The 72,089-nt window shown below is 41.4% G+C and overlaps 2 protein-coding genes across 4 annotated transcripts; one reads left to right on the forward strand and one right to left on the reverse strand.

The window, feature by feature from the left end:
• Nucleotides 1–3,120: 3,120 nt before the first annotated feature.
• On the forward strand, nucleotides 3,121–33,178 carry axin1 (axin 1). Of its 3 annotated transcripts, none has more exons than XM_079519479.1 (11): nucleotides 3,121–3,246; nucleotides 7,240–8,214; nucleotides 18,322–18,462; nucleotides 19,678–19,777; nucleotides 21,795–21,932; nucleotides 24,864–25,459; nucleotides 25,669–25,839; nucleotides 26,050–26,271; nucleotides 26,937–27,044; nucleotides 30,289–30,438; nucleotides 30,941–33,178. In XM_079519479.1, the coding sequence occupies exons 2-11, from the start codon at nucleotides 7,319–7,321 to the stop codon at nucleotides 31,065–31,067; spliced, it is 2,649 nt and encodes an 882-aa protein (XP_079375605.1). In that variant the 5' UTR covers nucleotides 3,121–3,246; nucleotides 7,240–7,318; the 3' UTR covers nucleotides 31,068–33,178. The 3 variants fall into 3 exon arrangements, with proteins under 3 accessions (XP_079375605.1, XP_079375606.1, XP_079375607.1); XM_079519480.1 differs by having other exon boundaries at nucleotides 25,672–25,839; XM_079519481.1 differs by lacking the exon at nucleotides 26,937–27,044.
• A 22,579-nt stretch (nucleotides 33,179–55,757) lies between these two features.
• Nucleotides 55,758–58,789, reverse strand: galr2b (galanin receptor 2b; the record flags this gene model as incomplete). Its single annotated transcript, XM_079520842.1, has 2 exons — nucleotides 55,758–56,523; nucleotides 58,410–58,789. The coding sequence occupies 2 exons, from the start codon at nucleotides 58,787–58,789 to the stop codon at nucleotides 55,758–55,760; spliced, it is 1,146 nt and encodes a 381-aa protein (XP_079376968.1).
• Nucleotides 58,790–72,089: the final 13,300 nt, after the last annotated feature.

Below are 72,089 nucleotides of genomic sequence, written 5' to 3' on the forward strand. Positions count from 1 at the left end.
TTATAGCCGTATCGTACAGACAGACGTACAGAGACATGGTAAATATAGATATAGCTTGTGTTGTGTTTATAAACGGTTTTACTCTCAAACAAGCAGACTCCACCTGCCCGAAAGTTTTATTTACCTGCCAGGGGCAGGTGGGCAACCTATAGGCCCTCATTTATCAATCGAGTGTAAAATCTGCCTCAAATTCGAGCCTAGGTTTTGGAGTACACTCATGTCGCCACGGCATTTATAAAGTGATCGCAAACAGCTGACCCTTCCTTAATTTCATTCCTAGCAGTGATAAATGTGACGGCTGAAATCAATCTGGCACGCCCTATAAAATCAAGCCTCGCCCTCGTTTTTGCGACATGAACAACTGCAATACGACCAAACAAGTATGGAAACCATAGTTACATGATGAAAAAGCCAATACAAAAGTTTCCCCCGCTTGCCTTGCTGCCCGCCTCACCCCTCTCATACACACACAGACGCACGCACGCACACGCAACTTGCAAGCCCAACTGGTGTGTTGTATCTTAAATAAATAAAGAACGAACACCTGCATGAATTAAATAATAGTTGAATGAATATGTTTTAGGCTACTATATTAATTTTACCCATTCGTGTGCAATGCGTTAAAGCAGTCATGTGTCGCCTAGGTATAGGCGAAGACGATCAGTGAAACTGCTCACTGCTGTGAGTGCATGCTGTGGGTGGGTGATTGTCGTGATGCCTGCAGCCCTGCACCGCACGTTAATGAGAGATAACCTTGCTGGCAAGGCAGTCATAAATAACCAACGTTTATGTGGAGTGATTGATGAATGAATCATGAACATATGGATGAAGGCTGGTGTGTGCTGGTATGTGCTGGTGTCGCTGTTTAAACGGCGCCCGCCGCGGACCCCTCCCGTCTCGCATAAGTGCTCATCCTGACCCAGATGACCAGATCTGCCGTTTATCTGAATGACTGTTAAAGCACTTATTTAAATGGGTGAATGATTAAGCCCCTTACACCTATAGGCCTATAGCCTACAATTGCAAATAGGCAAGTTATAGGCCTATGCTTGTCATTGTCACTTGGAAATTAAGGCGTGCAGTCCATTTATGCCTAAATATATTTTTTAAATATCACAGGGATTATAGGCATCTGATGTCACGCTGCGCTCCCGAATCATCTGACAAGTGCGCTCGCATATATATGTTTAACAAGGCCAGTAAAGCACTGTTTGATTAAGCAAACTTGTACACTGTAAACACGTTATATTGTTTTTAATTGCTAGTTGGAAATCTCTCTTTTTCTTTTTAATACAGTTTTATATTAACATTTTAGGAGTGAATACATATATGTTTAGATGCCTGTGTCAGTCAGTCAATGCTGCTCCGCTTTTCTACGACAGAAAAACAGACAAAGCCTATACGACAGCTCCCGACCTGTCGTGATTTTTGTCCTGGCACACATTCAAGTTCAAGGTTTTTCGGAAATGATAAATGCAGACAAGTGCATGGAGTTTATTAGTTTTCTCTCCTCTGCATGGTTATTGGATATAATATCAGATTATGGTAAGAAAAGCACTAGTACGGAAGTCTCCTTTAAACACCAAAGAGGAAGTAATCAATCCATGACAGAGACTCTTGTTTGTTCCGTATGTTAGCATAGTATAAAGCTGTATACTGGTTACTGTAGGCTATATATATATGGTATCCATATCTGAAGGTCCCCCAACAAAGATGTCTGTGAACACGGAAGTAGGGCACTTACTGTATGTGAATATATGTATTTTCATATTTATATAGCCTAGACTAGATCATGTGTCAAACTGATGAGGCTTGTGTTTAACAGGGTGTGTGCGTGCGTGCGTGCGTGCGTGCGTGCGTGCGTGCGTGCGTGCGTGCGTGCATGTTTCCAGTCTGAAGTACAGTATGTGGGCATTAAAAAGACAGCCCAGGGGAAATTCTTGACTGGGCTTTTTGTATATAAAAGTTCTCTTCTCCTCTCTTGTTGTTAGTGATGCGTTAGAACTCAAGCCCTTACTCTATGACTAAAGTGGACCATTTACTGGCTTGGCACTCATTTTTCCTTTCAACTTTTCATTCATTCATCTACCTAATTTTGATAAGACAATGAAAGGAATATATCATATGATAAAATGTTAGTATACACTAGAATACCATAGATTAAAAGGAGGCATTTCAGTTGTTGATAGGCTTATTGCATATTTGCACATACACGCGTGTGCGTGTGTGTGGCCCTTACATTACTACCATGTTACTACACCGTTGAGTATAAGCCTATATCCATTAATGCAATGTGATGCATGCAGGTATGCTGCTTAGGCTTGAAGAAATTGTTAGGCTATCTTTTTTAATCATTTTAATATAATAAAACATAATTGGGTCCAAGAACTCGAGTGTACCGTTATCTTGGTTTAGCCATGATTTCCCTGATTTTATTTAGCCCGCCAAAAATAACCTTATTTGTAATTATTTCGATTTGTTTAAGTGAATGTTACAGTCGACTATATGATAATCTATTATTTTCCAAGGGCTCCAATCTCTAAGACTGATCTATCAAAATCATTAATATGTTTGTTTTATTAAAACCACAAAAGCCAATATAGATCCACAAATTATATACATAATTACTAATTTACCACATGATCGACCGTTATAATGAACAGGCACAGCAACCATACCATAGTCATTACATTGGGATATCGTCTTAGACTAGTATAACACAATGTGTAGCCCATTGTGTTCCTGACAAAAGCATGCAATGCATTGCTGGCTGTATGATTCAATGTCACGCCGTTTGCTCACAAACTGGCCCGAGAGGACGCGTGAAACTATTTTCCACTGTAATTACACAATGAGGACACGGGGCTAAATTGGGTAACAGCGTCGCCAGAGCCCTATATGCACGTATACACGTTCATTTGGCGGACCACTGCCGTCACCTGTGTGTGCGTTTCTCGACCCCATAAATCAGAAAATAAAAGTACAAGGATATATATTTTCCTTCCCTTTCCTTCTTTCAAAGACCAGGCAATGTGTGCTGTGAACACGCGAGGCGCTGTGCATCATCTGCTCCACAGCCCTCTGCTAGTACACAGACAGTGAGAGCAGCCATGGAAAGGTGGAGAACGGACTGTTTTCTTTGTTATTTTTAAACTCTTTGCAAATCGCACCTATGACACTATTCATAGTGACCCGTGTCGGTTCGTATTCCCGATGCACCCGAAAGCGGCAAGAAGATTTTCACAGGTGAAGTATAGATCACTTTTTTTTCCTCCTTCCCCAGCTCAGGGATTGGGATTGCGGTAGTCGGGAGATATGTGCCATCGTTTTTTTTTTTTTTTTTGCTGTATGTAAGTCAAATCCGAAATCGTAGTGTGATCTTTCTCTCTCCCTGCGCCTCGTAACGGAGGGCAAAATGTGCGTTAAAAGTGCTAGTTGTTCATTGAGTTACACCACGGCCATACGCGCGGATAATAGGAGGGAACGATTAGGTAAATAGTGTTTCAAAGTTGTGCACTTGTCGGTCGGCTGCTGAAGGGCCTGGCTGTGGCTGGGCTGGCTGACTGTGTGTGTGTGTGTGTGTGTGTGTGTGTGTGTGTGTGTACGGAGTTTGTTTCTGGCTCCCCTCCCCCACCCGTATACCGCCGCCAGTCCGCTGCTCTGCTCTGCTCATTCTGGAGAGGCCAAGACATGAATGTGATGTGAGAGAGGCTCACTTCAAAGGAGACACGGCTGTAGTGTACTTACAGCCTGCTAGTGCTCACACACACACAGGTCGCCTGCGAAACACAACCACTGTCTGATCATGCACAATAAACAATAGACACACACACAGCTGTAGATATACAGTCCGAGGAGGCATGCTGGCATGGATCGCTGTTGTTGTCCCCGGGCAGTTTCTATCTAGTGTCATTTTCAGTTATACTTCAAGGCTGGTAGTGAGTCGGCCAGGGCTTCCCATGTTATTCGCGTGGTCTGGTCAGTACAGTACAGTAGCCTACTACATTTTATTTTAGCCGTGCAAAGAATGTTGAATCGGAAATCCATGCAGTGTAAGCTAGTGCTATCTCAACCGGAGGGATTATCCCATAGCATTTTGACTGCAACGGGGGGCGTGGGGGTGGATCTGGAAATGGGAAGGGAGGGGGATCAAAACGGTCCAATTCAAGGGCAAACTGATTCTCAGAACTCTCTCAACTGGGCAATGCAGTGGCACGTGTGCATGTATCCGTCCGTGCGTTATGTTGGGAAAAGGTAACGGTATTAGTGGGTTTCATTAGTTAGGAAATAAATGTACCTGTATTGGACAATGGCGTAAGTGGGCGTAGCCTAAATTGGAAGTGACTTTAAACTTGAAATGATTTCTAATCTACATTTCTAACACAGTTGCGAATAATTTCAAAATGTAAAGAAAAAATAATTATTAACACTACAGTTTGAACCTCCAAATGATAAATTGTTGTTAGCAGAGTGATTGATGTAGTATAATAATATACAGCATTTGCCCCATATCAGTCCCTACGCTCATTCTGTAACTCCGCCTCCGAGATGAGGTCACAGTTACCATTCCACTGCATTTCAGAACCGGCGCATGGTTTCTACTAGGAACGTTGCGTACCCAGCACATCGTATCCAAAAAGTAAAGGTCCGATAATGAGTTAAACTAATTTTACTTTATTAGCGGACAAGAAAATCCAAGTTATGGGTTGAAGCTTGTTTAGTCAGCCACTTCCATGTTCTTTAAGGAAGTTGTGCGCATTAGTGCCTCCCCTGCGCCTCCCCTGGTCGAATGTGGAATTAGATAGATTTTCCGACTGACTTCAGTCTGTCGACATTCGACCAGGGGAGGCGATAATGAGCACAACTTCCTTGAAAAACCCGTAACTTGGATTTTCTTGTCCACTAATAAAGTAAAATTAGTTCAGCTCATTATCGAAGCTTTACTTTTTGGATACACTGTGCAGAAAAGGGTAAGCAATGTTCCTAGTGGAAACCATGCGCCTGTTCTGAAACGCAGTGGAATGCATTGGTAACGGTGTGTGACTTCATCTCGGAGCTACAGAATGAGCGTAGGGACTGAGTGCACATGTGGGGCAGTGTAGTTCAGTGTTGTTGGGTTGAGGACCGAAGCTTTATTGTATTTGAAGGTCACCGCTCCATTGCTTTCCTGTCACTTTCCACTGTCTCGTTATAATAAAGCAAAAGAAAAAAAGGCAATTCTATAATAATACGACAAGAATAGATTGTTCTTCAAAACTTGCGATAAACCGGAATTTATTTATGTAGTATTTTGTATTATTTATTTTTAAATGTCTGATAGGGATCTCATCCTTATGAGCCCGCAAACTGCCCTAGAATGGCTGTGACATTACATACATTTCACGTATTCTATATAGACAGCCATAGATCACTATACCCTCCTCTGTCGGTGAGTTATCGCGGCAGCATTAAACGTTACAGCACTGTGTGCGTGTGTAGTGCACTCGCCCAATAGCCTAATCAATTGCTGCGACTTGGAGTCAGCTATTGTCATCCAGTTTAGTTAAAAATCTCTCCACTTTTCTATGAGCTTCAACTGGACAACATTCTCCTACCCGAACTGAACATATGAAGACTTCCTTGCACCTGTCAATTGTGTGCCCCATATAGGTAGGCCTATGTGGTGCTCACTGTTGTGATTTGGGTGACCACCTATAAGGTCTCTAGAAGTCTCCATCATTCTAAACCAAGGGGTGGTGGGTGAGGATCCATCGAGTCGCATAGAACATATGCCAACACAACGGACAACGGAGTATTACACATATCTTCTGAAGTTTATTACACACACAGAGAAATATATACAGTAAGAACAGTGTATCTATGACGTCCCTAGCAGATTATGGAAACAAAGATAAGAACAGAATGAGCAGGAACACGCAGTCACGCATGCGTCTCATATCATATTGCACATAGTCATTCCCTCCGATACGGTAGTGGACAGTACAATCATTGTGTCATGGTTATCAATATGCTTATGCAGATACATGTTTTGTCTGCACTGAGTCAGGCAGCTGAGGTCATAAATCATAACACTCACCAAAAGGAAGTCTCCATATATGTTCAGTGTGGAGTTGGGGTTAAATCACAAATTTACCTTAATTCGGCGGGAGAGCCCAACAATACACAATGGGGACTACAGTAGACCTGTGCAATATTGACCATATCAGACCGCTAACAGGAGATGGAGAATGACCGCGTTTATGGATTCTTTTTCTTTTTTTTCTAAATTTGATCCCACGATTTTGCAACCCATTCTTTTTCACCCAGTATCAACTATCTAATGTAATCCTAGGCGCTACACTTCCTCTGCCAACCTGGGGGGGCAGCAGACTGACCTCATGCTTCCTTCTATGCATGAGGAGTCTAAGCTGCTTCTTTTCACCTGACAGGGGGGAATTTCCCCGGCCAGACGTAGCGCGTGGAAGGAACACGTTATTCCGACCAGTTCCTTTCCCCTCCATCAGGCGCCCCGGCTGGCCAGGGGGAGGCAGTTTAGAGACCAGGATTACTGCATGTTTTTTGTGAGGGTACCTACCCTAGGGGACACGGGGAGAACATGCAAACTCCACACAGAAAGGCCCTTTCGCCAACCCCGCCTCGGGTATGGGCACTGAGGAGGAGAGAACACGCCCACAGCGTCCCCAGTGGGAATCGAACCCAGGACCTTCTAGCTATGAGGCGACAGCTCACAGTTCATGGATTTTATTGATCGTGACTAATATAACTTTATCACTGTTGGGGGGGGGGGGGGGTTGTCATGATACGCTTGTATGTGTTAATTCAGTTGGACCGCAGCTAGCGTCATAACGTTCAACCTAATTATAACACATTATATTACATATCAGATGTATTGTGATGCAGAGAGTGAGGTGAATGTTGCTCCTGGGGTGTATTTTCCAGCAGCTTGTTGCTTGTTAGTTCTCCAGAATTGTGTAGCTTACTTTACAAGGTCTCATGTGTTGATGCTGTCTGGTACCTCATATTAATAATACATAGATTTCAGTGTTTTACTAAGATCTTGCAGTAACCAGTTAATTCACACTATCGGGTAGTATTACTCTACTTTTAACATGGTTTATGACAGTATTATTGTAACCCTGTATTGTTACGGACTACGGTACATTGAACAAGCTAAGAGTTGGGCTGCATTTGGATGACTTAATGAAGCTGCATCTCATTGTGTATTTCCTCCCCTTGCAGGAGACATTTTTTCGCAGTGGCATAAGTAGAGGTCTGGATCTAATTGTTGTGCGGTGTGGGCTCCACGGGGACGTGGCGTATGGACGCTGTGACTATGAGCGTAAGCGACAAGGGGGGCTACCTAGTGGACCACCTGGGAGGCAGCTTTACTGAGGATGCCCCCAGACCCCCAGTCCCCGGGGAGGAAGGTGTGTTGGTGTGCAGCGATGGGCGCCAGTATGGCAACGGCATCTATTCCTCAAAGAACGAGATCCTCAAATGTGAGGCCTCTGTTGCTACGCCCAGGCGGCCTGACTTGGACCTGGGCTATGAGCCAGAGGGCAGTGCTTCCCCTACGCCACCCTACTTGAAGTGGGCAGAATCTCTGCACTCACTTCTGGACGATCAGGATGGCATCCATCTGTTTAGGACGTTCCTCAAGCAAGAGGAGTGTGCAGACATGTTAGATTTCTGGTTTGCATGCAGCGGATTCCGCAAACTCGAGGCCAATGAGGGCAACGAGGAGAAGAAGTTGAAACTGGCAAAAGCAATTTATAAGAAATATATATTGGACAACAATGGAATTGTCTCCAGACAGATCAAGCCACCCACAAAGTGCTTCATTAAAGACTGTGTGATGAAGCTACACATTGATCCGGCCATGTTTGACCAGGCTCAGACTGAGATTCAGACTATGATAGAGGAGAACACCTACCCTTTATTTCTCAAGTCTGACATATATTTGGAATACACCAGGACTGGCGGAGAGAGCCCTAAGTTGTACAGTGATCAGAGCTCTGTTTCTGGGAATGGAAAAGTTCTGTCGGGGTATCTACCGACATTAAATGAAGATGAGGAGTGGAAGTGCGACCAAGAGCTGGAGGAACTGCCCGAGTGCGATCCGACGCCTAGCAACAGGCTCACACAGAAGTTACTAATGGAGACGACGCCACGCATTGCCAACACGAAGAGATTCCCGGACACTCCAGAGTACAGGTAAATCCTCCCGGCCATCTAAAAGCATTCACTTCAGCCTCTAACTACCAAGCTACTCTTCAAGCGCTGAATTAGATATGAGCACACACGCAAGCACGCACGCACGCACGCACGCACACACGCACGCACGCACGCACGCACACACACACACGCGCGTACCTACACCCCTTTGCTACCTCTCAGTATGAGTGCTGCCTGAAGTTTGAGATGAAAAGAGCCTGGATGTAGCACAACGGACAGCTTAAGCAACACAGGAGGAAATTCTTAAGTATCTGTGGCTGTGTATCTGTGAGAAAGTGTCAGAGGTTACAGGAACCTCCTTTGCTTGCTTTTAGAAGGCTCTGTGTATGTGTAGTATGCATACAGTAGGTGCATACTATACACATGTCTTTCTGTAGGTGACCATGATTTTTGAAGGTGATTTTCTTTATAAATGAGAAAAGGAAGGAAGGAAAGGTGGAAGACAATCTTGCCTTGATTTAATGGTGCTATGCACTGCCTATGAATGCAGAGTGCAGATCATACATTGTAGTAAACATTTAAACATAAGAGATAAACTATATAACATTAATGATCTCCCTTGAAATGTTATGAACAATTGGCATGAAGCACAACAAAATATTTTCAAATCTATTAAAGCAATTCATTCATCCATTTCTGGAAACGCCTTTCTTATTATTTTCAATACCACTGGTAGTCTTCTGTTGGATCATTGGATGGCATTGGCTAGTGTGCGTCAGTGTATGGGTTGTGTGTTATGCTTGATATCAGAGAGTGAAGCTGTTCAAAGTGTCAAGAGTTTTTATTGATTAGAACAAAGCGGAGATCCGGGCACACTTAATGTTTCTAGCCCTGATGAAGACCGTATAGGTCGAAACATGTCGGTTGAATAAAGTTTTCCTCCTTTTTAATTTTAACATTAAGTGTGCCCGGATCTCCGCTTTGTTCTATATATGTGTTATCCCGATTGATCCCAGGAGCACCTTTTTACTATTTTTACATTATTTTATACCTGCACACCTCCTGAGCACCTGGTTGCTTCCTTGCCTCAGTTTCTATTGATTGTGCATCTATTACTGAGATATCTACCTCAGCTGCCTGTGAGTGTGAGCAACGCATTGGTGCAAAATATTGTATGTATTTGTATTGAACCATTCACTAGACTAGCAACCGTAACTCAGTGCAAACACGCTATTTCAACTGGGTACTAAGAGGAAAGGTCTATGGCAATGGCACTCAGTTCTGGTGTTACAAAAGTTAAAAAGCCTTTATTAGTTCATCTTAACTTAGACCTATGTTTGAGCAGGAGCCATTGTCAGGGTGTGAGGGAGTTGCTTCAGCAGAAGGGTAGCATTATGCATTTTTAATATGTTTAGTCAGTGTTCAGGATTGCAATCCAAAACTGACATGGCTGCGATGACCGATGTATCGACCTGCCCGATATATTGGTCATTGGTATCGTCAGTTATGCAGCTGACCCTAACCCACATTTGTATTGCTACTACTACTTTCAACCTTTCCATCCATATATTTTGGGCATGTAATTCGTGAAAATCTTCAAAATCTTCAAAATAATAATAATGGCAGATTAGATCTACAGGCTATTTTTCACCATTTTCTAATAGGGTTTAAGAGTTTAAATAAATAAATTCAAGTTTGATGTTCTCAAAAATAAACTAATCAAATCAAATCTTCTGGGGGTTCTAGGACTCTCCAAAACCGAGACTCAAAATTCTGGCATCGGCCGGGCTCCATAATAGATTACTACCCACGAGGCAACATCGAAAGAAAGCAAACCAGGCGGCCAGGTAGTAGCAGGGAAAGCCAGAGGCAGAAATGCTCTAGTTGACCTATAGGTTATGAGTGTGATGGTCAATAAGGCATGAATGAAACTGTTGTGTGATGTCTGTTCAACAAAGATAGGGCACACTATACACAAATGTGACATTGACTTTATCACCAACACATCCCAGACGATTCAGTACAAGTAGGTGAAAAAAGTGAGCAGGAATATGAAATGAAGGGTATGAAAGGGACTCGGCTGCCCTCAGGGCTACCTTATTCTGCTGATTCAGCTAGGGCCAAGGAGACCACTGCACTGCTGCAGTGATGGGGATGCTGTGTTTATTGCCACAGACATCACACTCTGTTGACTTAAGTGAAGTGTGCATTGGTTTTAGGGGCTTCTCAAAAGAGCCCTAAACATAATTGAAAACATTCAACGTCTCAATTATGATTTTGTCTTCCAGCGATTATGAAAACAATCTAACAGAGATAAAATGTTTATTGCGTGGCGTTCCGTTTCACAGCGACGCTTCCGTTGTGTCTTTCTTGTGTGATTCATTCAGAACACACCTTTCCTTCACAATGGTACACTTTGTTGCCCCTCCCCATCCATCCATCTTCAACCGCTTATCCGTAGTCGGTTCGCGGGGGCAACTCATTTAATCTGCTTGTATTCGCAACCTTATTCTTTCGGTCATGACCCACACTGCATGACCATAGGTGAGAGTGGGAACGAAGATTGCTCGGTAGACAGAGAGCTTTGCCTTCTGGCTCAACTCTCTTTTCATCACAAAACAGTGTGGTACAGCCAGAGGCGTATCTACAATAAGGCGAGGGCAGGCGTCCGCCTGTACAAATCTATTTCTGGCCTGGCCAAAATCCATACAATGAGAAAAAAGAGGACAAAAACAAGACCTGAGAACTATTAAAATGGACAGCTGATTGGCCGTCGCGGTAGAGCGCGACCCTCAATCACCCATTGGAATGTAAATGCATGCCTTTCAGCCTTTGTATCCCACTCGTCTGGCAGGTATATCTCTTTGAAAACCTTTAGTGCTACGATTGTGCGCGGGGAGACGACAATTAACACATCTTGCCTGGCCAAAACGTAATTCTTGGATACGCCACTGGGTACAGCGACTGCAATACCGCCCCTGCCGCTCCGATTCTCCGGCTGATCCCTGTTGCTCCTCCCCGATAGCCCAAACTCTCTTTCAGTTAGTGGCATGTCTAGTTCAACTCGAGCCAAGATGACGGAAAGAGAGCCTTTGGTCAACAAGAAAGGTAAAACCAAATTCAACGGTTTGGAAACACTTAAAGGGGCATTCCACTCATTTTCAACATTTTACTATGTCATTAATATACCTTAGAGCTGTTGTGGAAATAATAAAAAAGTCCCCCCATTCTGTGTTTCCTAGAACTAGAGGTCTGAAAAAAATCATTAACATGGTGAAACACATCTTGATGATGTCATCAAGATGTGTTTCACCATGTTAATGATTTCTTTCATAATTACAGTTCTAGGAAACGCAGAATGGGGGGACTTTTTTTTATTATTTCCACACAACAGCTCTAAGGTATATTAATGACATAGTAAAATGTTGAAAATGGGTGGTTTTCCCCTTTAAGTGTTGAGTCCGCCGAGGAACAAAAGGAAACATTGAGATTTATTAAACGGTGGTATCTGTATCACAAGGCACTACGATCAATTTGTTGAATCATCACAATTTTTTAATACAAAGGAGTCTATAACCTGTTTGGTTATAAAGGAGTAAACAACTAAGAAAATCCACTGTTGGATGAATAAGCATGTTTCCAGAGTCATGGGTAATCGTGTTAAGTAATTGAATATAATAATCTATAAACAGAAAGTACATTTATAAATATAAATGTACTATAAATGGAAAGGCATTTCTTTTTTCCTTGCCATGTCAATAACACATGACACCACCAAATTGTACTGAGCTGTGATTTATGTGAACTGATACACCCATAATCTCTTGGAAAGATGCTGCTCTGACTTATCTTGGCTGTAAATTGGGCTATTCTCTGACAATAGACAGTAGGAGTAGGCTGATTTATCAATCCAACAATGACTCTTTATTGGGCCCTTATCTTCCCTGCCAATTTCCCAAAAAGGACTATTGGTACAGAATACGTTTTTCTTTTTCTTAATAAAACTTCCAATGATTTTGGTTCAGCAAAACCTGCTCAGAGAGTGTATTTGAACCGTTTCAAATTGTATTCGTCTAGACCTGCGGATGGTTTGTTGTTGTAGCCTATGTTTGAATGGTGGTGGTGTCCTACAGCAGTGGTTCCCAAATCTTTTAGCCCATGACTCAAAAGAGAAATTAGACATTCGCCTGGGACCCAAACTAGTGAAAATAGGCGATCTACAAGATCACAACGCGTCGCTTCGCGCCGCATTGTGAGCTTGTAGATCGGCTACTTTCACTACTTCTAGATATTTGTTTTCTAATTCATGGAATGTCTTAGATTTTTCTTTGGATTTCTTCATGAAATCACTGAGGGGGCGGGGGTCATTTAAAAAAATATTCCCATATACACGAGCATGTCTATAAACAAGTCTCTGTCCACATTAAAACAGCTGTCATCGTGCGATAGTGTATTGACAGCCTGTCAACAACTACAGTCTCACCCTGACAGGCAGCTTTTCTGCAATAAATGTATATAATGTGCACATTGTGTGTAATGCGGTCAGTCGGTGGACCACTTGGAGGCTGCCCTCAATATGACTCAGACATAACCATGTATGTATCACTATGACTAAGACATAATCATATAGAGTAGAGTTGTTCCGAATTCCGATACCGACACCGGTGTCGGTTACTCGGGCCGATACCACCCTCAAGTACTCGTACTCTGTACTCGGAACCGGTCCCGATACTTTTACCCGAGTACCAAAACATCCAATTGACAATTTGACACTAGGCTGAACGAATGCAACAGGAGCAAGTCTGACCCAAAACTTCAGCAAAACAGCCGATCTACAAGCATAAATGACAACGGACAAGTGTAGATCGGAGATCCATTTGCATCTATGAGAAAAAGGAGGTAAAATAAGTGGTTACTCAACAAAAATAAAGTACTCGTATGGGTACTTGGTATCGGCGAGTACTAAAAATTAAGTACTTAAAAAATACTTAAAAATGGTATCTGGACAACTCTAATATAGAGTTCCCACTGCAGCTACGTAAATACATGGTGTGTGTCATGCTGACTTTGAGGCCCGAGCCTCTCTACTTTAACGAAGTTTGCGATCATTCATATAGTGTGTTTCATACACTTGCCAACTCCACCCGGCATTCCAATGCATTCCATTACAGCTCCAGTTTGCCTATCAGTACCTATAATGTTCTCTCTCTCCTTCTTTACCTAGCCTTGTTACAGGCCACTACCAGAATAAAACCTGTTATTATGTGGTGCAACCACTTCCTTAAGTGACTATGTGTGTGGGTTCCTGCCTGGCTGGGTGGCTGGCTGCGTCTGAGCACGAAAACAGCATGGTTGTTTTTCACCACCTGTGCGCAACCTAACACACAAACACACGCACATATTAACTGTATATATGGTGATTTCGGGTGTGCCAGTACAGTACAGTACAGTACAGTACAGTACAGTACAGTACAGTACAGTACAGTACAGTACAGTACAGTACAGTACAGTACAGTGACAGTAGAGGGTACAGTAGAGGGACCCCCACACGGTAACTCTGTCATTTCTCAACCGTTTCGGACTCGGGGCGGCTCGCCGGAATCGGGCCGGCACCCTGGGTGCGTTCCTGTGGGTCTGGAGCTCCCCCCCGGGGACCCCCACACGGAGTTGCACCACTTACTTCACACGGGTGTGATTTTTAACAATCTTTGCTGTGGACGAAGTTTTCCAGGGGGAGAAAAATGCGTGAACGAAACTCCCAAAACACATAGAAAAAGCTACGTTTAAAAAAACCACACACACACACACACACACACACACACACACACACACACACACACACACACACACACACCAGTGTACGTATGGAAAGGGCCACAGATCTGTTCAAAGACAATACGCTTCTTACTTAGCCATGGCATGGTTAATATACCGTAACCACACAGGTGTTATATTCAATAGTCAGATTGTGTGATTGATTTGATAACCAAAATAAACTAAAAGTAAATCAGTTGTCAGGAATATAAATCATTCCTGACAACTGTTGTGTCATGATGCTGTCATACTGCTGTCTTTTGCTGCCTGTGCAAAAAATAATCCCTCTCTCAAAGTGCATGCACAGATTCTTTAGTTCACCAAATAAGTTTCAGCTGTGATGGAATGGAACTGGAAGATGTTCAATTATTTTGAGTTAACTTTGGCATAGAGGTGGGTAAAGATTTTGCATCTAAAATAGCTCAAGTATTTTAGTGCTTTTCTCTTAATATTATTATTTTTTTACGCAAAGACACTGTTCACCAAGACCATTGCCATGGTGCAGTGAGTTTTAGTGGAGTTATTCTATCCCAAGAAGTTGACCTACTTTTTGCACACAACAGTCAGAAAAACCTTGACTTTAAGATGCAGCAATTCTTTTCCTTCCCTCCCAGAAAAGCAGGTATCAGGGACAACTTAGCTTTCAAGTTTTTGCTTTCAATTTCCAGACTATTTAATAATAGGGAGTTTCAACGGCTTTCATGTTACTTAATTCAGCCCTCTCGTGATGAGTTTGCCTCTTGCCATTTTGAGCGTTATATGTGACAGCATTTAAGACACGGATTTCTCTCTGGCTGCCAAAATCTATATAACTGCACCTCACTTATCAATGTACTACTCCCTTAATGGCCCTGGACATGATGAAATGTAATTAGCGAGCGCAGCACACTTGAGGCTATTTTTAAATGATTATTTCATCAATCAAGCATTGGGTTGGAATTGCAGAAAGTCACACTTCATTTTTAGACAGACAACTGAGGACATTATATAGTCTTTCAGATCACTTTTAAAAGATTAGATGAGGTAATAGCATATGGCCTGTTGTTTGGGGGGGGGGGGGGGGGGGGGGGGGTAGACATTTTTCCTGCCTTAGCAACCATTCTGCATTTGAACACACATAATGTAATGAAATATTATTTGTGGTTTCTTGTTGCTCATTGACATAACAAATGTCAAAATGTTAGGGCTCAAATGTGCGTGGTTTGGTTGACTCGACAATTAGTTAGCATTATTAGTGGCTTACTGGGTTGAGCAATCTGGCTACATCATACAGTCTTTGCTTATTCACAGATGAGTGCAGACACTTTTAAGTGTTCATCCCATTCATGGCCTAAATGAACTCCCACAAAGTTCACAGAGGGAGACGGGCGGGGGCTCTCGATGTTTGCCCACATACCCCCTTGTACTTTACGTCTATATAGAGCATTAACCAATTCATCCACTAGAGGGCAGCGGCAACACTTTGTGCAGCCTGTCTGTACAACCAAGCGAGTAGCGCATTTGTCATTGCTATCATGGATCAACGCGGTCATCATTTTTAGAAACAGTGCCATCCTTCTGCTTTCCTTTCCTTATTCTCATCGGGTTCACCACACAGCGGATCATCCGTTTCCATCTGGTTCTGTTTTTTGTGTCTTCCTCTGCGACTCCTGCCACCATGCAGGTGTCCTCTCTCGGGAGAGTCTTTTTTGCAGAGCCTGGGTGTCGATGGTCGCTGAAGGCTCATACATAGTCTGGATTTTCGGTGGTTAGGTGACCACTGAACTACAACATGACGTCACGAGCCGCGGTGAAGAGCAAACCACCGCCACCGCTCCAGCCCTTCTCTCTGTTTTTACTCACCACCGCTCAATGTTATTTCAGCTCCGGTGGTCAGCACACCACCGGAGCGGTGGTCACCTCATCACCGGAAATCCAGACTATGAATAGGCCTTGAGGGGGGGCGCTCGTTTTACAGGTTAGGTTTAGCTTTAGGCATAGTTTTACTGAGGTTAGGGTTAGGGTTAGATTTAAGGCATAGTTTGTGAGTTTAGGGTTAGGCATAGTTTTTGTGAGGTTATATAACCCCGCCCTACTAGTAGTAGCTGGCGCTGTAAAACAAGCGTCCCATCAGCCATCAGCGCCCGTTGAAATCCAGGCTCTGCAAAAAAGGTAGTCCCGTCCTCTCTCACCCAGTGCCCGCCAAGTGGTCTAAATACCTAATTAGACAGACCCGTTGAGTGTCTAGTGGTAGTATTGTAATTTGTCGGAAGTACCGCCCAAGGCTTTACAGATTTACATTCCCCATGCATGAAACCTAGTGTTGTGATTGGTCCGGTCTGGTGCCAAGGGTGCATTGGTTATTTCACGCGACACCAGTATTTTTACACATGCACGCACGAGTACGGTACAGCACGGATGTGCACGTGCATCCACACGTGCAAACTTGAACGCGTCCCCCTCGATTCATGAGCCAATTACCCAAATGGCTACTTTGAATAACAGGTTTACAAGTGAGTGTGAAAATGCATCCTCACTCCTCGCATAGACGGTAAGCAACACAGCATTTTGGCTTCAGTACCCACTACTGCCAGTATCCTATCTACTACACACAACAATGCCTCAGCCATCTGTCGAAGAAGAGAAAGATACTTGTTCAAAGCAAACTTTTAGTTTCAGCTCCTATAATTCAAGGCATTCCTTGAGCAGATTTACAAAGACTGTCTGAAACTAAGCTAGAAACTGGCTGGCTAATGAAAAGCAGTCAGAAATTCAGAAGCAACGGTTTTGTTTTGAACTCAGTACCTCCTGCATTACCCACTTGAACCCTCTAGCATCCATATTCTGGGGGGAATATTAGACAAAAATAGCAGATCTACAAGCTAACAATACACCCCAAACTATTAAGATCGTCAATTTTTTTCTAGCTTTAGTGGTTAACCACGTGAACTCCTATTCTAGGCATATCATAATAGGTAAATGTAGGCAAACATTTGGCGAAAATCTCCAAGCTCTTACAGAGCTTGTAGGTCGGCTATTTCCGCTATTGACGTGCAACAAAGTATATAAGGTGCGTATATACAGTACATGGTTAATGTCACTCCGCCGTGAAAGAGCAACATGTTGTGAAGAGAGGTGAGGTGAAGAGACACCTCCCATGATCTATAATTCATGTACAGGGAGCAGCTTAAAGAAATGCTTGTGTCAACTATGGATCCTATAGAGTCTACCACTGTCCCTAGAGTGCAATGTTCTGTATATTACTCCTACAGATTTTGTTTAAACACTGCGCAAATTGGTACACATTATCTCTATAGTCATGTGTTCAGGACGCATCTGTCCGATTTTTGAGGGCCGATATAGCCCCTCCCTATGTCCAGCTTTTGGTGTATGCTAACACAAACTTTGTCCTACACAAACATTATATGCCATTGACAATGAATGGACAATTTTGAGTGTTCGTGTAAACACAAACATTGCATAACACAAACATTGAAGACGAAGGTGAGGACGCAAATTATGATTGGCCGGAATGAGATGATGATGTACGATGATAAGGTCGCCCTCACTTCACACGGGTGTGATTTTTTTCATATTCCATCCTGATTGGGTAAGATTGTAAAATTTGCAGTAGTGTTCCGTTTTGAACAAAATGCCTCATTTGCCGCAGGGTCTGATTGCCGTGAAACTTTGCACGCACATTGGTGCTATAACAGCGCTCTGATCCTGTTCTTTACCTATAACTGGAGCAATCAGTGTGAACGTTTGCACGCACACTCCCTAGAGGCCAAGGCAAAACCTCTGCCCTGCAATTTACACATCTGCCTGCCTTTTATCTTAAGTTTGCAGGAGTGGCTCGTTTTTACCAAAATGCCTCAAATCATGAATGGAGCGTCCAATTACCATGAAGTGTTGCAAGCACATTCCCACTAGGAAGAGGAAAACATGTCACCCTTTTCACATTGGCCTATTATAGTGCCACCAGCAGGCCGATCTTTGCAACATTTCTTTTTATATTACTCCTACAGATTTTGTCCAAACATCACGCAAATCGGTGAAACATTATCTCTATAGTCATGTCATCAAGACGGACCTGTCCGATTTAGCATATTTCATCCTGATTGGCTACTACCTGGCCCGGCGGTGACCTGTGCTCCAAGGAGAACATTTTTATAGTTTTGTCATTAATTCAATGTATGTATCATCATATCACCTAATTCTTCTTGACCATAGTAGTGTGTTGCTATGTTGTTAACGCTCTTCTTCACTCGGAGTCAAATGAACACTGGATTTTACCGTGCATGTTGGTCCTCAATTGTTTTCTGTGTGTGTGCGTGCGTGTTTGTTTTGCAGGCATGCACCATGGAGGGAGCCCACCAACCCATACTATGTCAACAGCGGCTTCGCTATAGCGCCGGCCACCAGTGCCAACGACAGTGAGCAGCAGAGCATGTCCAGTGATGCAGACACACTCTCCCTTACCGACAGCAGTGTGTACGTACCGACCGCAGTGTTTCCTTTTCCATACACACACACACACACTGCACAAAACATCGGTACACTTGTGTTTACACGCGCTCATACCGGCCACGGCCATTATCTTCAATAGTATAACGCCAGATTCGTAATGTTTTTTAATCGTTACTTATTCATCATATAGTGGAAGAATGGCCTCTTCTCACAACATAAAGAGATATACAGTATATGGTCTTCATTCAGAAAGCAGAAGCCGCTTTGTATTGATGTCTCAGTCGAGCTTACAATGTTTAACATTCCTTTCAGGTTTTTCTTTTGTCTCGGTTCTTCATTAGGAACAAAGAAAGCAAAGCTTCTTTGTCTCTTTTCGTACATAAATGTGTAGCCCCCACCCCGTTTGATATGAAAAGCAAAAGAAAAATATTTTTCATCAGGATTTACTTAGCTGGCAGAACTTCAATTTCAGTTGAGAGCGAGCAGACCAAAAATGTTCTGGCAGAGGGAAGATAACAAATCTGTTTTCCAAGTTCAGGGATGGCATTGGGGAATCGTACCGAACGGAACATCAAAGCCTGCACAACTGCACAAAAACCTCCACACGAAAAAAAAGAGAAAAAGGAAAAACGTGTTTGAAGTGGAATGGATTAGAGGCCATTATCAGCTAATTGCTCCAGAGCTTCTAGCACAGGAGAATCACACCCAGCATGACCACTGCCATTTGACTGTGTTGTCAACACGGCATCCACAATCTGCCAGACCACTGCTGTTGCAGGGGGACAAGAATAATAACCCCCCACCCCCCACCCCTTTCCCAATAACATCTATTCAGTCACATTTCACTCAAGTATTCGGTTTATACCCCCAAAAATAATGGTGGTTGAGGTTTCGGCTATAAATTCAAAAGCTGCTAATGTTGTTTATTCATGAGTTATGTTTTATGAAAATGTCTGTTCCAGAGATGGGGGGGTACCACCCTACAGATACTTATGTTTTATAAAAATGTCTGTTCCAGAGATGGGGTACCATCCTACAGATACTTATGTTTTATAAAAATGTCTGTTCCAGAGATGGGGGGGTACCACCCTACAGATACTTATGTTTTATAAAAATGTCTGTTCCAGAGATGGGGGGGTACCACCCTACAGATACTTATGTTTTATAAAAATGTCTGTTCCAGAGATGGGGGGGTACCACCCTACAGATACTTATGTTTTATAAAAATGTCTGTTCCAGAGATGGGGGGGTACCACCCTACAGATACCGCAAACAGCATCGCCGGGAGATGCACGAAAGTGCCAAAGCTAATGGGCGAGTCTCTCTACCTCATATACCGGTACGTTATTTTGGGTTATTTCCCCTCTTCTCTCTCTGTCTCTCTCTCTCTCTGTGTCTCTCTCTCTCTGTGTGTGTCTCTCTCTCTCTCTCTCTCTCTCTCTCTCTCACTCTCTCTCTCGTTATTTCCCTCTTCTCTCGGTATGTCTGCTTCTACATCTCGCTCTCTCACCCTATATCTCTCTCTCTCTGCCCTTCTCCTTTCCCTTATTTTTTCCACACTTTCCACCATTGCAGAAGTGTGTGTTTAAGCCCTTCGTGTCTCAGGGCCTGTGATGGAGTGTAAGAATAGCTGATGGTGAAAGAGAGGGCTGTCTAAACGCCGCTTGATGCTTTTCTAAGCTGTGTGTGCTGAAGCCTAGCAGAAGAAATGAGTGTTCCTCCATGACAGCCCGCCCCCCCCCCAATGCCTTCCGCTGCAGCTTGCTGTCTGTCTTGCAGGGAGAGCTCCCAACCCTAATTGGGGCCTTGGAGTCAGGAGTCAAATTAAAATGACACACTTTGCATCCTATTAGGATGCATGGATTGAATGTCTGTTACAGTAAAATCTCTGAAGCGTCACCCTGCCCCTTTCTTGCCCCAGCAAATGAACCATGACTTAAGCTCAGTCACTTGCAACAATATAAATGGTATAAAATCTGTACTTGACTTGACATCGTTGCTGTGTTTTGGCAGGCTGTTAATTTTCCCTCTTGTGACTTGTGACTTGTGACTGGTATGAAATGAGCAACAAATACTCAAAGGGTGAAATACAGTTTGTCAGAAGGTTTTTAAAAGGACCATACTGGCCAACTTTAAGAATTGGATTCCATTCATTTCAGTACAGAAATAAAATAAATTTGAGACTTCAAACTTGCTACTTGCTACTGTAGGTAGTAAATAGGTAATTCAACCTAATGCATTGTTGTGTCCTGTCAGTATGTATTTATGTTATTGCAAAAAAAAAGCACAGATTGATTTGAAAAGTCTAGCCAAAAATAATCCCTGGAAAACAATATTGCTTTATAGATTACGTTCAAATTTCCACTAGTTAGTAAATCCACCCACATCAGTCTCAGCTGGAGAAGCAGGGGATTTTAAAGTGGATAAAGTGGGATTATTGCTGATTCCAACAAACAGCAGCATGTTTTTTGAAAATGGTTGGTAGTAATGTAAAGTAAAGTATACAGTACCATGAATCAATTGGCTAATCACGGCAGACCACCGGTTAAAGAGATTTCTCAGATGCAATAAAATTGTCAAAAAACCTTTTTATGTAGTGGCAGTTTTCAACCTAGTGTATGTTCTTCTGTTATTATATAAATGTAATATACATTAATACATTTTAAGGTATCTCTAGTTTATTCGGTCAGGTCAGTGTAGATCGACGTTAAATTGAGGGAAGGGCATTAGGATAACTTATCCTGAGCCGGGAATCGAACATTTCATCACTGCTTTATCCTATTCATAGTAACAACAGGACAATGAGTTGGCACTATTAAATACCTCTACTGCCTCTGTGTAGAAGAGGGAGAAGTGCGCACACAGCTCAGCTCAGTGTTTTATTTATTTAAAACACGACATTCTTGACATTTATATGTATGTTATTTTTTTTGTCCCGTATGGGTGTGTCACATTGTTATATTATCTGAGTTACTGTATACCCTGAAATCTTGAATAAACAAAACTGTGGGGAAAAAACACAGACATTCAAAGACACAACATTTCGGCCACAACTGGCCTTCATCATTGTCACCTGATGAAGGCCAGTTATGGCCGAAACATTGTGTCTTTGAATGTCGGTATTTTAAATAAATAAAACACTGTGGAGCTGAGCTGATGTGCGGACTTCTCCCTCTTCTACACTGTATGAACCTATTGTCCAGCACCAGCGAGGGACTGGATGTGCGCAGCCCACTTGTTTTAAAATCTACTGCCTCTGTGCTCAGAAGATGGCGACGGTAACACAATCAGTGCCCATGCCTTGGGAGCACATGATGATGTGGGACTTAACAGTATGTCTCTCCCCACGCATGCAGCGCACAAACCGGATACCAAAGGATATACACGTGGAGCCGGAGAAGTTTGCAGAAGATCTCATCAGCAGGCTGGAAGGAGTGCTGCGGGAGAGGGAGGCGCAGGAGAAACTAGAGGAGCGGCTGAAGAGAGTACGACTGGTATGCAACTATTAACTAATCTCGGAACCATCTTTTGCTGATCTCAAAGCCCTTCGGGGGCTACGTTTATATCTTATGCACAGGAATGGGAAGTGTTTTTGGGTGATCCTTTAAATGCTACCCTGTTCGCACCGGGGGAAAAAATGCTGAAGCTATATTTTCATATTATTGAATAATGAACTAGAACTTGAGATTCTTTTTTAAAATCCCCCCCAGAAATGCTGAAGCAATATTTTCACATTATTGAATAATTGTGAATGAATTGAATAATTTATGTAGGCTATTATTCCATGTATGGGAGTGACAGCTTTGACGCTCATGAAGTAGATCATTTATGACGTAAAATTAAAACCTCACTTAAAATATACACACACATTTCGTAACAGAAAATAATGTATTGCAATATGGTTTGCTTTATGTGCTCTTCAAATGTTAAATATTTATATTAAAACTACAATGGGATAAAACAGATTCATAAAAATTCTCTGACCATGAATAACTTTAACTTAAATTCATCAGACCTATAATTAAATTAAATTAACTAGGTCAGCAGTAAAAGTGGGAAATGGCTTTATGTATCCTTTGGAGAATTCCATACTTGGTCTTTTGTTGACGTCGCTTTTCCCCCCAGTATCATTCTGAACACCTGCACACTGGAGCCACTTGTGAGGCCGAAGCAGTGAAATGCCTTTTTGAAGTCAGTTGGACAGTGATGAAACTGCTTGCCTGCATCGTTTAATGAAATCTCCGTCAGTGCAGCTAGCCAAGTATTAAGTCTCAAGGGGGATAATTTATGTGTTTTGGGCCCTGCAGGCAGAGAAGTTGCCATCACAGACAGAACTTGAGGTGTCTTCTGTTGAGAGCTGGGAGCGAGTGAGAAATGGCATTGTCTTCGTCGACCCTATGTTGCCGTCTTGGCTCAGACTATTCACCTTGCTTTCGTATAGTTACATTTTTTATTTCTTATTGGGTGAAGAGTAGAAGGGGCAAATGAGAGCACACCAACTTGGTGCACACACAACAAGGTAATGGCATGCAAATCTCTGCTAGATCCCCCCCGTCAGAAAGTCCCGAGTACCAAACCACCCAGGAATCTGCTACCTGTAGAGCATCAAAGCCTTGCTCATAAATTGTCCAACGTGGTGTGCCAAGGGTTTCCATGTTGAAATGCCATCAAAAGCATTTGGAAAAGAGGCAGCGGAGAAGCCAAGCAGGGCTGAAATGTGTCTTTAGAAATGAAGTTGTAATAGCTCCATGAATAGCTCTCAGTGCGGTTCATGCTAACACAGATGTCCACACCCGGGGCAGCGATATGCACACAAATAGGAGTCACTGTCACTGGAAATTTGCGTGAATTGAGAAGTTGCAGATTGTCTATACACAAAAATCCTGAGTGATAATTTAACTGTGATAGTGGATAAAAAGCAAGGCTTTTGCACACCTACATGGCGACAGGTGCGTAGGAGAAGGACAACCAAGTGCCCGACGTACTGAAAAAGGAAAAATCTTCTGCACACTGTCTTCAAATGCAGTTGAAAAGTTTTTTAAGGGAACAGCAACGTTTCGGTCTATTTGACCTTCATCAGGCTATCTTTGGTGTGGTGCGTCGTGGTCGCGCATCATCCTTCCAAAACTCGGAAGACAGTTGACTGGCCTCAAGTAGCCTACCCCCTGCTATATTATTATTATATCACAACATAATGTTATATAATTTACCTAAATGGCATAATATCAACAAGGATAGTATGATTAAATAAAAGGTTAGGATTATGCCTTTTTCAGAAATGATTTTGGACGAATCCTTCTTTTCACTCCTCTTTGGAAAATCCTGGTGTGACGCATGGGTTATAGATTCACGGTCGGGAAAACTTGGGATTCCCTTCTCTCGTACCGGTGGTATATGTCCCGCGGACCGGACCGGACCGGCACCGGTCCACGTACCGGTGGTTGGGAACCTCTGTTCTAAAGCATGATTTATAGGCAAATCCACTTCATGGTTTCTCAGTTGGAAATCTGTTGCTGAGCAACACAGTTGACACAAAGAATTGTCACCCAACCCCACCACACACACACACTATAACAATGACATCACAACTGTACCCCCCCCCCCCCCCCTGTACACACACTCTCTACTAAGGGAAAACGAAAAAATGTCCTCACTCAGTTCAAAATGGATGTAGTGACTATATTTCTAGCTGAAACATCACAAAGGCACGTATGTCATGCTGCATACATTACAAACAGTACATGGCAGCAACTGCACATTTGACTGACCATCCTATGCATGTTCTACCTCATCATCTCTGCAGTAATATTAAAGAACCCCATAGCAACTCATTAGCATGTTGGTTCAAATCTGCCATCTGCAGGTTGGAATGACTATAACACATTACACGGTTATTATGTGTCCTTATTTTAACCAAAACGAGTCGTGGTCACTATGAAAACAAACAAACAAACGGCTATTGGGGGGAAAAAAGAAGCTTATTACCCCCAAAACCTTCCGGGTGACTGTTGTGTACCGTATATAATTCTGATGTTTAAAAGGATCCTTGTATGCCTTCATTAATAATACCTTATAATTACCCTCTAAATTAAATAAATAAAAATAAATATTTAGTTGATCAATTTCACTCAATAGGGACAGCAATGTGTGGTCCAGCCCTATGGAACGTACAGAATGCTAACTAAAAAACAACTTAATTCTTCCTAAGGTTAATACAGAACAAGAATGACACGCGTATCATTAACAGCCATGTGAAACAAGCGTTCTCCGTTGTGCATCTGTCCCCCCTTTTCTTTCTTTTTTTTATGATGTTGTATTTTATTTTGTATTTTTTTGCGCTGGGTGAGCAAATCCGTGCAAGTGGATAGGAGGGGAATTCTGGTGCCGTCTCTATTATTCATAACTCTATGTCTATCCCTCAACAGGAGGAGGAAGAGGATGATCTCGACGTCTCCGCGGCCACTTCATCGTCCAATCACAGGCTTCCGCCCGGCGTGGCCTATCCGCAGCATTACAGCTCGCGCTACGCCGACGTCGGCTACAACAACGGCCCCCTGCAGAGAGACATCGGCTACAACGGCCCGCTGCAGAGAGACGCTCACGAGGAGAACCCCGAGAGCATCCTGGACGACCACGTCCAACGCGTCATGAAGACGCCCGGTTGCCAGTCGCCAGGCACGGGCCGCCATTCCCCCAAGTCCCGCTCCCCGGACGGCTTCCCAGGAGGCAAAGCGAACGGAAATGGAGTGCCTCTGTCTTCCTCGGGCCAGGGCAAACATCCCGCCGCCAGGCACGGGCCAAAGGGAGACACCAGCAGCCACCTCTACCACCACAAGCACGTGCACCACATCCATCACACGGGGGGAGGGGGGAAGCCCAAAGAGCAGGTGGAGGCAGAGGCTGCCATGCGTGTGCACGGCGCCTTCCCCTGGGGCACGGAGAACAGTCATTATGGCTCACAGTCTCGGAATTATGCAGACGGCCTAATGCGCGCCAACCCGGCGGACCCCGCTGGTTACAGGTATGAACCCAACTCAGACACTGTGTACTGTTTTTCTTTTTTCAATCGTCTCCAATCCTAGCATCTCTATTCTGAGCAAAAATAGAAGAACTTTTGGTAAAAAAATAGATGAACATTCAGCGGAAATAGCAGATTTACAAGCACAGCACAACCTGTTGTGCACTTGTATATGGTCTACTTTCGGTAACTTATTTTCATTGTCCGTCTAGCAGCAAAGGTGGCATGGCATGTAAGAGAACGTTCAAGAAAGGCGAGGAGTCGGCGCGGCCTGGCGAAACGCCGCTGCCTCCGGAGGAGATGGAGAGGAACCAGAAGATCCTTCTGTGGATGATGGAGGGAGAGAAAGAGAGCGGGCGCCTGCATAAGAAGAGTCCATACGGGTAAGTAAACCGTAAACTGCCTGCTTGAGACCTGAGGTCGATTCTACAAATGTCAAAGAGCTCGGCTACAAATGTCGAAGTCTCGTCTATCGCGGGATGTGGATGGAGTGGATGGAGCTCACGCTTTACGGCTGAAACACAGCCTGTTGGATACGTCGTTTGAAAATGACCGACTTAAAAAGAATTACGTTTTTATCGTTTGTCTTCAAGGAGCACCACGGGGTCCAAGAAGACCGCGGCGGAGAGGCCGGGAGGAGTGCACCCGTGGGTCAGCGCCCAGCTACGGAACAACGTGCAGCCGTCGCATCCCTTCATCCAGGACCCCACCATGCCCCCCAACCCGGCCCCCAACCCCCTCACCCAGCTGGAGGAGGCGCGGCGGCGGCTCGAAGAGGAGAAGAAGAAGTCTGGAACCTTGCAACCCAAGCAAAGGTGAGGTTTTTTTTTCCCGGGGCCAAGAGGCCGACATATTCCATGAACTAAAAGCGTCAAGGTTCACGCGCGAGTGTTTCCTTCCAGCCGCCGATGTTTTTCCAGCACGAGTTGTTTCACTTTAACAAGGGACAATTCCGAATCAGCTTTATTGTCACATCACAGTTTTACAAGTAAAAAAAGTGGGTGAAATTCGTTTTTGTGCATAGTTCCCATCATGCACATTTTCCAAGAAAAACAAATAAAGGGAAGAAGAGAGGGGGAGGGAGGGGGGGGGGGGGGGGTAAGGAGATCAAGGCAGGAAAGAAGAGAGTTTGAGACGTCTACAAACACAAAGGGGTGGGAAGTTTGACACTGTCTAATTGGCATCGAATGTCCTTCATTTCCATTTTCTCTTTGGTCGATAAGCTTGATATAATCGCAGGACTTTAATATCAGAGTGCATGTAAGCCAGGCGTTAACTTACACTGTATGATGTGTATGTTAGATCTAGCCTGCGGAACTACCGTCCCCCACACACACACACACACACACACACACACACACACACACACACACACACACACACACACACACACACACACACACACACACACACACACACACACACACACACACACAGAGCAGTCCATGTGTCTAACTGCTGGGATTGTCCGGTCCCTCAGGTATGTGATGGAGGTGATCCAGAGGGGTCGCACTGCCCTAAGGCCTGCACTATTCCCTCCGCTCAGCGTGGTGCCCGCCGTCTCTGACACTGAGCTCTCCGAGTCTGAGTACGTCCTAACCAGCCCACCCCCCCCCCCCCCCAACTCTCCCCTCCCTCCCACTAGTCCCATCCCATAGACATGTCAAAGGTCACCCCCATCTCTTACCTCCCATGCCCATCGCTGGCAGTGTAGAATGCGAGCCCGATCTCACCCAACCACAGTGAAATAACACGGATTGGCAATTCCGTACATACGCTGTCTGCTAGAAAACCCCAAAATCTGTACATATTACACTACTATACTGTTTTGGCCCCGACGGAGGCGTGGATTTCACCACATTATCTCAGTTGGGCCAAATGCGCTCCCCACAACATTATTTACGATTCTGTGATACTGGCTTGCAACTCGGCCGGGGCTGAGTCTGCTCAATCAAACTTCGCCACATTCGCCACGGCGACTCGCTCGCTTTAGCCCGCCCAGTGGTGACTCTCGTTGCTCAAGTTTGCCCCTCCGTCGTTGGGGAGGATTTCAGTGTAATATGTACGGATTTGGGGGTTTTCTAGTAGTGTATGTACAAAATTCAATCTGTGTTATTTCACCGTGTTTGGGTGAGATCGCGATGAGAATGCTGTGTGTATGGGCTAACGGACACTGCTGTGTGCATTTATGTATTTGTAGACCCACCAGGTTATTTAGTAGTCAATAATAATACATCATTGCTTCTGGTGAATTTAATGTGCTTTGTTACTTGGAAGTAGCCAGTATCCCCCTTGTAGAGTCCCAGGCAGTATCCCTGTTTTTTTATTTTTTATAATGCAATTAATTGTTGTGTTTGTTATGTCTGAATGTGTGGGGGGGATTGCTTGATTTCTTTAACACATCAACCCCGTGGCTCGTCCATTACATGTTGAATCATTACCCATTGCAAGGAAAGGAAATTGATTTTTTTTTAAGTCATTCTGTAATCACTAATCAATGTCAAAGAACTGAATTTATTTATTACATGATACATCTCGCTTAGAGTGATTATTATTATTATGATTGTTATTATTGTTGTTGTTTTCAGTATGAGAGATGGTAGCAGAGACAACGTGCAAAGATTGCACTGTGTACTGTACTGGCTGATGGAGACATGGTGCAGTCTAGGGACAAGGCTAGTTTTTGATGCCGTCTTTCAGAGCACGGTGTCTGTTTGATGTTCCCATGTCTCTTCTCTTCATAAGGGTAGTCCAGGGATGCAGGGGAACAAGGGAGCTGTATTGAGAGGAGCAGATGAAAGGCAGATAGCCTCGCATTGCCCGTGGATATATCAGTCCATTAGACCCAGGAGGACTGGGATTGAGTACTTTGTATGCCTGTTGAACACTGCAATCGGCCCCGTGTTGGCTTCAGTTAATGTAGCCCTCGAGGAACACCACAGTTGCTTTTGAAAACGGGAGGCACCATTAACTCAATAACCTGAACTCTGTGGAGTTGTGAAATATTATACAAAACTTGTGGGTTGTGAATAGTTGATTCTTACAAAATGCCCCTGTTCAGTGCCTTGTTGTTTGTTGTCGAGGCACAGCTGTGTACTGTTGGTGAAAGTAATAGGTGTTAGGGCAGGGCGATATGACTTCAAACCAATAGCACCATTGTTTCATACTTTTGTCTCAATTACGATCAATGAACCTTTTTTTTTTAAAGAAAAAGCAAAAGTAGCCAATCTACAAACTCACGACACGTTGCAGATTGCACGTTGCCGATATTTTCACTTCTTTGTACACCACCATTGTACATCAAAGAATTATAAAGGGTCAAGTGGTTAATCAGACTAATCAATTTAGTTGATTATAAAAACAATCAGATTGTTCACTGTTCAGCAATAGAATTATTTTGTGTTGATTCCACAGATATATAGCAAAATATATAAACTTGCTTCTCGATTATTTGGTTATAAGTTGGTTATTAGTTCTAACTATGTATCGGTTCAAAATATTTCCGGTTAATTGCCCAACCTTAGTAGGTGATCATAATAATAGGACATATCCCCCTCTCAGTGGTCTCAAACAAACAAGTGGAAGGTTTCATTTCAAACATATTTTCAGATGGGGAAAGAATGTGTGACAAAAGAGTGCAATTTTAAAACAAGCTACGGATGAGGATACGAAACTAACCAAGCCAGGGAGCTAGAAAATAACGGCATCGGACGTGCAGTCAGTATCTGCTGTAGGAAACTGTTATTGCTTTTTCCACTGAGTTGATGAGGTGTAATGGTAACTGAGAGCAGGTGTTGGTGCCGGCGCTATAGATGCCTGGAGGAACATCTTGAATAACGATTTGTTCTCATGATATCATTTTCTATCCCAACATTGCTCATAGAAACTAGCTACTCTGTTTCCTGAACTGTCCGCGACTCCGCGCTTTACTGGGGAGCAAGCAAAGTGCTCTTTTAAGTTTTAACCACTTAAACCATATACTTTTTTGACCGATGTCTCCAAGGGGTGTATACTTGGTCCCATCCTTTTTCCCTCTCTACACCAATTCTCTTTGCCAAAAATAGCCGATCTACAATCTGACAACGCATTGTGAGCAGTTATTTCCCCCCGATTGTTCACTTAGTATGATGACATGCCCAGAAAAGGGACGCCATGGTTCATGTAGTTGATAAACCTTTAAAGCTTTTCGCATAATTTTGGCAGGCATATACATTTCTATATTTTATTCATTTCTTGACATCATGATCTTGCAAGTCTTATTATTTCATGGAAATGCATATTTTGTATGTAGTGTATGCATCTCTTCACATTATATAAAAGGCCACAGCTACTTTGACTTTGATGGAAATGTAATCTTTGCCAGGTGGAAGTAAATACCTAAAAAAGGCTGCGTTTCCTCTCACATTCTACTCGACTTGGACGAGAGAGGAAAAACAATATTTAGATTTTTTTTAAAGAATTGCTTTGTTCTTTCTTTAGATGTAACATCAATATTTACCCTGCAGTCGAATGCGGAAATGATGATCTTGAGTGATGAACTGACAAATTGTTATTGAAATACTACAGATGTTACTGTATATTGTCTCTGCAGTCCTCCCAGGTCTAAGGGTAAATGCAGACTGTGATTTGTCTTTGCAACATTATCATACAGTACATTATAATTTGCCATAACACAAAGTATAAAGCAGGCTTAAAGTCTTCGGTTTGAGCTAGTCTGAGAAGGACCCCTACTGAGATGTTGATGGCAGCTAAGAAAATGTCTCATTCTAACTTGATGGACATGAAATATGAAAAGGTGTATTTATTATTATTTTTGTCTTTTTGTTTGGCAGACATAAAGCAACTAAAAAGTCCCCTTGTGAGAACATTACAGTGGCCTACTACTTCTGTGGAGAACCTATACCATACAGGACATCTGTCAAAGGGAGGATTGTCACGCTGGGCCAGTTCAAGGAGTTGCTAACTAAGAAAGGGAGTTACAGGTGAGTGCAATGTTTAACACCACATTCAATGTATTCACGCCATCAGTATTAATGTTTAGAATAGTGCAGGCTTTCGTTTGCAAATTTGTAGTTGCAATAGATCTGTTTTAAATATACTTAGTCCAAAATAATCCAGTGTTAATCCAATAACAAATAATAATAATAATAATAATAATAAAAACATATTACGAATGTGTAATTACTAGAATAAGATTTCTATTATTATATTTTCATAAAAAAGACATCTCCATTCCTGCAAGATAAAACCTAGTAAACCACAGGACATACTGTACGGGTTAGACAACCAGTCTTGAAAAAAATGAAATTACTTTGAGGAGTATTGACTAAGCTGATTAAGTGGACAGGAAGTACAATTACCTTGGTAAATGGCAAATAAATACATGTATACATACAAAAGGGGGTTTAGTTGGTAGAATGGGGTCTAGATATTAATGTAGAGTGGATCTTAACTTTTCTTTTCTTCTCGTATAAATGATTGTAGGTATTATTTCAAGAAGGTAAGCGACGAGTTTGACTGTGGAGTGGTGTTCGAAGAGGTACGTGAAGATGACGCTATCTTGCCCATCTTTGAGGAGAAGATTATCGGGAAAGTTGAAAAAATAGATTGAGATGTTGATTGAAGAGGAAGGTGTCTAAAGAAGTCTGTCTTTGGTGGAATCGATAAGCGGTTGGATGGAAAACGAGGAAGTGTTCAGAATGGATAACCGGCAGTGGCATGGGGAAAGGAAGTGGCGAAGTAGGAGGTGGATCTGGAGAGGGAATGCAGCGCGAAAAGAAAGGGCCTGACAGTGGCCGCCGCGGTGGGTGACTTTGTGACTTTTAAGACATACGTATGTAGTCTTTTTCTAAATCTGCTCAGTGCCCTCCTTGCATTATACTGAGTACCACAAGACATTGGACTAGAAGAAAAGACCTCATTCTCTTCTTTGTCTGGAGTGTAATGTAGCAATGTAAAGTTTGATTAGATAAAAAAATGGACTACGAAAGTGCTACTAAAGCTGCATTATTTTTGATATGACTTATCAGAAGGTATCCTTTCTAATGTAACCACGCTTGTAATTTTTATATGTATTGGTACCAGATATTGTACAGTTTGTCTGTTTAAAAAAATAACAAAGTTTTATATCTATTTAAGTATTTAAAAGATCTGTCAGTTTCAATCTTATATAAAAGCACTGTCGCAGTTCCAACTCAACATGATCACGACCTTCGATAGGGATGGTTTTTCGTATAATTTGTGACGGCCTTCAGGAACTATTATTGTCCATGCTATACCAAGTGCATTTAACACTCAACGTCAGTACTCTGTTAAGTGGCATCCCAGCCATATTATTGTGGCACTTTCACTGTATTATAGGCTACAACCCTGACTATGTTTACATGTAATCTGCAATTGGATTATCTGCCTTTCCCCCGTGGGAATTTCATTGGAAATTTGTATTGGAAAAAAAAACACCAATGTTCATATGCTTGAAGGAAAGAAAAACATTGCAATCAATCGCTATGAGGTTGTTTCAGATGGATTAGGACTTGTGGTCATGACAGGTTGTATGCAAATGTATCCAATGAACACCATTACATGCCATCATGCCATTCTCTGTACCCAATCCACATGAAGCAGAAAGAAAATCATCATAACCACTTAAACCCTTTTATATATTTTGTCCCCCAGGGTCTGTACTTAATCGCCCAATCTCTTTGCCATGCATTGTGAGCTTGTAGATCTACAATTTTGCCTAATGTTCACTCATTACGATGCACCCATGAGGATGCTAGGGTTCATGTGGTTACATTGTATGTTAATGAGTACAACAAAATCATATTTGTGACTGACATAATGTAAGCACATTTGTGCCCAAAATCTGGGCATGCACTTTCCATTATACTTTTGACTTATATTAATTTTATATAGGAAGTTACGTTTATTTTTTTTCTTTATTTTTTTCTTTTAAGCATAACATGACTTGGTTTTATATCATCTGTGCATCAACTGAACAAATGTGCATGGCGTTTTAGAAATGTCACCGTTTCTCCTGATCAAAATGACATCATTGTGCCTATAAGGTGTGTTGAGGTATAAGAAAACATCAAAACATTTCATATTGAAACATTGCTACTTCTGAAAAAAAATAAGAAAGGAAAAAAACGAATGCAAGTGTGTAGTATACTAATACAATCTTGACTTTATGGGTGCTCATAGCATGTGGTTTTCAACCCTTCGCATCAAGGTCCATTATTTATTCAGCATTTGAGCCACCGACCACCCACCATTTGATGAGGTTTAGCCTCTCAGACCCAAAACGAAAGAATATTTTGTTATCGCAAACGCAAATAACAAACACAATTCCATGCTGTTGGCATACGTTGATCAAAATAACAATTATTCTACATTCTCTAATATTGTATAGACTTCTTGTAAATTAAGTAATGCAGATGTTTCACAATAATGTAACTCTTGGGCATTTTACACTCTCAAGAGATCTATAAGCAACTCTCCATCATTCAGCTGGGGACCACCTGGAACCCGCTCAAGGACCACTGGTTGAAAACCACTGTTTTGAGGCATTCATTCAGAAAGCACTGAAGTCCACATTGAAACTATAATCGGCTGCATTTAAGCATAGTCAGCGTTGATGGTCCTCAGTGGTTTTCAACCCTTTACATTTCAAGGCCCATTTATTTTTATTCTGCATTAGAGTCACGGACCACCATTTGATGAGACGAGAAAGAATATTTTGTTGTTGATCAAAATAACAATTATTCTACATTCTCTAATTGTGTAGACTTCTTGTAAATTAAGTAATGCAGATATTTGACAATAATTTAACTCTTGAGAGCGTAAAATGAAACCAAATGGACCCGTACGGGTCCATTTGGATTAATTTTACGCTCTCAAGAGTTAAAGACCTACAAGGGTCCATTTGGTTTAACAACTCTCCATCATTTAGCTGGGGACCACCTGGGACCCCCCCCTCAAGGACCACTGGTGGTCCCCGGACCACTGGTTGAAAACCACTGAGCTATGATAAATGATTTCTCCAGGATGCCCTCCACTCAACTCACACTGATCATGCCTGTGTAGTGCTTTGTATTTACTTTTTATGTTTCTTTTTTTGTTTGTTTGTTTTTTAATCTAGTCCCTGTTTTGTCAGGCGACGACGACACACGTTGAGGTTCAGAATGTGGACTGGAAGTACTGTATTCAGAATGACCCCAAGCTCAGTATTGTATCATGTACCGGTATCAGTGGTGGACAAAGTAAATATAAGTATTCAAAAGTACAAATTACGAAGTGCATTGCTGAATTGAAAAGTAGGACATTTCCCAAATGTTTTAAAACAAAAAAAGTAAATATCTGAAATAAAAAATACTAAATAGTGAAAATAGCAGATCTTGTAGATCGGCTATTTACACTTTCATTCATAATGTACTTAGTTACTATCCACCACTGAACGGTGTGTTTTTTATATAGACAGTTCATGCTGTGTGCCAGCAAGTATCATCCTAAAGCTATTTAGAAGTGAAATGCTTGTGCGATGTAAGCATTTGAAGTGTAAGCAAGTGTTATACACTGACAGTCAAACAGTTAATTCGTTCTCTAATTGCGTCTACCAGACACTGAAACGCAGCAATCGTGTTTATGTCTGTTTTTGTATAGGGCTGATCCCAGCTCGAGAAAGATTGTCATCCAATTAGCCAACGCCTTTCTTTCATTGGCTTTTCCCACGTTACTGTCCTTGTAAATGAATGCTTATATGCACAACGATTCACAACGAATAGATCCTGGGTTTATCAAATATCAACATGTGTATTACTTTAATGGTGCAAGAGGGAGAAGGGAGTTATAGAATGGAAAACAAATTGATGAGCCAACAAAAACAATAATAATCAAATGAGATTGGATTTATTGATGGATCAATTGAGTGGGTGTAGCCCTAAGTTCCTAATGCAAAATAATTTGTGACTTGTAGCCTTTAACCCTTTGGCTTAACATAGCTAAATTTGGTGCCTGGCAGGATTTGATTATTAGTGTAAAATAATAATACTTTTTGTTCTAATAGGTCACATTACACCAAAGAGAAAACAGTAGTAACAGCTAGATGTTGTTAATAAGCTTGTCTCCTTACGTTACTCCTTACTCTTTATTTACCCTGTCACCTGGGTAGACTCTTCATTTTGTGATAAAAAAATGTCTTGATCTCTTTGATTATCCAAATCCTTGTGTCAAAGTCGAAGCTCTTGCACAGAATGACAGAATGTTTTAAAGAATGGTTCAGGTGCATAAGATGACAGCCTCCCGTTTGGATGTCGTTAACCTGTTCTACACTGCAAATTGGCTCCACATGAACCCATTTAGACCTGAGGACGCATCTGTGTCACCTTATAGCTTTTAACCACTTTAACCGTTATTTTAAACTTTAGCTGTTGAAAAATAGCAGATCTCAAACCCTAACCTAACCATAAACGAAAGCACGGGAGCGCGCATGCATGTCCGACCGTTGTTTCCGCATGTACGACCTTTGGTGTGTCGGATCTGTGTGTGCATCCCACGACTACAAGCTCATAGCGGTGCCGCACTACGACCTTGTAGATCTGGTATTTTTGAATAATCGTGAAAATGTGCAAATCTTTGACTATTCTTTCACATTGAACGTTTTTAGCTCAAATATTTGCTTCTGGCCAAATACTGAGGGATCATTCTGGGGATCCTTGTCATGAAAATGTTTGAGAACCACTGACATAGTCAGGATTTAGAAGATATTTGTAGAATCTGATCCTCAGGTCTAAATGGTTCAATGTCTGATTTACTTCATGATTTATTTTCAGAAACCTCACGAAACACTGGGTTAGGGATCAATAGAATGGCTTCTGAATGTTGTTCAATCGCATGTGCATACATCATGTGTGGTGTATTGAATGGGTAGCGTTTTATAAGATTGCCTCCCGGGTGCACATTCAACACAAGGATAGGCCGAGAAGACCAAGCAATGTCAATCCTTTAGGCTGCCATTTTGTGCACCTTTACCCATTGTGCTGGAGTCCGCAATGAGGAATGTGGTAGTTCATTGTCTTTGTAATTAGAGTGGAAAAATAGGTATTATGAGCAGAGTGGACCTTCAAATCAGAGTGCTGTAATTGTTGGGTGTTGTGTTGCATAGATACCCAATGTAAGGAATATCTCCTTTTCTGATGCTGTTTTTGTATTTATTTAGAAGCACATTTCTTTATCTGTATAATTTGTAAGTAACATACAGTCCAGTGCATTATCCTCCACTTTTCCTTACAAGAACACCTTGTTTGTTTGATTGTGAGAGGTTTACTCCATGACCTTAAAGGAACACTTCACCTCTTTTCACTAATGCTCACTATTATCACGGTACAATTTCTCGCTCTATATCGACTCCGAGACATGCTGTAGTAGATCTGATCAGTGGTTCCCAAACTGTGGGTGGGGAGAAAATGGCCCTATTTTTATTTTCCCAAAAAGTTTTATTTATTTAATTATTTAAATTTATTTTATAAATTAAAATACCGGTATAATTCAAACATTTCAAAAATAATTCCATACATAAAAATAAGAAGTAGTTTAAGAAGTAATGAAAATAGATGGCTTACAAATGTACCTGACTTCAGTTAGGATTTTAATTCAAGCTATTGGAAACTCTGGGTTTTCCTGGAATGTTAGCACACTACTAAAATAGTAGCCAGTTATTAGCAACTTTTTTGAAATTTCAAGTGCACAAAAATATGATATCAATAATGTCCGATGATTGAAGTGTTCCTTTAAAGATGTGGATACACAACCATCACATTGTCTGTGCCGGGTGGAAAACTTGTTTGTCCAAAACTGTTACTTTTCAAGAAATGCAGAAAAATAACCTCTGTATTTATAAAACACACAGACTTGACCACTTTCAACCTGGCATCCCTATTTTGGGCATGTCATCATAGGCAAAATATTTAAAAGATTTCTCGCAAATAGCCAATCTTCAAGCTCAACGCATTGAGATTGCAGATCAGCTATTTTCTCTTAACTTTTACGCGACACTCATATGAGCATGAAAAAGTACATTAAAAGGATGACATATGGAGATACAAGTTTTCTATCCACCAGCAATACTCTGTTTTGTTTGATCTTTTATTGTTCAGTGTTTCTTTCCAAGCGGAGGGTATCAAATCATGAAACGATTACTGTGAAATCCCCTAAAGGTGATCTTACCTTATTTAAGATCATTGAAATGTACATAATAAACATCAGAGTGCCTTTATTACAATCTTAATGATGTCTGCTAAGTGATTGTCAGTCAGATCAATTTACCAGGGACTAGCTTTATACAGTACTTATTTTAATTTTGTTGTGCAAAGTACATTCTGTTTTAAGTGTTTGTCTGGAGTCGGTCTCGTCTTTGTAAATATGTATTATTGTGTGATCAACCAGCAGCCCAACTAGCACATGTGGTACCCTGGGACCTGTTTCTTTTTGCCAACTAGTGTCGTTATCATTTTAAGGTACTTGGACATTAAATACATGCAATAAACCACAGCTTGACTACTGACTATGCTTGGCTATATATTAAATGGTGGAAAAAGTACTCAAATGTTTTACTTGAGTAAAAGTATCAATACTGCAATATAGAAATACTCTGTTACAAGTAAAAGTCCGTAATTCAAAATGTACTTCAACGGTAAAATGACTCATTGGGCAGAATGTCTCATTTCTCACAATGCGCATTGTGATCGGCTATTTTCAAATGGCCGAAATGTAGTGGTGACTGTATGTTTTGTAATAATAATCAACATCTAAAGTAACTAGTAACTAAGGTTTTTAAGTTATTGTAGTAGAGTAAAAGTACAAATAATTGCCTCTGAGATGTAGTGGAGTTCAAGTAATTATTGGAAATTGGAAATACTCAAGTACAAATACCTCAAAATTGTACTTAAGTACAGTACTTAACTAACTTAAGTAGTTACTTTCCACCAATTGTATTGATATTAAGTATGTTGTGTTTCTCTGTGTCTTCAAAATCAACCAAACTGATATTTCTCTAAAAGAACAAAATTTTAAACAACCAAATGTATATATTTTTGGCTAGATTTAGTAGTGAGTTCTGGTTTATTAACCAGGCTAGTGAGTTTGGCCTTCACCTGAAGGCTGCTGCAGTGCTGTGGTACGGACTGAAGAGGGCACTGTTGGTCCTCAAGTAATATTTTCAACTTGCAGTTTACTGCTCCACTTGTCTTACAGTATGATTGATTGATTGATTGAAATATTTATTAACAGTTTGCAGAATTACAGTACATTTCAAGCACAAACTCAATACAAAGGCTGTTAACTGTGAGTGGACGACCCAATTAAGCATTACACTTGTTTACAAGAGGGTCCACCATGTTCAATTCATCAAAACATTTAGAGACGTACAAATAGACACTTCTATATTATAGACAAAGAACAGAACAGGAATTCATCATAATGGAGGTAAAAAGGGAAAAGAAACATATACAGTGAGGGAAAAAGGGGTGGGGGGGATTCAGATTTTACGGGGGCCAGTTTAGAATTGCAGCCATCCGTAGGTGCCCTTTGAGAGCGGTTTTGAAGGAGTCAAGGGATTCGCATGTCTTAATGACTGTTGGTAGGGCGTTCCACATTTTGGTGGCATAGGAGCGAAAATAATTTAGTTAAGGGCCTTTGAGGTGCTGTGGTACCAGGAGGTGCATGCATAGTCAAAGAAACCTTGTACGAGGGCTTCTGTTAAGGTCTTCAAGGTGTTTTTGTTGACCAGTGAGGAGATCCTGTAGGGAATCTTGTTCTTTGGTTGACTTTTTTGATTACATTGGTGGCCATTTTATCACCGAAAAGATTAGCCTCCAGGATGGAACCTAGGTAGGTAATTTCATCTTTACGTGTGTGGTATCTGGTGGAACCACAATTCACATTTATATAGCTTATATCATGTTAAATTAGACATAGACTAAATTCACATCTAAATTTGTAGGCCTGATTAATACTAGCTATAGAACTGACCAACAGGGTAGACATTTAGGCACCTTTCACAGCCTGCACTATATGGTAAATAGGCTATAGGCCTACTTTGATCTAGCAGCACCTAGACTAGATAGGTCTCCTGTTCGTGTGATAACATTGTCACCCACTCTAAGCCATTTGCTTTGCTGAGATTACTATTAGAGATAGCTTGTTATCAGCGCGCCAGGTGCAGATTCTACCGAGTTCAGAGCTGAGGGCCTTTTCAACCTGCAGTTTGTTCCTGTCCGAGACTAGCAGTGCCGAGTCATCTGCGAACAGGAACAAGTTGCAGTCACAAGCTGAAGTCATATCGTTAAGTACAAGTACAGTTGTACTGTACTTTGACAATAAATTTAATCTCATCTCATCATCTCATCTCAACATATATTAGGAACAGTAAAGTCCCTAGTATGCTTCCTTGTGGAACGCCACAGCTCACTGGGAGGGGGGGGGTCCACCATCTGTTCTCTCCCCTCCAGGTAGGATTGCATCCAGCTCACTGATGTGCTATCGAAACCAATTGCTTTAAGCTTGTTAACTAGTATGGAGTGGTTCACGGTGTCAAAAGCCACCAAAGCCAAAAGCCACCAAAGTATTGTCCACTCATTCAGACTGTGTGTGTGTGTGTGTGTGTGTGTGTGTGTGTGTGTGTGTGTGTGTGTGTGTGTGTGTGTGTGTGTGTGTGTGTGTGTGTGTGTGTGTGTGTGTGTGTGTTTGCTTCTTTCTTCAGCTACATTTGCAAACTACTGTGCCGATCAGCATCATATTTCCTGTGTACACGCTGTAGGCCATGTAACTCAATTCAAATCAGTCAATGGCGATGAATTATGCAATTCAAGCTGCTCACCCCATCATTCAATAGCACAGCAACGGTTGGCAAGTGCTCAATATCAGCTTGAAAGCTTTTACCCCAACCGTTAACCATCATGAAGCCAATATACAGAGTCATCATCATCATCGGCGGTCACTTGTATCCGAGTATGACTGTCTCCATGGTCTTTGTGGGTCCTAAGATGTGAATGGAGGCTGATTCTGGACCCGATGACTCTGGTGCAGTGTGGAGAGGGGAATCCCGGGAATGTAGTGGTGGGTTTGGGTTGGACCTGTTTATTGGATGCTCTCTCTTTTTTGAGTCTGCAGCTGAGCTTGTCCTGTGCACCATGGCGGAGGTCATCATCGTATTTTGCAGCACCCTCACGGACAAGGTTTCTCCAGGTCGTCCTGTCTGTTGCCTTGTCTTCCCAAGCTTTTAGGACAATGTGGCACTTCTTTAGGTGTGTTTTAATGTTGTCCTTGTCGTATCTGATGGAACCACATTTCATTAATATAGCATAAATAACCATGTTTTCAGCTAAAGTGTAAACCCGGATCTTTGTCTCCCCTGAGAGAGAGACATGTTCGGACAGACCCACAGCAGCAGGCCCTGTAGGGGTCCCTGTATGCTAATTAGATCAGCTGCTGATAGTGAGAAAATAGCCAGGTCTCCTCTGTGCTTCCTGGTGTTGACCATTTGGTACAGGGGGGTTGAGACCACCTTTGCATTTTCCCTTTGATGTCTCTGTCTTTGAGTGAACTTCATCCTTATATCTCTTCTTTTGACCTCCCGGGGCCTGTTTCCCTTTAACAAGCTGGGAGTACAGGACTTGTTTTGGGAGGCGAGAGATGAGAGTCAGGCATGCGGACAACATGGCCGGTCCATCTGAGCTGGTTTTGGGCAATGGTGGCAGTGATGGTGAGAACGTCAGCCTCCTCCAGTGCGGCGATCCTCCCAATATACAGTACAGAGTACAAGTACGAGCTCAAACACATTGTTGATCGGCAACACCAACTCTTAAGGGCATGGATAGGCCATGGGGCATGTGGCCCCATGGCCTATCCATGCATTCAGAAAGGTAAGAAATGGTTGGCATTTTTTGTGTGATGTAGAGTAGAGAGACAGTGGCATGGAATCCATTATAATAAATTGATATCACAGGCTATTTGAGGAGGCTTGATTAGCTGTACCACAGAAGAGGATCAGCCCATTGACATGTTCATAGAGCAACATGCAGTGAGTATTGTTATTACAATCATAATACAAACAAGCAGGTGCTGTGCTACCCTTTTTTCAGTCAGTATCATTTTGGATAATGGATGATTTTATTTTGGGTACAACAAAATTATCTAGATGGCATATCATCAATCCAATGCAAAAAGAGCGATAGAATGCATAGATGTTCGTAGCAGTATTAAATAAATAAAATGTGAAGTGAGAGGCGCTCTTATTATAATCATACGTCATCTCATTCTGGCCACAATTTGCGTCCTATCTTCAATGTTTGTGTTTACACAAACCATCGAAAGCTGGGCATAGGAGGGGCTAGCGCCTCTCAATATAAAGTCAGTGTACAGTATGTACAGCGAGGAGTTCAGTAGTCCGGCGGTGGGCGTAGGTGGGGAGTACTTTCACTTGGATTTAGAGTTCAACAAAACTATAACTGAGGGGGGGAAGCCGTTTCTAAATCTGGTTCTTTCGCCTTTGTGAGCGGAAAGGGCGGCCAGTCCATTGTTGGGGTGAGAGGCATCCTTGATGATATTAAGGGCATTAGACTGACAACGTTGTTGGTAGATAGATTTGATTGATGGTAGCGAAGAGCCTATGGCCTATGATATACGCTGAGCAGTTTTCACCACCCTCTGCAGTGATTTCCACTCCAAAGCAGTACAAGTTCCATACCAAGCTGTGATGCAGTAGGGTGAGGGTACTTTGAATAGTACAGCAGTTTTCCAGAGTCAGGTGAGATAGTTTGACTTTCTCTTATCTCCTCAAGAAAAGGAGACGCTTGGTGGGCCTCCTCCATAAGGCACATTCATCGTTGTCTTTGATGATGCCAGTTCCTGTAGTGCTGTCTGCAAACTTGATAATGTGGTTTGAGCCATGTTACAGTAGGTGTGGCAAGGGTGAAGAGGGGGTACTAGAGGAGAGGACTAAGCACATAACCTTCATGTGGGACAGTGGGACACCAGTTGTCAGAGTGATGTTGAAGAGGTGAGGTTGGCTAAGATATACTGGGGTGGGGTCTATCGACTATAAAGTCAAGGACCCGGTTACAGAGGATGGGGTCACGCTCAGATTGAAAATGTCTGTCAGAACCCTGAGCAGCTGTACAGCACAAGCCCAGCGGACACGTCCATGGATTGGATTCCGTCAGGCCCAGCAGCCTTTTGTGCATTTTGTCCTGCACAGTACCACCTGCACATCAGTGGAGGAGAGTATGAGGGGTTGGTGGTTTGCAGGGAGAGTCTCCATGTTATCTCTAACAAAGCGAGCAGAGAATTAATGTAGCTCGTCAGGGAAGGAGGTGTCACTGGGGTGAAGCTTTAGTGGATTTGTGATAGCCTATATACCTTGCCACATACATATGTCGGGAGTCGGAGTTGGTAGCAAAGTGCTCCTCAATGTGCATCAAAAGCGGTGTCACATGCCGGCTATAACAGTAGACGGATTTCTCCGTTCATCCGCGGTTTCTGATTTGGGAAAGCTGTAATGCATTTGAGGGTAGTGAAGTAACACTCTTTAAATTGGTGTTGATGTAATCCACTACAGCAGAGGTATAGGTGCTGATGTTAATAATTATGATAGTTCTGGGTGGCGTGAGTGGCAAGCGTTTTCCAGTCCGTGTGGTGACATTTCGACTGTAGGATGGAATCTGCCTCCTCCGACCACACTTTGACTCATTTAAATGTTAATTGTTGGTTTTCAGTGGCAAAGGAGGCTGAAAAACAGCCAAAGACACACACATCTAAAACGTATTGAGTTGTGATCAGATTAAACCAGATGAGGCTATACGCATCTGCATTATTGGTGTGTAGACGCAGTGGTTGAAAGTAACTAAGCACATTTACTCAAGTACTGTACTTAATTACAATTTTGAGGTATTTTTTTGTTTACTGGAGTATTTCCAATTTTCAATACTTTTACTTCATTAAATCTCAGAGGCAAATATTGTACTTTTATTCTTCTATAATTATTTGAAAACCTCAGTTACTATTGTTACTTTGTAGATTTTGATTATTCAATATAGCAAATATACAAGCTTGTACATCTGCTATTTTCAAAAGATTATTTGAATACATTTTGAACTTGTGAACAGATACCTGATGGTCGTTTAGACCGAAACGTTGTCATCTGATTAAAACTGCTGCTCTATAAGTGAAGACAGTGTGCGGACCCTTTTCTTCTCATGATTCACATTTGGTTTCCGGCTCCTACGCACCTGTCCTTGTAGGTGTGCACAAGGCCTTTTCTCTACAAAGAACTCGTGAAATGAAACATTTTACACAATGAGTACTTTTACTTGTAATTTGATGCCATTACTTTTGTAGTAGGCTATATTTTGAATACCGGACATCTAGATTAAATTGTAACAGAGTACCCGATATCTACATTGCAGTATTGATACTTTTACTTAAGTAAAACATTGTGATTATACTTCTTAAAAGTGACCTCCAATAATGAAAACTCCCTCTGGGAAAGTATTTTGTAATTTGCTAATGGCAGCACACAGATCTTTCATTGCTTGCTTAGCATAAAAATTGCATCTGGTGGGATAGGCTGCTATTATGATGATATTATCATCAGTTAAAAAGCAGACCTTTATAGAGAGTCTATAATAGGTCTCCATAAAGGTCTGCTTTTTTTTTCTTTATAAGATATTCAATGTTTTCAGAACAGTGGCTATTCTGTCTTACCGATTAGGGCATTGTCCATGCACCAAGCCTTGTTAATAGCAATACACAGACCCCACTCCTGCATGGTATTAAGTCAACAGCGTTGTCAGCAATGTGGTCAGTGATCACGTCAATGATCATGATCATATCAGTACTATCATGGTCCGTAGACCATAGGTCAGATTAAGATAGTGTCTTTCGTGGTCAGATAGGTATGAATCATGACGACGAAGCAGGCAGCACAAGTATCAAGGGGGACCAATAGTTATAAATGGGGGGAACCCCATCACCAGAGTATACTTTGATCATCCACAAGTTCCACAACACAACCAAACAAAACAAACAAACGTACAACCCAGATTCTGCTCAAACAAGAGATTAAATTAATTTCTCTCCTATGCCACTAAAATGTGGAATGCCCTACCAACAGCCATTAAGACATGTGAATCCCTTGACTCCTTCAAAAAACGCTCTGAAAGAGCACTTACGGACAGCTGCAATTCCAAACTGGCCCCCATAATAAAAATCTGAGTTCCTCCCACCACCCCTTTTTTCCCCTACTGTACATGTTTCACTTCAAATGGTTTGAAAATGGTGGGCCCTGATGTAAACAAGTAATTAAAAAAGTCATCCAAAGAACAAGATTCCTATACAGGATCTCTCACTGGTCAACAAAAACACCTTGAAGACCCTAACAGGAGCCCTACAGTACAAGGTTTCTTCGACTATAGCATGCACCTCTTTGTACCACAGCAGTTCAAAGGCCCTAAAACAAGGCTCCAGACTTCCCAAAACAAACTGGTCAGGCTACTACTTGGCCTCACTCCCTGAACCCATCTCACCCATTTTGATAGGCTGGAATGGCTTATGTGAATCCCTTGACTCCTTCAAAACCGATCTCAAAGAGCACTATGGTTGCAATTCGAAACTGGCGTAAAATCTGAATGTTCCCACCCCTTTTTCCCCTCACTGTATATATTTTTTTTTCTTCCCCTTTTACCTCCTTTTATGGTGATTTCCTGTTTTTTTTTATTTTTATAGAAGTGTATATTTGTACATCTCTAAATGTTCTGCTGAATTGTGTAATGTGTGTAATGCTTTATAATAGTGTTTGTTGTCCACAGTAACAGTTTTTGTATTGAGTTGTGCTTTCGTTTTAAATGGTCCATAGCCTACTGTGAAAAATGTCAATCAATCAATCAATCAAACCACTGTTTTGTCCGACGACGCGCTTTCCCGAGGTGTTTTGCAAGTGGCCGGCTGCTGGCCGCCATGCAGAGTCATATCTTGGTGTGAATCAATGATCATCACCCCCGCCACGACCTCGGCCGGCCCACATCCGTCCGTTACCATGGAGATGGTCCGTAAGCTACACACGAACTCTCCCCCTCCCCCTCCCCCTCCCCCTCCCCACATGATAAATAAAAGAGAGGATAGCCGGCATACATAGCCTACTGCCCTACTGTATGCCTGGCCTGCTGACTGCTGTAGCTTTGTTTTCCAGTTTTGGAAATCGTTTCTGTTCTCTTCCGGGACCGTTAGGCCAAAAGACTTGGCTAACATGGGGAAAATAACATTGGATATATTTCTGTTCATCGGAATAATTACGTTTGCAGGTAAAGTCTTCATTCGTTTTAGCGAAGAAAAGAAAAACATCACAAACAGCCTTTTTCTGTAGGCTATGTTGTAGCTATAGTTCCAATTGAGCAGATTGCCATTTGAATGTTTATTGTTTAATGATGTTGTCTTCAGTCAACAAAAGTTGGCTGTTGGCTATGCCAATGATTGAGTGTTCAGCAGGTCTCTCCATCTCTTTGATAAATATAGCATAAGTTTTCAGGTTTTCAATCTCATCTATATTCTCCTGATTAGACTAATCATATTCTCCTGATTAGACTAATGAGACATCTATATTCTCCTGATTAGACTAATCAGACAGTATATCAGCAGTATATTGGCTATGAGGTCAACTGTATTATTCTATGTAGGTTTATCTGTACCAAGTAGGCCGCTAGAGACCTGTAAACAGAGCTGCTACCTTAAACACACAAATCTGAGTTTGTTTGAGACAAAATGCTGCCATTTGTCCCAAAGTGACTGCAAAAAAGCCATTTGTCCCAAAGTGACTGCAAAAAAGCTATTTGTTTAAAAAAAAAAACTGTATATAATTTCCCCATTTTTAACTGTTTTAAAATGGGGAACTAATTTGGGGAACCAATTTGAGCTTGCTTAAGCAAGCTCAAATGAATGAGAAAACATACTTTACATTTAATGTAAAGTATGTTTTCTCATGCCAATAAAGCTCATTTGAATTGAATTGTATAGGCCTAACTGCCTCCCACCAGGCTGAGGCTTTTTGCAGTAGGCTATCCATTAGCCTATGTTTGTAACTTAAAATTCCATTTAAACTATGTTCATGATGATTCATTAACACCCATCCTTGGTTCTAGTGACCTTAATGCGTGAGGTGGCAGTGTTTTTTCTTTAACTTTTTTTCATGTATTTTTTATATATCTTCTAAATCTTATTTTATTCGAAAGTGAAATAACCTTTAAAAAATAACTATAATGGTAAAAACTATTATTTTTAATAAAATTCAGATCAATTGTCAGATGGACTGTGGCGCTCTCAGATGGTCAGGGAGGGGGGCATTCCATTCCACCGCCGAGGAGCAGCTGAATGGGCAGAAGGCCCGGTCAGCCTCCCATGGTGCGGAGCTTTGTCATGGGGGTTTTCGGTGTGTTTGAATTTCCAGAGCGGAGGGAGCGGGTGGTGGGTGGAGGTCGGTCGGGGTTCAAGGAGTTACTTTAGGAGGGAGCATTGCTGTTGATCCACTGTCTACTGTATCCGGTTTGCACACAGTAGGCTGTATGCAAACCAGTCTATGATGCAAACAGACAGTTTCCATGGCTTACGGTTCAATAACATGGAAATTGGTATAGTCTAGTATAGAAGTCATTGTTGCAGATTAAAAAAAAATAACTTTAACAGGACCCATTTCGTGTGGATTTTTCTGTTTTAAATAGCATTAATATATTCATTATTTTTTTGTTTGTACATTTTATAACTTTTGTCATGTCATTTGTATAGCTGCACAACCTGTAGATGTGCCTGTGAATGCGTCCGCCTGCCCTCTTGAGATGAACCCTCCCAGTGTTGTGACAAGATACGGAGACGCCGTCTCGGTTAACTGCAGCACCACGTCATCCACAGCCCGCGGTGGAATGGGCTGGGAGGCAGAGGTTGGAGCCACGCACTTCGAAGAAAACGTGACGTTTGTCACTTGGATAGTAGAGACGTTAGATGTCTGGGAAATCAAGCCTGAATGCTACATCAAGTCCCCCAACGTGTCTCAGTGTCGACAAACACTATCAGTCACCGTCTATAGTGAGTATATCACATGGTTATGAGAATTTAACACTGCAGGTTCAATCTCCATAATGTCACGCAGATATGAGTGTCAACACTACAGATTTTACATAGACTTGAGTCTCAAAAATTAACCAAATAAAACCAGGACATTTTGGATTTTAGCGATGGCTTTAAAAAATAACAGCGATGTGAGCTTTAAATCTGCTATTTTATAAGTGTTTGAAAATTGTTGAATAACTTTGAATTACGAAAACATTTGAGAACCACTAAATTTAGAAGGCATTTGTAAGAAGATGTATGTACTCATGGCCTTTTCCACCATTATGTTTATTACAGAAGAGCCAGACAGCGTATCCATCTCTCAGACAAGTCATACAGGACCAATGGTGGAGGGCACGGAGTACCAGCTGCAGTGTGACGTTATCAGTGTCGCCCCAGTCAGGAATCTCACTGTGATCTGGTACAAAGCACATAAGCCCATCCACAAGCAGTCATATGACAATCTGACTGTAATGACACCGGTGAATGAGTCGTCTACCCTCACCATCACCCCACACAGAGATGATAATGGAGCTCTGATCTACTGTGAAACACGAATGAACCTTGGACCGTTGGGTCCAAACTATTTTCCAATGATGAGATCAAAGTCACATGTTATGACTGTATACTGTGAGTTTCCGTTTCTAAGCCATTTGCATATTAGGATCTTTGAAGACTTTTTATTTGCTTTTTCTTGCCCTCTAATATTGTATCGTTTACTCTTCAGATCCACCAACCTTCCTCAATTCCCAAACAGAGACACCTGATCGAGTGCTCGAGCTTCCAGCTGATGAAATAACTTCGGGGGATCAATTGGTTATTACTCCCTGTTTCTGGAAATTCTGTTTCAAAGGCACAGCCTCCAATAATGTGGGCATTGAGACCAAGCAATTCATTGTCAATGAGGCAGCAGGTAAGATTGTGTTACTAGCATATTTTATTAATTTATTCTTTATCATATGAAGGGGTCACCTGCCTAAAATAACACAATTTATTAAATTAACACGAATGAACCTTGGACCATCGGGTCCAAACTATTTTCCAATGATGAGATCAAAGTCACATGTTATGACTGTATACTGTGAGTTTCCGTTTCTAAGCCATTTGCATATTAGGATCTTTGAAGATGTCACTGGACTTTTTATTTGCTTTTTCTTGCCCTCTAATATTGTATCGTTTACTCTTCAGATCCACCAACTATCCTCAATTCCCAAACAGAGACACCTGATCCAGTGCTCGAGCTTCCAGCTGATGAAATAACTTCGGGGGATCAATTGGTTATTACTACCTGTTTCTGGAAATTTTGCACATTTGCAGGGATTTGCAATGGCACAGCCTCCAATAATGTGGGCATTGAGACCAAGCAATTCATTGTCAATGAGGCAGCAGGTAAGATTGTGTTACTAGCATATTTTATTAATTTATTCTTTATCATATGAAGGGGTCACCTGCCTAAAATAACACAATTTGAAAAGAGAAAAATGCAACCAACTTCCATTCTGATATCTCTAATTCCTCACTGCTACTGTTCTCCATTAGGTCACCCTGGGGCTTCTGGGACCACTGCAATGATTGTTGTGGTTTTCCTGGTTCTTAATTGTCTCGTGTGTGTCTGTGTAGTGTATCACAGACGGAAAAACACTCCACAAGGATCTGGACACTTAAAACTCATATCCTTAGTTGAGTCATATCCCAACACATATCCATAGTTGAAGCGAATAATTGTACATTCAAATGATGCTGTGTTTATGTCTGCTGCAATTTGATAGTAAGAGAAATAGAATTTATGACACATCCATTTTTATATCTACATTTTGTACAACGTGTAAAATTCAGCGGAGAAATGGCCGTGCTGCTGACCTGGGCATTGGGAGAGGCACTGAGGTCAGCTGATGGAAGAGAGCTCATCGCCTCATCTGCTGGCCTCTGACCTGTGCCTCGTATCAGAATATATGAGAGAATGATTGCAGGGCCTCTGTGGGGGCCTGTATCCTTCTTTACCAGAACTGCCTATATCAGAACCAAAGTTCTTCCTGCTCGGTCTATATCCGGAGGGACACAAGATAAAGCGTAATGAACAAATGTTTATAGATATATTTTACAAGCTAAGAGAGTGATAGCATTGACCTGGAAGAGGCCAGACAAACCAAGTATTACACAGTGGTTCAGGGAATTGTCTTTATGTTTACCTTTGGAAAAGATTGCATACATTCTTAAGGACAAACAAGAAATGTTTCAGGAGGTGTGGGGCCGTTTTATAAGATACATAAAGAACAATAATTAGTCACATTTGATGGATGGAGCTGAAGAGGAGTAGTGCTGTTGTTGTTTTTTTTGTTTTGTTTTGTTTTTTGGTTATTGTTGTTTTGCTTTCTTTATATCAGTAATTGTCTTGTAATGTTCATTGTTGTTTTTTTTCTGTATATTTGTATTGTCATTTGTGTGTAAAAAAGGAAAATAAATACATTGTTGGGAAAAAAAAAAGAACTGCCTATATCGTCGCTGTAGGACAGAAACCTTGTATGTACAAAACGTGTTGTATGGCAGCACGTTGTGAGTTTCTAGATCAGCATTTTTCACAACTAAGGCTATTCACCTCACCTCTACTACTCCAATCCTATCAACCCATAATCACCAGTAGGTTACTCATCAAGACCATGCAATGGAGCAGGTACGCTCTACTGGAGCCTACTGGCTGCGATTAGGAAACATGGAAGTGAAATTACTGCCGCCAAAGCGATTGTGAAACTTTGCTATACAACTACAACTTCGCTTTATGTTTACTTATGTGGCCGGTTAAGACTGAGGTTAGGGTTAGATTTAGGGTTAGGAATAGTCGGACAACGCTACCAACACCACGTCGGACAATGGCTGACAACGTCTCCGCTCCAGTAGAGCCTACTGACCTCATTAAATGGGCTTGATAAGTAACCTACTGGTTGATAACTCGAATCCGCCAACCACTCACTCTGCCACCAAAATGTGGAATGCCCTGGCTGATACGAGACCTAAAAAATGTTGATCATCAGGGCAGGGGTGCCCGCTGGCCTAGAGGTCCAGTCGCATTATACCACACATGGGCTCTGATGCAGCCTAACAGCAACAGCATGTTGTGGGTTATGAGTCCTGATCGCGATGGCCTCTGCCGTGTATGTCTTCTACTTTGTGCATAGTGTTTTATTTTTGTTGATATTGTATTGGTTGATATTGTATTGTATCCAGACTTCCCAAAACAAACTGGTCAGGCTCCTACTTGGCCTCACCCCCCGAATCCACCTCACCCCTGCCCACTTTGACAGACTGGCATGGCTTAGGGTCGGCGACAGAGTACAGCATCTTGCAATGGGTCTGGTCCACAAGATTCGATACTCCACCAAGATACCCATGTACCTGTCTAGATACTTCCTTAATGTTAACGAAGTCCACACCCACAACACCAGAGGGAGTGCAACGAACCATGTACAACCCAGATTTGGCACAAACAAGGGACTAAATTCTTTTCGCTCCTATGCCGCCAAAATGTGGAACGCCCTACCAACAGTCATTAAGACATGCGAATCCCTTGACTCCTTCAAAACCGATCTCAAAGGGCACCTACGGACGACTGCAATTCGAAACTGGCCCCCGTAAAATCTGAATCCCCCCCCACCCTTTTCCCCTCACTGTATATGTTTCTTTTCCCTTTTTACCTCCATTATGATGAATTCCTGTCTATTTGTAAGTCTCTAAATGTTTTGATGAATTGAACATGGTGGACCCTGTTGTAAACAAGTGTAATGCTTAATTGGGTCGTCCACTCACAGTTAACAGCCTTTGTATTGAGTTTGTGCTTGAAATGTACTGTAATTCTGCAAACTGTTAATAAAATTTTCAATCAATCAATGGTGTTACTGAATACTGATCAGTGCTAAACTCTCCAACATGTGACTTTGTGTGTCTATTATTTCAAACAGTTCAAATAAAGCATAACACAAATAATGGAATAAACATTATACAACATAAATAATAAATAAGGCATAAAAGAAATACAAACGCACCTCGCTGGCTGCACATAAACCAAAGGAATGAGTTCAAGTCCAAGTGGCCAGGAAGTGGAATAAACAGCAACAAACTGCAAATAAAATCAATACAATTAACCAACGTTCAAAACATTAAAGGTTGCCCTACGGCACAAGGCTCCAAAAAGATCAGGTCCACAAACAGTGTTCGGGTGTTTTATTTACCTCCAAAAGCTTTAACAGTGCAAGCCGGCGACAAAATACAAAAATAAATAAGACTGGCCAAAAGCAAAGTTCCAAAAATAGGAAATAAGGAATAAACACTTGACTAGCTAACTAAGGAAAAACAACAAACCATTGACCAAGATTTTAAAAAAATACTGAAACTCAGGCAATGCCCTTTCTATCTAAGAAGCTGGCAGCTCTCCTGGTGTTGCCACCTTCTAGCCCTTTAAGCCAAAATGAACTCTGAACTCTCCTCACCTGTAGCATGCTTGCCTTGTAAACAGGTGGGACATACCAAGCACAATGGCAGTAATTGGTATCAATGAACTCAAACAAAGGCAAACCAAGGCCCATGAGTTGATCTACAATTACATAATGTTTTTCCAACTTATTTTCAATACCTACAATTCAATAAATATTTCAGCCATCAAAACAAATGCAAATAAATAACAGGAACAAACTCCCCTCCTCTATAGTGCTTGACACCTTCCCAATCAACAGGATTACCAACACTGCTTTAAAATCACAAATGCGATTTCAAAGGGGGAGACCAGGCTAGAATTATTGGTTCGTCACACAGAACCAATCATTTAACTTCTTAGTTCCTCACACTGTGTTAATATATATAATACACATGTTAAAAACACTTGGCTTGTGAAATGTCATCAGATGTTAAATGTAAAGAAAAAATATGCAACACAACACTATACTCCAGTCCACACTTTGCAGCCGGATTGATGGCATCAGGTATTTTCTATTAGAAGCAGCTGGGTAGTGTGTGTGTGTGTGTGCATGCAAAGTGGGCTGCCCCGAGACGATATCGATCGACTTGGATGAACAAACAAACAAACACACCTTGCTTCATCTCCCTTCACGCTCTCAAACCACTTAATTTGTAACCACTTATGTGTCCCATGGGCACCACACCATTTATGGAGTTCTGGACAATAAATAAATGAACACTTCCGGTAGAAACTTAATTTCCCAATAGAGCGTCGCAGTCCCGCCTCCTACCCTGGACCAGGAAATTATTCTCCGTTCATTTTCCTCATAGAAATTTCAGAAAGTATTTATTTAAAGACGTTTACGCCGCGGACAAAGCCAACTCGAGTCGTGACAAATCATGACAACAAACACAATTTTTTGGGCCGAACAAATGATTAGAAAGAAGAAAAAAACGGCAGGTTACAACACTTTTTTTGTTGTTTTTCTTCTTTTGTTTGGTCCAAAATATTGTTTGTGTTGTCATGAGTTGTCACGACTCGAGTTGGCTTTGTCCGCGGCGTAACCGTCTTTAAATAAATACTTTAAGAAATGTCTATGGGAAAAATGCATTGGGTTTCATTTCCTGGTCCATGGTAGGGGGCGGGATTGCGACGCTCTATAATGATGAAACAAAAATAGCCATGAAATGTACACTTCCTTTGCCTAGGAGGAGCTGAGAGATTGGCATTAGAAAGGCGGGAGAAAAAAACAACATTCATGTGCACATAATTGTTAGTAGCATCATGACTCGGTGAAACATTAATGCAGCATTTTCAGTCTGTGTGACTACTATCAAACATATTTCACAATGTCAACCACATCAGCATCACCATGGTGGGACAGCTTTGACACATTTGCCTGAATTGTATTCTAAATTAAAACCTAAGCAATGCTGTTTATTATTTATACGTGCAGGATCATGGTCACAGAAGAGGTTTTATTGCCAAAATGATGTGCAAATGAAAATGGGGCAACAATGTTTAATCCAAGCAAATGAACATTGTGTTCAATCCTCAGAGGCTCTAATAAATAGGCTATATACATTACTCACTCTTATGCAAACTAGACTTAATAATCATGCAGATTTGTGTCTGGCTCAGGTAGGTTATAGAACCACAAACCATTGGTAAATAATAACACACTGCTTAGTCAACATCTGAAAACAAATTAGGAATTACATGTTTTGATATTTGTACTGTTGTTAACCCTACACACTTACAGAAATAATGAGCAACTGCCTTGAGGATTCCGAAGGGCTCTATACTAGGCCCCCTCCTGTTTTCGCTTAATACTATCTTTGCCGATCTACAAGCTTGAGTGGACACAGGGTGATGATATCAATTGAATCCCTGCGCCTACACTTGTAGATCTGTTATTTCCGACCAAATGTTTCCCCCCCCAGAATAGTTTTGCTAGGGTTCTTGTGGTTAAAGCAGGTTGTGTGTGCACAACGTTTTATTTTCGTCTCTCAGAACTGTAGTGGTACTTAATTCATTTCCCTTCACTTTTGCTACTGTTTGCAGCCATAATTCCTCCTTCATTTACTTTATTGTAGCTCTGTGTTGTTTAACCTGACTGGAGGCCTCCGGGCCGGGCGGCATATATCACATTAGTGAGACAGCAGGGTGCACACAAAGCGAATGTGCACGTGTTCTAGTTACTAATTAATGCATATAATACACAACACTTTACCATTTACCATTTACCAACACATAAGTGTCTTGTTGACTTGTAGCTCAGTCACGATGGAACATGACTCAGGCTTAAAGGGACATCATTTCACTGTTAGAAGAAACTGCAGTCACTCTGACTCACTCAATGTAGAATTTGTAGTAGATAACAGTAGCACAATTTGAAATTTGCACCCTATGGCCAGAAGAAATATGAAGTCTGTGTGTTTGACTAGGGTTTGACTGGATTGCTGAATTCCTACAATGCCCATAATGCTTTAGGGCACTTCCCCTCCTTGTGAAGAGGGGGAGGCTGCATGGAGGTGTGACTTTGTAGTCCAGGAAGGAAGTGAGACCACATTTTCATGACAGGTTTTTGGTCATGAACATGTCATGGCATCATGACTAAAATATCTAAAACCCCATATTACACACATAAAAACCAAAAGGGGTGAAGTGAACAGAACAGTTAACATTCTATATGCAGTTATTGTATAACATAATAATTGCTATTCTCTAGTGCAGGGGTTCTCAACCCGTGGGTCGCGACCCCTCGGGGGGTCGCCAAATTATTTTGGGGGGTCCCCAAAATATTTAAAAAAAAATATATATATATATATTTTCACGATTTTTCAAAAATAGCAGACCTACAAGTTCATAGCGCGCCACTCGGTGGCGCGCTATGAGCTTGTAGATCTGCTATTTTTCAATAGCTAAATTATAACAATGCTTAAAACATCAAAAGGGGTTCCCGCCCAAAATGGTTTAAGGTTATTGTAGCAGTCAATTTATATTGGGGGTCGGGAGGGGGCGGGGCGGGGGTCCCGAGACATTGCCAAAGCATTTCCGGGGGTCCCCGGCCAAAAACGTTGAGAACCCCTGCTCTAGTGGTAGACGAGTTTTATCAATAACCCCTCAATACACTTGAAAACCTAGTTAATGTAACAATAGCTCAGGGTCGAATACTGAGAGCCTATACCTCAGGTCTAGAATAGCCAATTAAAAAAAAATGGCTGCACTCAAAGATACAAGATATTTTGTACACAACTTCTATTATTTTTTTCCAGCAGAAAATATTTTATTTATTCATTTCAATGTGCAATACATAGTGTTCCAAAACATTGTTGGTGTATAATATATAATTCCATACGGCTTCACAGTCTCTTGAAATATACATGCTATTACATTTAAATAGTCATCTTGAAGAACAGAACAAGTTAATAATACACTAAAATAGAGACTCCAAAACAGATGTACAAAGGCAGAGGGTAAATCACAGAAAGCAGTACAGAAGAAAATGGCTCAGTATTGTGGAAATTGGTTCCTTTTAAAAAAGTAGCAGTTTGGTCAACAAGAGGAAAATTGCATCTCATGACAATGTCTCGTGCCGACAAGAACAGATTTTCGGCAGGCAACACTATCATGCGATGAAGTATAAATGAAGCAGTGGTACTCAACCTTTTCTGGACCAAAACAAATCTCCAAAGTGTTCGCCGCCCCAACCACCTGATGACCACATCAAACGGCATGGCGTGTTAAGAGGCCAGATGGGTGTGTTCTGTCTTGGGTGGAATTATGTTCCTATTTGTCATTATCACAATGAAAATTTATTTTCCAAAGTTACAAAAACCAAAAACAATACCATCACATTTCTTCTTTTTTTAACATTAAAGGACCACTTCACCACTTTTCAACCTATCTTCATATAATAGGTCCTCACTAATAATCATGAAAAAATGGCGCAATCTTTTTCTACTCGGTCTGTGTCTCATAGGAGGGCTGTGGGCAGTTCAGAAACCGTCCTCCAGTGACAGCATCCATGGGGAATACAAGCTAATAGAAACTGCAGGCTTTCTAGTCCTGAAAAGTTGCAATGCGAAATTTTTTGTACAAAAATCTTGTTTAAAAAAGAAATCTGCCTAATGGAGGACGGTTTCTAAACTGCCCACAGCCCTCCTATGAGACACAGACTGAGTAGAAAGAAATCGTGCCATTTTATCATGATTATTAGTGAGGACCATCTTCACAGACCACCAGTGGACCCTGATCCACAGGTTGAGAACCACTGCTATAGAGAGGAGGGACATAACAGGACAAAGACACAAGGCTGTTGTCACAGCAGTGAGGTAGGCTAGGAAGGTCATAAGCTTTTAGCAAAAAAACAAGCCATACCAAGGTTTGACTTTCATTTTGAAAAAGAAAGTAATTTAGGTGTAAGTATTTTGCAGCATTTAAATGACAATACATAGCTTTCAACAAGTTATTTGTACCAATAAACAACATTTACCCATTATATAAGAGAAACATGCAGTAGAGCAACAAAATATGTCCATTAATAGGCCTATATCATATTCTATAGTTTGTCTTCTGTCTTCCACTGAAACATATGAGAAACTGTATCATGATGTGCTGCAAACATGTGCCATGTTAACCTGGGAGTGTCTTTTTCATAAGGCAACTTGCACCGACCTCTTAAATATAGTTCATTTGACATTGTCAAGGTGGCCTGGTCTGGAAAGGCAGATTTAATGTCATTGAGGATTCTCTAGGCTCAACACTAGGCCTGCTAATCATTTCACATGCATTCTGTCGTACGTTCTCCTCGTTCATGTGTGACACCTCGGTGGAAGCTGCTTCAAATCCAGGCACAGTGTTGGCCACATGGACCACATGAACCTTGTTTCTCCCATTCTTACTGAGGATACAGCTGAACACCTTCTTAAAGCCTTTTCGAAAGTGCTTGGACACCAGAGCATACACAATAGGGTTGAGACAGGAGTTGGCATAGGCCATGCAATGAGAGAGGATCCTGAAGGCGTATGTGGTTTCATTGAAAGGGAAGTCTCCATATAAGTAGCACAATATCACAAGATGGTATGGCAGCCAGCATATGCAGAAAAGCACGGTGACAATTATGATCATTTTTGTGACTTTGCGTTTCGCCCTTTTGGATTCTGACATGCCATCCAAGGGGTCCACTGCTGTCCATAGGTACTTGATGGTTCTAGTGTAGGACAGACTCACAATCAGTACAGGAATGACATAGCCAAACATAAAAGTGCACGTGTCCAACACTTTACGATTATACTCCTCCCATCCAGGTATGCACACAGTACTGTTGTCATAATCTATAAGATCATAGTAGCTGAGATAAGGACCTGCAAAGACCAGTGATAGACCCCAAATGACCACCATGGCAACCACTGCATTACAAGGAGTTCGTAGTTCTCTGGATCGTAGTGGGTAACGAATAGCCAGGTACCTATACCAACAAGAAAAAAATGGATCAGTGAACAAACATAATCCAGTATACTGTATACTAACATGAAGGCTGCACTGCAGGAATGAGAAAAGAAAGCACTCGTTTTTAATGTTCATTTCAGTTAGGCCTTATTGTTCAGAATCGTAGTCGATTGAAACAGCAATATTTATTTACATTACAAACCATACTATTAAAGGGATATTTCACTTTCAAACATGTTTGGGGTCATTTTAACGACTACTTAGGCTTTCGTGAGGACCCCAGACAGTTTTTAAGTTGCTTGATTCAGTATTTAGATATTTGATATTCATTTTATCAGACAAACCCATTGCAACTTTGAACTCCACTTCAATATATTGTTTTCACATTCACTGAGGTGAGACGTGTGGTGAGCTTGTAGATTGATTGGCTATTTTGTTAAAATAATTTAGAAAATGTTTGGGTTAATGGTATTTAGTACCGTATATTGAAAGATTTACACTTTTCTCAAATGTCCCTCTAAAATGTTTCAATATTTAAATTTGTATTGATAAGTGTAAAGTATAGCGGTAAATGGGTTTTATGGAATTAGATGGAATTCCACAGTGTAAATGATTATAGCACATTAGAGACAGTAAATATATGATGTGCAGTACCTCTGTGTGTAGCACGCATGCACACACTCTTGGCAGCAAATGAGTTCCATGAATTTATGCAAAAGTGTTACTCATTCCACCACGCTACACAGCTGGAGGAGATCTAGGTCTCAAGTGTACTGTGTAGACTGCATGGGCGGAAAGAAATCTATTAACCTCTCAGGCTAGATGATCTTTTGAGAACATTTTCATTCAATTGCTTCCTTAGGAAAGGACCTTATACAGGATATGGGATCAGCTGGCCTGTAAGATGAGAACGCTATTGAATTAACACCACCTTCTCGGAAGTAAACATCACCAAAGTGTGATAATGAGACGGTCTGTCCCTGTGGAGAGGAGAAGACACTGTCTATATTGATTGAGAAAATTGTGTTGCCCAGCAACTATAATGAAAGTTCCCACAGCATGCAATGGATAAGAGAATGTTTAGACAGGCGTAATATAAGGTTATCTAGCAGCGTATATAATTATTGATTACATTTCAGTCTGTGGTCTTAAATGCCTCATTATATTATACCTCTGGGTTGTAATTAATCAAGCCCTCAGAGCGTTTACAAATTACAGTATAGATTAGTATACATTATTATTATACATTTATATATTTCATACCCTACCAAAAGGCTAGATCTGAAAAAGGCAATGGCATTGTAGACTGAGCAAGTCTGTGTTGCTATGCTGACTATACTTTCATGTCCATTCTGGTGCAAAGATTTGAAGAACTGAACCCAATGCAGAGCAGTTTAATGAGGCAAGTATTGTCGACCTGAAAGTTGGAAAAAAAGGCTTGTCTTCTGTAATTGCTGCTCTCCAACTTTTATATCTGGTTTCTCAGTTGATATTTCCTCTGCCAAGGAGGCTGTTTAATGACATCTGTCTGACTGTGACCAAATCACAACAAAGTCATGGCTAGATAGCCAGGAAATGTGCAGAGGAACCTATGGATTTTGGTGACCCCATTAACTTTCCTCTGGCACCACCATCAGGCCTAACTTTCAAATGCGCAAATTGGGGAGATTGTTACAGTAGGTCTTGGCTGAGGTCTGCCACTTCTCTACTGAATGCATTCTTCTGGATAAGATATATGAGCTTTTTTTATATGCACTTGGTTAAAAAGAAAAGTGTTGTATTTTTTTTTATCTATTGAACTCAATAACCAATGAATAATATCCAGCTATAGCTTTGCACAGGAACAGCTAGGATACAATGATACTGTGTTTAGCACTGGGCTGTCAGCCTGTCAACAACACATACCTGTCAACCGACACAGCAGCCAGGGTGAAGCTGCTGGCGTACATGGTGAGGTTGATGAAGAAATGGACAACCTTGCACATGAAGGAGCCAAACACCCAGCCCTCCAGGGAGTAGATGGTGGCTTGGAAAGGCACGCAGAAGATGATGAAGAAGAAGTCTGCCACGCTGAGGTTGAGGATGAAGAGGTTGGTGGTGTTGTATCCGACCTGGCCGCTGCGCAGCAGCACCGCCAGCACCAGGCTGTTGCCCACCGTGCCCAGGAGGAAGATGAGCGAGAACACCACGGACACGATCACACTGGTGGGGTTCAGCTGGTAGCTGTCGGCGGACACGTTCCACTGCCCTGCCGCCATTCTAATGAAGTCCTCTGAATCGGACATGTTGAACTGAAGATCTAAAAAGAGACATAGAAAACAAAAGAGGCATACTAAACCCAAGTTACCACCCTAAAGCTATGGCCCATTAACTCAGTCTCCTCTTCCAGAGGGTGGTGACCCCTTGCCCCTTATTCAAAACTGGTATCCTTACCAGCATTAAACCCAACTCTGCCCCTTAACCCTTAAGACCTGAGGACGATTCTAAAAACGCCATCTAAATCCTTACAGTTTTCTGAAAAACCTATGTTGCTATCAGTGGTTCTTCAAACTTTTTCATGTCAAGGATCCCCAAAATTGATATGCATTTGGCTGCAGACCCCCATCCCAAAATACGAGAGGAACCCCTGGAGGCAAAGGTTTGAGTTAATTTTTTTTCAAATTTTCAAAGATTAAAAATAAATAAATAGCAGATGTACAAGCTTGCAGCACGGCACAAAGTGACGTGGCGTGCTGTGAGCTTGAATATCTGCTATTTTTGAATAGCCAATACTTATAGAGAGATGACTTCCGCACACCCGGTAGGTTTGTAGCAGGTGCGATGATGACGAGGCATATACAATGTTGAAGGAGGGACACCCGCACACTGCCACTTACTGGTTTCAGAGATTTTTATTAAAGCAAAGCAAGCAACGTTTCGGTCTTGCGACCTTCCTCAGGTCTGAGGAAGGTTACTAAAATATAAAATGACACAGATGGTTTTAATGGGTTAATCCATATATACCCCAAATCAAGGTTCTCATTTCACCCTCATACCTCACCTCTCATCCATACACACCTTGGTTTACTGTCAAATGTAACGTGTTGTAGTCGAGACCACCTATATCAGGGGTGCCCACACATTTATGACGTGAGATCTACTTTCAAAATGACCAGCTCAACAAGATCTACCCACTGAAAAAACAAGTGTAACATTGCTGAAAATAGTTTAAATATATAATGTACCTGGGGGGGCTTTGGAATAGGGAGGGGGGAGAAATTATGACAGGCAGTTTCTACTGTCAAAATATGTCCCCACCGTATTTAACTTAAACGCCCAATGCATTCTCAATGGCAATAGCACAAACTTTGGCATGCTACTAGTCCTACATACTTACACCTAGAAACCCCATTCAAACCTATTTAGGTTAATCTTACGGTGGACATGTTTGCCTGAAAAGAAATCTTTGAAATGTTTCATAGTTTTAGAAATATAGTGCTTTCAAATTTGAGAAATGTATAATGGGGCTCAATGGCAGCTCTATGGTACGTCAAAAAATCACTTTCACCTAGAAACTCCATTCACATATTTTATAATTCAGCTTACTGTGGAGACAAATGCTGGAACTTTTTACTTTTAAATGATTTGTAGTTTCTGAGTTATTTAACTTAAACGCCCAATGCATTCTCAATGGCAATAGCACAAACTTTGGCATGCTACTAGTCCTACAATAGCAACTCCATGTCAAGACCAAGTCCAAGGGGGGGCCAGTCCGAGTCAAGGCCGAGTGTGGAAGGGGGTCGAGTCCAAGCCTGACCGGAGGCGAGAAGCAGATTTTTTCCCCCTCATTTTTAAGGTACAGTAAACACTGATAAAGTTATAAGGAGCTAAGACCATGGCAGCCAGTGTAATCATCGGCACATTGTGTAACACAATGCATGCATATTGCACAGCTTGACAAGGAAGCATTGCAATTAGTGTTTTTTCACCATTCCCTCCAAAAGATATATAAACCAGCTTTGCACATATGCTGCCCTGTATTTTTACTCTCTCCATTCTATCATTGTCAAATGGTTCAGGGCAGGCTGTTTGTTTTGGTGTCTTATCTGCTATGACTCATCTACCTGAACATCAAGTATAAGCACTCCAACCAATTTCCTGGCTTTGGGGAAACGGAATCTCCTGTAGAGGATGAATAAAGTCAAAGAATTCAGCATCGACATCAGGATAGATGTAATCTCTGAAGTGAGTTATCTCTCAAGATAGATCAGGAAAAAGTACATTGGTTTCCAAGTCAAAGTGAAGTCACAGCATGTCAGCTAATGGATTTTGAATGAAGAAGAGAAATGACCTGGACTTGTCCTCAAGTAGGATACACTGTTTATCACATAAACAGCTCCTCAATAATAATATGAATCACTCCCTACCACACAATACTTCCCTGCTGTCACCAACACAAATTAAATGAAGGCATGAATCATTTGACGCACATGGGAGGCAAACTAGAAAATTGGAAGAAATGCAAGTGAGTGATTCATTGATTGATTGATGAATTTTATTAACAGATTGGAGAATTACAGTACATTTCAAGCACAACTCAAAACAAAACTGTTAACTGTGGACGACACCATAAAGCATTACACTTGTTTACAATAGGGCCCACCATGTTCAATTCATCATAACAATTAGAGACGTACAAATATACTCTATATAGCAAAAGAAACACACCCGTGTGAACTGAGTGGTTTAAGGTCTTATATAGACTGATCAGCTGTGGTCTGACGTAATGAAATCACACCCGTGTGAACTGGGTGACCATAGCAACCATGCTCATTTTTTTTGCATGTAGACCGGATGTCGGCCCATTCACTTTCCTTCAGCCCTCTTCTTCGGGTGGTGCGTCTTTGTTTTCATTCCTACCATCAACAACTCTGTTGTAATGGGAGTTGCCGACAGATTCAGCTGTGGAGCTCTGAATCTGACTCTTGAGTGATTAAATGCGATAACAGCCCATTACTGTACATTCAGAAACTTACTTTGTGGTCTTTAGATACCATTATAGAATTATACAGTATGCACATCAAAAAGCAACACAGCAGAAAACAAAGGGTGATATGTGTTCTGTTATTTTCCTGAGTATTTTACAACGGCTGCAATCGTTCAGAAATAGTGTTTGTTCAAAAGCTGATACACCTGGCTCTCTATGACTACAATGTAATCCATCAAACTTCCGGCTGCAGTTTTCCTCCCAGTGTGACAAATCTTCCAGCTGGGATTGCTGGGTAGAGAAAATGATGTGGATGTCTCTTCCTTGTTCTATCTTCCTTTGACTGTCACGCATGCACACACTAAAGATGGTCACATTGCTGTTTGTCTTCTAAGTTGTTGTTCCTATCCTATGGTTCATGTTCTTGGACCTAGATGAAAACCAATTAATGTATGTTGTACGCTACATACTTATGTATACTGGAAATAAATTGTCTCTAAGGTTGTTTAACTTTTAGTTAAAAACAAAATAAACATGGATATTCTGTCTCTCTCTCTTATGAGTCCATGATGTCTTCGTGAATTGGAATTATACATGTGCATGCTGTTCAAGAACAAGCCTTGTCTGTATTGATTTGGATGGTTATTCAGGGCTGCCAACTGTCCTTGATTATGCAGGCGTTTCCTTGATTTCAACCACAACTCCTTGACTTTGAGGACTCCTTGGTTGTCATTTTTGAGGGGGCGCTAGCTCCTCCAACGTCTGGATTTCAGAAATGACATCATGTGGCAGCCACAGTGGGTGCCCCTCACTTTATATGAATGTGATTGGTCAGTGGATGCAATCATACATGGATATTCACGTTTTAAGTAATTAATGGCTATTATTAATCATAAAATCAACTACTGTAGGCATAGCGTTGTAATGGATGCAATTTCAATATGTACCCATCATTTTCACTCCCAAAATTCACCAGGCGTAGCATGCCAATTCAATTGACACTGTATTGTTTAATGTGCGACAGATCAACAGGCTTTTGTTCACTTATAGGAAGCAGCCACATCATTGTATTTGGCAAAGTGATTTATTTTAACATATCTAATTTAATTCATGATGTTACATCACAACCTTATCTATTTTACGAATCAGTGTTCTCCGAACTGCAGCTAATAACATGATTGCTCACAGAAAATGTAGCTAAAAGCTGATATTGAAATAAGCCAGTCATTCAAGTGTATCAATAACAGCATGCTATAAAAGCATTTCAATAGATTAGAAGTAGACATAATTATGTTAACTGATTCATTATCAGTTTATTGATTTGATACCAATTGTTACTTTCCTTTCCAAACTACTTTCCAAAGCATACTTTCCAAACTACTACAAAATACTTTCTAAAGCATTTTATAGCGCCCTCATGTTTTAATTGTTTTGTTCCCGTTTCTTAGATGTTAAGTGGTGTGATGTTTCTTCTGTTTTTATTTTATGCATTTTCTGTACCACTTCTCTCGAATGTAAAGTGCGTTATACATTTTTAAAAATCCATTATGAACTCTCTACAAAGAGGCCGCCTGTGTGTCTGCCTAATCTCGCAAACCTTTCTTGTGCACTGCATACTGCCAAAAGACTGAGGAAGTAAATCAGAATATTTATTCACAATTGAGTGTTTGTGTGTGAATATTTTCCACTTTATTCTTTGTGAATCCATAATCTCAGCTCCACAGTCCCACCATCCCTCCTTCCAATAGCAATAGGTTTAAGGTTTATATATATTTTAGAGACATTTTTCAGAAACAATGGGACCTATTTTGCATGGCATCTTATGCCTTATGACTAATCTTAAAAATAAGAAAAGTGAAATATAGATCTATGAGAGACCTGCCGTGACCCGTGAGCTTGTAGATCGTCTATTTTCACCATTTTAAAATGTTTTACAAAATAACAAAAATGCCTAATAATATTAGTCATTACAGGCATAAGACGCCATGCAAAATAGGGCCCAATTTGTCTAGACAAGAGATATGGCATACATGTCATCACAAAGGTTCTTAATTGGTTCAAGGCCACCACTTGGAATATTTTCATTCATAGAGATGAAAAGCCCGGCCCAAATCATTACCAACAACCACACCAAACAGCATGGCTAACCATAACCTACCGACATCACTAAATTTACACCATCATTGTGATTGGTCTGGGGCACATTGGTTTAATTTCCTGAGATCTAGCACTAAACTTGCTTAAAGGGACACTTCACCCTTTTTGCAAAAAATATATGTTAAGGACGTTTAGAAGATTTAGAACACTTTCCTGGGGTTCTTTATGTGTGTAATATGTGGTTTTAGATATTTTAGCAGTGAGCCCATATGGAAAAAATTACACCCGTGTGAACTGAGTGGTGCAGTGACGTCACACACTAACCATAGCAACCATGCTCACCTGTGCGTGGGGCCACGTACAGGTACCACGTACAGGTACACGGGTACACGTACAGGTACACAGGTACAGACAAAGCTGGTTGTTGGAGTGGTTTGCACCACTCAAAAAAAGTAGAAGAAACATATATGTTGTCCTGTTGCCACCAATAGTAAGTCTTTACATTTTATATGTATGTAATTTACATGTATTGTCATGTAAAGTACATACTAGATTTTATATGTGAACTCTTGAAAGTGGCACCTTTCATACAATCCTCATATAAGACAATAAAGTGAATCATGTATGAATAAAGTAAACAACATGTATGTGATCTATGAGGTAAGTACATGGCAAACTGTATTTTCCTTACATGTTCCATACAATGTTTGTAGTTTTTAATTATATGAGATATATCCTTTCCATATATAAAAAAAATACCATTATAGTATGTATTTTATATGTTTGTAACCATTTAATTTACAAGAAAAGTATGCTTATTTTACATGATTTTTATAACATTGTTATATGTCAGCCAATACATTATACCTTATAGTTATTTAAAAAATCACACCCGTGTGAACTGAGTGGTGCAAGGTCTTATATAGCCTGATCAGCTGTGGTCTGACGTAATGTCAGTGACCGTCCATAGTAACCATGCTTATTTGTTTGGGTCCCACGTACAGGTACACACACGTACAGGTACACACATACAAACATAGATACAGACAAAGCTGGTTGTTGGAGTGGTTTGCACCACTCAAAAACACATGTTTTATCTATGACTATATAAGTTTTTATATGTGAAGTGTATGATAGGTATAAAAAACATATACAATGCGCTATAGACCCCTGGGAGATAGTTGCTGAGATGGAGCACCACACCTACTATACCATCAGCTCGCAATTCTTCCCGCATCATTTGCCACACATGCCGTGCTGCTCATACGCTGAGTTGCCGGTGCCCAGGTAAGTTACCATAGCAGTATAAAATGAAATACATTGGGAGGGACATGGGGGGACATTGGTGGTGACACTGGCTGGGGGGACACTGGGGGGGTCACTGCATGGGGGGACAAACAGATCCTATCCTGTGGTTTTGTTGAGTTCAGCTGTTTTGAGCAACTGTCTTTGAAAATGTTAATGTAGCATATGGGGGGAATACTAGCTGGGGAGGGCACTGGGGGGGGGGGGGGGTCACACTGGGGTGTCACTGGCTGGGGAGGGCACTGGGGGGGGGGGGGGGGGGGTGTGTCACACTGGGGGGACACTGGCTGGGGAGGACACTGGCTGGGGGGGGGGGGTGCACTGGGGGTGGGGGTGTCACACTGGGGGGGATCTTAAATAATGTAGGAGTCATAAAATGTAAAAGGGAATACAACTCATTATTTTGTCATCTCATGTTATTTCATTGTAAGATTAGGTTTTGTTTAATTTGGATGTCTCTGTGACATACATAGCCTGTAATGTATGGTTTCTATACAATATCCTATCAGATTTTGGTTTCACTGATGTTTGCCCAACTCTACAAGTTTGACAACACACAATTACTAAGGATTTTGTATGTGGATTTACTGCAGTAATTATAAGTCAAATCATATATGTTTCAATTTATACTAATTTACTAAGAATATTGTATGTGGATTTACCGTCACATATAGTTTCACTTTACAAAAAATTACTATGGCTCTTATATGTTCTTTGACTGTTATATATAGTTCTTATAAATGATACAATTATATACGTTTCACTTTACACAAATTTACTATAGCTCTTATATGTGCTTTGACTGTCATACATAGATTTTATAAATGACAAAATTATATACGTTTCACTTTACAAAAAAACACTATGGATCTTATATCTGCGTTGACTGTCATATATATTAACTACAAGTTTCATGTAAAACATATACAAATGTAGTTAAATTTTTTCCATATGGGCTAGCCCAGTGTCTCTGATGTCATCGACACTGGACTCACTTCCTTCCTGGACTACAATTCCTAATAATGCTTTGGTGCACTGCTCCACCTTGTGGATAGGGGGAGGTCTGTCTTACTGAGACAACACCTAGTCCAAGGACTGTCTAAAGAGGACGAGACGCGAAGACCGTACGGTCGACGCCATGTTGCTCACATGGTGCTCCATGGAAGGAAAGAAACATGCGCAGTTGAGACCAAGGAAGCTGAACGCGGAAATGTTGGCTGCATATAGCCCATTGCGCATGTTTCTTTCCTTCCATGGAGCACCATGGAGCAACATGGCGTCGCCCGTACGGTCTTCGCGTCTCGTCCTCTTTAGACAGTCCTTGACGTAGTCCAGGAAGTAAGTGAGCCCAGTGTCCATGACATCAGAGACACTGGGCTCACTGTTAAAATCTAAAATATCTAAAACCACATATTACACACATAAAGACCCCCAAGACAGTGTTCTAAATCTTCTAAACGTCATTAACATATGTTTTTGCAAAAAGAGTGAAGTTTCCCTTTAACTACAATATTAGACATATGGTAATTTTGCTAATATATGATGACTCGAAACCTTCTACTGCCCCCCTGATAAGATCTAATCAATCCAGGGTCTGAGAGGAGAGGACATACAGTACTAAGACTCAGTGGTGAAGGAGAGAAGAGTGGAACTGTAATAGAAGTATGGAAGTACAGTTGACACTGACCAGAGGGGTTTAATTCAATGAATGCGGTGAGAGATTGAAGAGATGAGCCCACACTATATCAGTTCACTCTTCCTCTGTTGAGTTCTTATAGGCCTTTTGTTAACCGGCGTCAGTGAACTTAACTCTAGATCTCTGTTCATGAGGCTGGTTCATTAAGTCTTCAGGCCTGTACCTTATAGTTGAAGGGACTGGAGAGCAATCATGTCTTCATACATGTATAGTACTCTTTCTTATTTTACTTTCAAGTTAATTGTTTGACTATAGTTTTGTGCTCATCTGATCTTAGTAGAAATGTCTATTACACAAAATTTGAGTGTTTTGTCTTTTGTGTGTTGATTTCTTTCCTATGTTAAAGAGGAATACCACCACAATTCATCTTGCGTATATGTGTTACCACCAGGATGCTATCTTAACCCATTAAAACCGAGAAAGCATCGGTGTCATATTAGATTGTAACGATATACATAGCACATTGGTTCTCAAAGTGGGGTCAGGGGACCCCCAGGGGTCCTTGGGAGAGGGGAGGGGGTTCCAGCTTCATTTTAACCACTTTAACCATTATTATATATACAAGTTCATAACCAGTCACTTCGTGCCATGCTATGAGCTTGTAGATCTGCATTTCTTTTAATCGTGCAAAATGTAGCAAATCTTTGAATGTATGCACTTTAGTAAGTGCATACCTTTTTTATTTGGATATGGCAAAGGTCATTGCAAATTATTTTTTTTACACATGGTAATTGGTAAATGGTAAATCATCACATCACAGAATAAAGCAAAATACGATGTACAGTGTTACAGAGGCAGGGGCTGAAATTCCAAAAGAGGCCCTTGTGGAAGAAAATAGCCGATCTACAAGCTCTCAACGCGCCACAGATCTGCTATTTTCCGGGCGCGACCCCGCACTTGTTGGCTACTGGAAAGATGCGGCGATGACATGGATTTCTAAACAAATTCTTTCAACGCAAAATACTGCGTTCAAGATCAGGAGAGTTCAGAAAAAAGCAATTCTCAGGTATGCATTTCTTTCACCATAATAAATCCTGCATTCATGGTCTGGAGAGGGCAGTTGTTTTACAGACAGGTAAAAGGACAGGGGCTGGAGCCCCCTTTGATGTCTATGTGTGCACGTGCCTAAACAAGGTCATGGGTCACAGTCATTGTGTCATACACCATAAGAAACACTGTCAGCTACACTTGACCCACACAGAGCATTCTAATCTGAAGAGTTATGGATATTACAATATTCGATGAAAAGTCTCCATGCCTTAGAAAAGCCTTCAGTGGTTCCTCTGAGAGAGAATTGTATTTTGTCTAAGCTTAACCAAGTAGTACATCACATCAAAAAGCCAGATTGAGTGAGAGAGCAGTTTTGGAGATTTCCAAGAAAATATTTTTCTTCTAGCTAAGAGTGTTGCAAAGGCAATAATCTTCTGACTCGTAAATTGTAAAGGGTTTGATGGTGTGTCAAATAAAGCTACTGTAGCATTGGACAGGGTTGTAGTGCGGTTTCTAGAACATCAGACAGTACGTGTGACAAACATAGGTGACCAAAACCGTTGTAACTGTGGGGACGCAATACATGTGTGAGGTGTGCTTGTGTCTGGGAGCAGCGATCACACTTTGAGTCGGCTTCAGGATACATTTCAGCCACCTTGGCTTTAATAAGTTGAGCTCTATGTACTACTTTCAGTTGAATTAGAGTTAATAGACTGAGATGTACACATTAGGTTGATATATACAGTTGATTCTAATCTATATGAAGTGTCTGCCCAACGCTTATCTGTAATCTCTGTGTGCAATTCTCTTTCCCATTTATTTTGTAATCGCTGTGTATTAGAGATGAGATAAATGTGTAACTGTCTGAAACAAACCCATTCTCAGTTGGTAACATCAGGAGCAGTTTTTTCCCCATTTCAGAATATTAGGAAGATGTGGAAATTAAAATGAACCGGCAAACATTTTTAAACTCAAATATTTGCTTCTGAAGGTCCCTGGCACAAAATATGTTTGAGATGGGGGTCCGCAGCCAAATACATTGGCATACAATTCATTTTGGGGGTACCTTGATATGAAAATGTTTGAGAACCACTGATATAGCAACTTACATTCTTCAGAGAATTGTTAGGATTTAGAGTAGACTCGGCCTCAGGTCTTAAAGGTATATTCAGTGATTTCACTTCATTCAAATACCACTTATTTTTTCTTTTTTTTGGGATAATCCTCCCTACTATGGAGTGTGCTGACCATATAAGGAGTTCCTCCCTGTCCCCAGTGAGCCCCTGGGGTCAAAAAACCCTAGTTTCAGTTTTGGTGGCGGGTGGCAAAGCCTTCATCCAATCAGGATGAGAGGGGCCTTCCTCCAATCATGATCGAGCCTTGGTGCACATGCTGTTGGCCTGTTGCACTTCCCCCCACTGTAGAGCGTGCATGTGCACATTTTGTTACCGGGGCGGACTGGGTGGTTTTCCAAATGATCCAAATCACTGAATGCTCCTTTAATCGGTTAAGACCTGCATTTACAGTGTTCTGTACCAGGGTATCGAGTCTGACATGACATTGACACCTATTATCATTCATTCCCGAGCAGTTATTTTATTCCAGTCATAGGTTTCCAGGTGATCGTGGCTTGAAATATGAATTAGGCCTACATAATTTACCACATCACATCACTGCATGCATTCTGTTTAAACTGTATTTTTGTTCAGTCTAGGTTTACCTAAACTACAGTTTTACTATACATAGTAAAATGCTAACAATGTGTTAGTGAAATGGGGTATATTTAATTAATTCAATGTCATTTTTAGCTCCACCAATTCGACTGTTTTACATTCAACATCCTCTACTGCGATTTTATTTCATCCTGGGGCATTCCGAGGCTTCTTTTTTTTTGCCATATTATAATCATTACAAACAGAAAATGTTCTTCTATGCATGATATGCTGTTTTGCGAAATATGAATAATAAATGTTTAATGTTTCAACATAATAAGTGACTGAGCTAGTAATTAGGGGTACGGATTGTAAAGTCCCCGTTCACATATCACCCAGAATGGAGAATGATACGGTACACCAAGGAATATGTTCTGTCTCCTTGGTCAGCTAATATAATAATGCAATCAAATAGAAAAGAAAAGTGACAGTCCAGCTGTGCATGAAGCCCAGAGGACCAGATCTTCCCTGCCAGGGGTATTCCCCTTTGGATGAGCGGTGGATGTGTGGTTTCCCCTTTGGATGAGCGGTGGATGTGTGGTTTCCCCTTTGGATGAGCGGTGGATGTGTGGTTTCCCGTGTGTCAGTTCCAGATTTGAATCCAAGTGGTTGTGAAATAATATAATCGATGATTGAATCAATAAGAAATTGCTTTCCTTAACAACAAATAATGACAAGCACCGAAATAGCTAATGAAAATGGATTTACCCTCATTTTGAGCAAATTACCAGTGTGAGAAGGCACCTTTACGAAATGAGTTGTTGGATGGAATGATGTTGTTAAAAAAAAAACAGCAACTCTATAACTGTGTTATAACCAACTATAGACACTATGGGTGTCCCTGCCCCAGAGTGTATCTGCGAGATCAAACCAATTACATTAATTTCATTACAGTTGGATGTCAAGAGCCAGCAGAGAACATTCACTCTAGCGCCTGTGGTCTGAAATAACAGCAGCCACATTGATCCGAAGCTTTGACATAGCTGTGGAATCTGTTGTGGTTGTCCTTAGAGTGATGGTTTTTGTTGGGGCATCATAGCCAAAGCAGACTGCAAGCAATGAGGGATTCAATCAATAGTGTCAACATGGGAAGGCACAGATGCAGCACATGGCCATGAATGTGTGACAGGGAATCATGTATACAGTTTGGTTATTAGATCTAATAACAACCCAACTTCAAATGCAAACATGTTTTCTCTTACCGCCCAGTTCCCAATAGCCTCCTTAAAGCAGAAACAGTACATAGAATTGACAGAAATAGAAAACGCAGATATGAATCTCATGCAAATCTCAACACAGATTTGTGGTAGTGTAACAGCATGCAGATTATTGGCAGATGTGATTAACCTACCAGTGTTGTTAGTAGACAGCATCCAGTAGTTCAATGTCCTGCTGAGATAGCTCCTAACACAAAATGCTGTATTATGTTGTTCATGTTGTGATAACATTCCTCCCCTACACAGCGATACGTGACTGTGTTGCTGGTATCTCTCCGTCTCCCTCTCTCTCCCTCCCCCTCTGTCTCTCTCTATCTCTCTCTCTCTCTCTACCTCCCTGTCTGTCTGTCTATTTCTCTCTTTCCTTACCTCTCTTTCACTCTCTGCACCCCTCCCATCCTGGTCACAGCTCCTCCCTCGCTTTTTAATGTTCCCACTGCATGGCAGAGAAGGATTGCCCAGTGATAAGTAGCGCTGCAGTGCTTGGCAATCTATGCTTAAGTTGTACTTAATCAGGTGGTATGCTGACAATTAACCTTTACAAAATATTGATTAAACACACGAGGAGATCAATCAAGGGCAAGGCTCAACATCATCCTGGATGCAGCATGTCCCAATGTGTGGCAATGTCTTGGGTTTGAATTCATCATTAACACGCTGAATCGCTGTCCCAAAGGCTTTTAGGGAGGTTCATATATAATTAATGTACCCAGGAAATTAAAAATTATATAACCAGATGAAGTCACATTCAAAGCAACGTGCATACATACAGTATGTGCACACCACAATGATATATTATTTATAATATATATATTTATTGATTCCCATTGCCAGAAACAATAGGGACGATTTGGCTCCGCCCCTGATCTATACTGTCACACTAACAACATGAAATGTTGACCGAGGGCCCCTGATGTATTGATTGATTGAATTTGATTGAAATATTTATTAACAGTTTGCAGAATTACAGTACATTTCAAGCACAAATTCAATACAAAGGCTGTTAACTGTGAGTGGACGACCCAATTAAGCATTACACTTGTTTACAAGAGTCCACCATGTTCAATTCATCAAAACATTTAGAGACGTACAAATAGACAATTCTATATAGACAAAGAACAGAACAGGAATTCATCATAATGGAGGTAAAAAGGGAAAAGAAACATATACAGTGAGGGAAAAAGGGGGGGGGGGGGGGGGTTCAGATTTTACGGGGGCCAGTTTCGAATTGCAGCCATCCGTAGGTGCCCTTTGAGAGCGGTTTTGAAGGAGTCAAGAGATTCGCATGTCTTAATGACTGTTGGTAGGGCGTTCCACATTTTGGTGGCATAGGAGCGAAAATAATTTAGTCCCTTGTTTGTGCCGAATCTGGGTTGTACATGGTTCGTTGCACTCCCTCTGGTGTTGGGTGGGTGTGGACTTCGTTAACATTAAGGAAGTATCTAGACAGGTACATGGGTATCTTGGTGGTGTATCGAATCTTGTGGACCAGACCCATTGCAAGATGCTGTACTCTGTCGTCAACCCTAAGCCATTCCAGCCGGTCAAAGCGGGCAGGGGTGAGGTGGGTTCGGGGGGTGAGGCCAAGTAGGAGCCTGACCA

This window comes from Electrona antarctica (genome assembly GCF_951216825.1).
Source record: "Electrona antarctica genome assembly, chromosome: 14".
NCBI classification, from domain to species: Eukaryota; Metazoa; Chordata; class Actinopteri; order Myctophiformes; family Myctophidae; genus Electrona; species Electrona antarctica.

Excerpts from the sequence above, each read along its gene's own strand:
- axin1 (XM_079519479.1), top strand. The coding sequence starts at position 7,319 with ATGGACGCTGTGACTATGAGCGTAAGCGACAAGGGGGGCTACCTAGTG. Across the intron at positions 21,933-24,863 it reads GGCTGAAGAGAGTACGACTG|GAGGAGGAAGAGGATGATCT; the intron begins GTATGCAACTAT and ends ATCCCTCAACAG. Across the intron at positions 25,460-25,668 it reads GCGGACCCCGCTGGTTACAG|CAGCAAAGGTGGCATGGCAT; the intron begins GTATGAACCCAA and ends TTGTCCGTCTAG.